The sequence below is a fragment of the Rhamphochromis longiceps genome, linkage group LG6 (assembly GCF_057381845.1).
Source record: "Rhamphochromis longiceps isolate RC_006_pf linkage group LG6, R_longiceps_female_GT1.1, whole genome shotgun sequence".
Classification (NCBI taxonomy): domain Eukaryota; kingdom Metazoa; phylum Chordata; class Actinopteri; order Cichliformes; family Cichlidae; genus Rhamphochromis; species Rhamphochromis longiceps.
This window is the reverse complement of record NC_140562.1, coordinates 15,932,400-16,004,488: the sequence shown is the minus strand read 5'-3', so window position 1 is coordinate 16,004,488 and position 72,089 is coordinate 15,932,400. Positions and strand designations below refer to the sequence as shown.

Genomic DNA, 72,089 nt, shown 5'->3' with positions numbered 1-72,089 from the left:
TCAACCATTTGAGCATTAATCTAAATTTTGGCAGCATTATGTAATGTTATGTCTCAAAAATTGGGTTAATTAGCCCTGCGTTAGGCTGACAACCTATGACCCTATGATAGCTGTGACTCTTATAAGGATAAGTGGAAGAGAACGGAAGGATGGATGGACAGAAAATTATGGTGACGAAATATGTAGGCTACAAATTATGTCACTAAGATATTAATCATAGCTTTATTGATCGAATACTTAATTACAGGATCAGTAAGAGTCTGGACTAAAGAAAAACTGAAGTTTCTAATAACTAAGATAATATTGGACTATAGAAGTTTATGTAAAACAAAGCAAAAACAACAACAAAAAATCATTGGCATTATTGTTCAGTATGGCACAACTTTAACAGGGTTAACTTTGGCCTTTCATGACAGAGGTACTGCCCTGTATGTATAGAAATATGTAGTCTGGTAACTGCAGGCACATGAGCCAACATACTATACAGAGCACGTGTCTCGCTATGCAAAACCCACACACACGGTTTTAGATGCAAAATTCAACTTTAAGCCTAATTTACTAAGCCCAAAATTAACCCAGGCAGTCTAGAGGCACTACAGCGGGCCAACGAACTCAGCTCGGAGTCTAACCGGCGAAAGAACTTAGCCCCACTGTCAGGCAGACTGTCAACTGTAACAGTTGACAATCTCAGCTCAGAATCGAGCCAGCAAAAGAACTTGGGCCCACTCCCATACAGGCTGTCACCTGTGGTGAATTTAACTACTCAATTTCAATCGAGATGCAACCTCTCGCACTTTCACATACACACGCACAGCCTAGAGGCGCTGCCCCCTTCGCACAGAATCTAGCCGGCGGAGAAAATTGGGCGGCCCCCTTTCATGTAAGCCTTTCAACTGTGGCAGGGATCCCACACCCTGTCTGGTTCTTTAGGATGTCCTCAGTTCCCAGGTTACCACCCCAGTCCTCCCTTCCCATGGGTCTCGCCCTCGCGTCCGCGAGCGAGTGGGGCAGCCAAGCCCAGAACAATTAGTCTTACTCTTACATTTTCAGTCGCTATTTTTGAGATAAAATTATTTGAAGTGCCTCAGTAATGCTATGCTTTTAATAAGTGTTATAAAGTACCTCATTTGAGGACAGTCCATTCAGTGAGGACAGACAGGTTCGTGCAGCTGTGACTCGCCTCAGTCGACCACCAAGGTGAATCTGCAATGTGGTGCAAAGTCGGTGTTATAAATCATTTTTTTGAAGAAATATAATAATAATAAGGAATAATAAGAAAATTCACAGCATGTGCTTTAACCTGGCGGATGTAGTGTGTGCCGTAGGTGTGTATAAGCTCACTGTACTGAGCTCTGGTGGAGCTGTTGTAGAAATGTGGTAGCTTGGTTAAATCCTTACTGAACTCAGAGCTGAGAGACGGACTGTTTGATACTCGGTAACTGGACACAAAGAGACAGATTAGTAAATGATCTCAACAGAAGCTTTTCAAACAAAGATTGCAACATAACCCAAATTTATATGACTATTCTGAGTTATTCACAGCCTACCTGTAATGGTTGCAGGTGACCCTGTGTGTGCTGAAGATGTGGCGGTCCTCTGCGGCCCTTTTTGATGCAAAGTTATACACAGCGGATTGCTTTCCTCCCACAAATATCCCTAAATCTAGGCCAGTCTGTTATGAAAGATAAGAAAAAGAATAAATAAATTAGTGTGTTCAACTGATTGATTTTTTTTTTTGCCAGCCAATAATGAGACATTATTTGATCTATCTGTCCCAAATTACAGATCTCGATTTATGTTCAAACATGGCCTCAGTTTCAAAGTGCAAAACACATGTTGGTGGTGGGACCATTATTCAAAAATCTGAAAAAGTATTTAAAATATGAGGTTAAAACTTCCTAATAAGACTTAAGACCATATACTTTAAAAAAAAAATAAATCTATCTATATTGACATGTTTATCATTATTGTAACATTGACATTATTTGATAATACCAAAATATGTTAATTTTATGTAAATAACTGTTGTGAAATGTGCCCTACCTTCCAGTCAGTACTGTCCTGGGAGGTGTAGGTGTCAACCAGAGAGCTGTGAATACAATTCACAGTAAAGAATCACTGATAAATTTCAGTTTGATTTCAAAAATGATTTCCATTATTTTAAACAGTTAGTATTTACAGATGAGGACCTGTTTTTGTAATTAGATTAGCTCTGAATAATATGATGAAGAGAATAAAGATAATTTATACATCAGAAAAGGTGTCTAGCAGTAAAAATCCTTGAATTTCATCACTGCCAGAGACTGAACTAATCAGATATAGATTTTTAGATAGCGACTCAACTGTCACACAACATTTAACCTTCTCTCAGTAAGACACTAACTGTGAAGCAATCATAATAATATAACATAATAATAAGGCTATACCTAACAGAGGTGTGGATGCTGCTGTAAATATCGGCACTGCATCGGCTGAATGCACGCCAGTCCACTGCAGAGACTGGCAGCTGAAAATGAAGACAGATCATGAACATGTACACATAAAGTGTGTGCTACTGTTCAAATGGCTCTTTGTTGTTGCATCTTTATTTACTTTCTGCAGCATGTTGCCTTGAAGCGGGTTGGAGCAGAGAGTACATGTTTCACTTGGTGTGAGGTAGGTATTCACATCAATCACGTAGGCTCCCTTTTGTCGCAGAGTGACCACATCAAATCCCTCCCCCACCAGGTTGTGACCTGGTATAAAAGGAGCAGCCTTACACTGGCTGTAGTTTCCAGTCTGACAGGAAAGAACAGCGGAGTTGCAGGACAGAAAGAGAAGGAGGCTCAGGTAGAGAGGAGGTGGGGTTAAATAAGACAGCATAGCTGCAGTGAAAATGACTGATATTTTGGAGAGAGAGAGAGAGAGAGAGAGAGAGAGAGAGAGAGAGAGAGAGAGAGAGAGAGAGAGAGAGAGATAAGTGATCGTCATTAAAGTTCTCAGTAAAGTAAAGAACACCAAATTTTTGCAAACATGCAGCCTCACCTGACTGCAGGGTTCCCCAACCTTATAAACAGTACAGGACACAACAGTGTGCGTATTAGTGATTTGCATAATATTATAAGCTTGAGTAAACCTGCAGTCAGCTGAGACTCGATGGGTGAGGAAATGTTTTTCCCACTTAAAATTCTGTGACTGGATGAACAGAATCAACTCTCTGTGATTCCTTACCTGTATTTAAAAACATTCATTAAGATAGTGTGCTTTAAAAAAAAAAAAAAAAATCTGGATACCTCTTTCGCAGTTTTTCCATGGCAGAGATTTCTGAAATTTGTTTTAATCATCACTGATCAAAAATGTAATTTTCCTTTTTATTAAAATGCTGTGCTCACACACAATTTTATGTGCAGTTTCTCTTTTGTAATATGGTTTCAATATCATATACTGTAGTATCTTGTGTGAGAAGCTGTAGTCAATAAAGTATTGTTAGTTGACTCAAGTCAACATTTTTCATATTGACTTGACTCACATGTAAAATGATCTTGACTTAAAAGAAGATAAGAAAAAAAATCACTAAATTGAAATGCAAGCACACATACATAAACAAATAAAAGGAGAGGCTTTCTTTAAACACTGTATCTCTGTCTGTCTTATTAAAATAAAGTTAACAATAACTTTGTGTACCATTAAAAAATGTTTCTACCTTTTCCAAATACTGTTGAAGTTGCTGTTCCTCTGTCAGTGATGCAATTCAGACAAAAGCAGGACAATGAGCCAACAAGACTTGTTCAAAAACAGACAGAGAAGCACAGCTTTTAAAGAATAAGATGGGTACACGTGCTACAAATCAACAAAGATAAGGATCGTTAAACAAACCAACAATGGCTTTTTGGACCCTGGATTAAGGAAGTGTCCTTGGAATAACTTCCTTGTCAATGCTGAGAAGCTGTTTGAGATTATGTGCCCTCTTAACAATAGATGTAACTGTATATGTGTAAGAGAAAGCGGGCTGTCAGCCCCCAAACCACAAAATTCCAACAACAGAGATGCCACACATGCACATTTGGTTCAAATATCAAAAATGATTTGGACCATGTATATTTTTATCTTCATTGCCAAATCTATTTATTAAAAAAAAAAATTAAATAACTAACACAATTAACAATATAATTAAATAATAAACAGACTGGCGACCTGTGCCCCAATTGTACCCATATGGCACCTTGGATACGCTCCATCCCTCAGCCCTGCGACCGTGATAAAGATAAGCAGAAGAGAATGGATGAATGGATGCCAAATTTAATAATAAATGTTTAGGTAACAGAGGCGTTATCAGTGTTGTACTGCTGGCTCTGCAGTCACTAGATATAAAGTCTGTCTTCATTCTGGGTAAATGTGTCACGTTTATTATTGCGGCTCTGATTGTTTTCCCTGTTTCACTCCTTTCTTCAGTTGTTTTTCTTACACCCACAGGTGCCCTTGGACTTTAATTGCTCCTAGTGTCACTCACGTGTTTGGCATTACCTGAAGCAGCTTTGTGTGTAAACATACCTGAAATCTTTTACTAGTTGTTTTCAGCAGTGAAATGAATACATTACCTGTAAATCAACTTCCTTTTGCACATTTGTATTTTTCATTTGTAAACTTGTTATGTTATTCACTATAAAACATGTTCCATTACTACGTAGGCTTACAATTTCAATTAATATCCAGACCTTTAAGTAGTCAGGCTATTCATTTTCAAACTGTAAAAACATTACACACAGACAAAGTCTCACAAAGAGACTCTCAAAAGAGACTTAGTGTTGTGTTTGAAGTAGTATACCTTGCCTGTAGAGGTAAACACAAAGATCATTAAGCATGCATGTTATTAAAGTATCTTCCCCCCTTTCAGCTGCTCAATAATGCAAATATATAATAAGCCAGTCTAATGGTAGCAACGGAGTGCATTTAGGGACATAGACATGATCATCCTGCTGAAGTTTAAGTAACTTTTAATATGGCATGTTGATGTCAGATGGTGTAATATAGAAATTGTTTCCCATAAAATCACCTCTAGGGGTTACAGAGAGTGAGTGAAAAAGAGAAAATATCCAGTTTTCTCAGTGAAAATGCCCGAGTGTGTAGTTTCATACCATGGATTCATACCATGGATAATCCTCTATTTTAAGGTACAGTATGGCCAAGATTTTTTTTAACAGTTTTTACAGAATTAAATTTCATCTCTGTAATATTCTGAATATTTATAATTGAGCTATTTGTATATAGTAGAGCTATTTCCCAATTTTGTGAACTTTGTAATATATTGTATTATTTAATTTAATTCAGTCTGTTACTGTTCTTATTGTCTTGGAGCAACTGTAACCACATAATTTCCTCAGAGATTAATAAAGCATTCTGAATCTGCTGAATCTGATGATGAGACAGCTTTGAGCTGATAGGAAGGTGACAATAACTCGCATAACCACTCATTAAAACCAGGATGCTGTCAGGGTTCCTGGGCCGTTGACCCGGTATTTTCAGTTCGTCTTCATTGTTCATTCTCTGCATGTTCTACTTCCTGTTTAATTGTGTTAGCCTTACTCTGTGCATTATGTTCTAGTTCTCTTCCCATTTATCATTAGTTCATTATGTTCAGCTGTTCACTCACCTGTCTCTAATCACTCATCATTCCGCCTGTGTATTTATGTTCCCCAGTTCCACCAGTCCAGTGCCGTGTCATTGATGTTGCCATTATTGTCGTTCCTGTCTGTATTCAGTTATTCAGCCAGCCATTCAGTCAGTTAGTTAGTCTTGCCGTTCCTGCTTTGTTCATTCACCCGCTCCAATAAATCCTCGTCATTCTGCACCGTGAGTCCAGCGTTTGGGTCATCTCTTCCTCGCCTCCCACAACCCCTGACAGGTACACAGAAGAGCATCTCTGAGCAAACAACATGCTGAACTTGCGGATGAGCACACCAGTCATGCACTACTGCCAGCTAACCCTCTATGCCAAATGAGTACTACTGAATACCTGAGTATCGTTGCCGCCCATGTCCAAGATGGCGCTGCGGATGGTCGCCCTGGTGCTTCAGTGCGTTACTTTTGTTTTGTTTTTGTGCATTTCTTCTGTGTCTGGGCACTCCTCTGGATATTCGTACACCAGAGAAGAGCTCCTTAACTACAGGACTACAACGCCTGTGGATTTATTTCCAATATTTGTCGCATCTGCGGAAGATTTACTGCTGACTCTGACCAGGAAAGCGAGACGTCGAAAGAGAGGGAAGCGAGCCGGCGCACTCGTGCGTTTGAGGAGACGCGGACTGCGAACCGCTCTTCCTGGGATCTTCCTTTCTAATGTACGCTCACTCGGGAATAAGATTGACGAACTGGCCCTGATGAGAAGCATGAACAGAGACTTTGCCTCCTCCTGTGTCTTATGTTTTACGGAGTCGTGGCTCAGTGAGAACATCCCAGACTGCGCGCTCAAACTGGAGGGCTTCCATCTGCTGCGCGCGGACCAGCAGGCCGCTCTCTCCGGTAAGTCCAAAGGTGGAGGTCTCTGCTTCTACATCAATAGTGGCTGGTGCACAGATGTGACAGTGATTGCTCAGCACTGCTCTTCCTCTCTGGAATATCTTTTTATCCACTGCAAACCGTTTTATTCTCCGCGGGAGTTTGCTTCATTCATCCTGGCCGCTGTTTACATCCCGCCAGACGCAGATGCGCAGGCAGCTCAGTGCACACTCGCGGAGCAGATTCTCCACACGGAGCGGACATTCCCGGACTCTCTCATCATTGCTCTTGGGGACTTTAACAAAGCCAATCTGAGCCATGAGCTTCCAAAATACAAGCAGTATATTAAATGCCCGACCAGAGAGGAGAGGACATTGGACCACTGTTACAGCACGATCAGCGGGGCCTATCGCGCGGTGCCCCGCGCTTCACTCGGACTTTCTGACCACGTCATGATCCACCTAATCCCCGCATACAGACAGAGGCTGAAGCTCTCCAAACCTGTCGTGAGGACTAAAAAACTGTGGAGCAACGAGGCTGTGGAGGAGCTTCGCACGTGTTTGGAGTCTACAGACTGGGACACAATGAAGGCTGCTTCTAACAGCTTGGACGAGTTTACGGACACTGTCACCTCCTATATCCACTTCTGCGAGGACAGCATTGTGCCATCACGCACCAGGGTGAGTTATAACAATGACAAACCCTGGTTCACCTCCTATATCCACTTCTGCGAGGACAGCATTGTGCCATCACGCACCAGGGTGAGTTATAACAATGACAAACCCTGGTTTACTCCTAAACTCAAAAAGCTGTGGCTGGAAAAGAGAAAGGCGTTCAGAAGCGGAGACAGGGACTGCTACAGAGAGGCCAAGTACAGGTTCACTAAAGAAGTGGACATTGCTAAACATCAGCACTCTGAGAAGATGCAGCAGCAGATCTCAGAGAATGACTCGGCCTCTGTGTGGAAAGGTTTTAGGAATATCACAAACTACAAGCCTAAAACCCCCCACTCCACTGATGACTTGCTCTTGGCCAACACCCTTAACGACTTCTACTGCCGTTTTGACGAGCCATCAGGCAGCCTTCACACCTCCAACGGCCCCAACAATAGAGACACTTTGGACACTAATTCCCCCACCTCTCCCCCCTCCATAGAGCCATCACCACCTTCAAACCGTTCACCTACAACACCCCCCTCCTCACCCCACACAAAAGAGGATTTCACACCACCTCCTCCCACCACAACTCTTCATATTCATGAAGCAGATGTGAGGAAGCAGTTTAAGAATCTGAATGCTCGGAAAGCTCCCGGCCCAGACGGCGTGTCTCCTGCCACCCTCAGACACTGTGCAAACGAGCTGGCCCCAGTGTTTTCTGGCATTTTCAACTCCTCACTGCAGGCATGTCATGTGCCTGCCTGCTTCAAGTCCTCCACCATAATCCCTGTCCCCAAGAAACCTAGGATCACTGGACTAAATGACTACAGACCCGTGGCTCTGACATCTGTGGTCATGAAGTCCTTTGAGCGCCTAGTTCTCTCCCATCTCAGGACCCTCACGGCCCCCCTCCTGGACCCCCTGCAGTTTGCATATAGAGCCAACAGGTCTGTAGACGACGCCATCAACATGGCCCTACACTTCATCCTGCAGCATCTGGACTCCCCAGGAACCTACGCCAGGATCCTGTTTGTGGACTTCAGCTCTGCCTTCAACACCATCCTTCCAGACCATCTCCGAGACAAGCTTTCCCAGATGAATGTGCCTGATCCCATCTGCCGGTGGATCACTGACTTCCTGACGGACAGGAAGCAGCATGTGAGGCTGGGAAAGAATGTCTCGGACTCCCGGACCATCAGCACCGGCTCCCCTCAGGGCTGTGTTCTTTCTCCTCTGCTCTTCTCCCTGTACACCAACTGCTGCACCTCCACCCACCAGTCTGTCAAGCTAATCAAGTTTGCAGATGACACCACCGTTATTGGACTCATCTCGGATGGGGATGAGTCTGCCTACAGGAGGGAGGTTGAACGTCTGGTGTCCTGGTGCAGCCACAACAACCTGGTGCTGAATGCCCAGAAGACAGTGGAGATTATTGTGGACTTCAGGAAGCACACAGCCCCACTCCCCCCCATCATCCTGACTGACACCCCCATCACCTCTGTGGACTCATTCCGCTTCCTGGGTACCACCATCACCCAGGACCTGAAGTGGGAGCCCACCATCACCTCCGTCATCAAGAAAGCCCAGCAGAGGATGTACTTCCTGAGGCAGCTGAAGAAATTCAACCTGCCAACACGGACGATGATGCAGTTCTACACTGCAATCATTGAGTCCATCCTCACCTCCTCCATCACCGTGTGGTACGCTGGAGCCACTATCAGGGACAAACAGAGACTGCAGCGTGTTGTGCGCTCTGCTGAGAAGGTGATTGGCTGCAGACTCCCATCTTTGCAGGACCTGTACACCTCCAGGACATTGCGGCGTGCAGCTCGGATCTCAGCTGACCCTTCTCACCCTGGTCACAGTCTGTTTGACCTGCTCCCCTCAGGCAGGAGGCTCCGGTCCATTCGCACCAGAACCTCTCGCCATAAGAACAGTTTCTTCCCCTCTGCTGTTGGACACATGAACAATAACCATATGACTATCCCCGCCACTAACACATGACCCTACGCTGTGTTCACTGTTTCATTCCATGTTTGGCACTGATCACCACCTGCACTCATGTATATATCTTTCAACGTAGCACTCTTAATTCTTACTCTCATGTATATATCTCATGTATATCTCATGCACATATCTTTCCACGTAGCACTTTTAATTCTTATCCCTACTTTTATTTTTTCCATGTCTATTTAAGTGTTATTTATGACACCATGTTTGCACTGAAGCACCGCAGCAATTTCCTAATGTTGTAACCCTGCTCAACATTTGGCAATAAACCCCATTCTGATTCTGATTCTGATTCATCTGTTTTTGATCCCAGTGTACCCATCTTATGAAGGCTGCCTCCACAATAATGTGTTGTCTCACAAAATTCAATTCATCTCAAGCTGGTTTCTTGCACATGATAATGATTTAGCTTTATTCAAATGGTCTCCACAGTCACCAGATCTCAATCCACTAGAGCCTGATGGGACGTGGTGGAACAGGAGATTCACATCATTGATGTGCAGCTGACAAATCTGCTGCAACTTTGTGATGCTGTCATGTCAGTATGAACCAAAAACCTCTGAGGAACATTTCCAGCACCCTGTTTAACCAATAAGAGCCAAGACCCATTTTTACTGTCAGGAAAACTGGGAGAGTCAATTTTGAAACTTCAACAGAACCTTTCCTCAATGTGTACAGGGGCATGGGTTCTTATGGGCAAATCTATGCCATGAATGATTAAGGTAGTTCTGGGATCCAGGCTATTATTAGCAAAGTGTACCTAATAAAGTGAGTATAAACAATGGAAATGAGTGTCTTCGTTAAATCGAATCCAGCTGTGTGTGCTAAAAGTACATTTTAGCATGATAATCTAATCTGATACCTGCTAAATATTAACTTATTACTAATGCCTTTACTATGCTAACTCACTTTACCTTTCTTTACTTTGCATGATTTATTCCAGACATGTCTCACAAATCTATTCTGGGCTTCAGACCAGATTTTATAACAATATCACCACTAATTGGTTGGGTTATTGGAGCAGCTCATGGTCTCCTTTTCTTCATTTTGGATTAATTTAGACTTGTTATGTTTTTACTTGAACTGTGATTGTCAGTAAGTGACTTTAATTGAGAGCAGCTACAAAGCTCGCTACCATAGAGAGTATAAAAGCTTGACTATTGTGATGTCACATCCACAAATGTGCCTTTGTGACATTAATTAGTGCCCTCACTGACACACAAAACAAAATGACTACACAACAGAACAACTACACAAGACAACACAACACACTAAGTATACACTCCACACTAAACGTCACAAATCTCCCACATCTAAAAACTCTCTCTCTCTCTCTCTCACTCGCTTGCTTTGTCTGTCTGCCATTACCGTCACTCCCAAAACTTTTCCCTCTTCCTAAACAATCAAATCCCACGTGTTGACTTTTTTTTTAAAAATTGGTCGACATGGTACATTTTTCCACCAACAGGAAAGCGGTGGCTTTTTCCCTTTCTTTACTGTTTTCACGCTGTCCTTAGAAAATGCTTAAAACACACACACACAAAAACGTGACGACAGTGTTTAGAAAGAAGTATGACTTATATCTATTATCATAACTCTGGATTTACTGGCCTGTAATTAAAATTTAAAAACATTGAAGTCTGAACTTTCAATGTGGGCTGAAATAGAGACTCAGTGTGGTTGCAGCTTGTTGCTATGTCAGCTTACATCAGTCATGTGATTTGGAGGTGGAGCGTGTCCGTGGACCACGGAGAGTTAACATCCAACCACCTGTGTAAAATCCGAAATTCCCATGGTGTTGTTCAAAATGTGCTTTGGCACAATCATAAGCATCGCTTGTTACTGAAAACAAGAAAAAAGCTGGTCCTGCTATGGGCTGAACCATTTGTTACTGGTGCAGGGGGGAACACTATGCAATATATTCAGTTTTAGCATTTATATTCACTGTTGACTGTAACTACGCTCAAACTGTTAATGCTACCTTATTTTAATAAACAACACTGTCATATGCAAAACTGGGGTGGCACTTGGGGTGGCAAGGGAGCATTTTAGGGTGGCACTTGCCACCCCATGCCACCCTTCTAGATCCGCCCCTGGATCTAAGGGGAAAGGAGTCCAGGTCGGCATCAGCTTTCAAGCTCTGCAAAGCAGCCTGTACAGGAGCACAAGGGGATGCACAAACTGTGCGTGAACAGGGAAATGATTTGTTCTCCGTGTTATACGGAAGAGGCGCTGAGGTGGACACCGCGTCAGCCTCCTTTCCTTTCTCTCTTTCATTAACATGCACTTCTCTAGGCAATTCTTTCAAAGCTGCTTTCGTTTCCCTCCTTTCTGCTTCTATCATCCACATTTTCAAACATTCTTTCTCCTTGCTTACCCTACACAAATCTACCGTCTTAACTTTCCCTTTCTTTAACAGCTTTTCTTCCTCTTCCCGCAACTGTTCCTCTACTTTCTTTAACTGGTTAAAACTCAGCGTGTCACGGTTCTGGGTCCGTTGGACCCAGTATTTTGAGTTCATTATGTTTTGGTACTTTTGCATCATGGATTTTCCTTTATGTTTCTCTGGTACTTGGTGTTTCAGTTATCTTGGTGTTTTTCTATATTATGATTTATGATCTGATACTGTTGTGATTATGATTATCATTTAGTAGCCTTTGGTCAGTGTCAAGTCTGTCTCTGTCTAGTCTGTGTCTTAGTAAAGTGTGTTTTGTTTCCTGTTTTACTTTGAGGGTTCTTGTTCCTGTCTGATGTTAGTGTGTGCAGCTTTGTTCCCCCTGTCTCGTTAGCCCTGATCTCTCCCAGCTGTGTCTCCCTCCTGTTGCCGATTCCCCCGTTACTACCCTGTGTATATAAGCCCTGTGTTTTCCCATGCTCGGTGTCGCGTCGTACCATCAGATTATGCCTGTGTGTCCTTGGTCTCAGTGTTCCATCATCACTTCATGTTTGTTTTCCTGCCAGCAATAAAGCTGAGGTTTTTGAGTTTCAATTCTGTGTTCGAGTCCTGCATTTGGATCCTCATCTCTGCCTGCCCGCACACAGAGCCCTGACACAGCGATTCTTTTTCAGGAAACCCGTTTTCTTTTTGCCACTTAACAACATATTTCATACACCCAAACCCACATTTCTAAACCATACTGTCAAGTATTAAGTTTTGTCCCTGGCCGCCCGGTGGAATGTCTGCCGCCTTACTGGATCTAGATCCCATATTTACATTCAGAGCGTCCCCTCCAATGGGCTTCTTCCCTTCCCAGCAGAAAAGTAATAAAAAACCATCACTTCACGCACTGTAGTATGCAGAAATGATTATCAACAGTGGACTCAAACCACTGTCCCCTGTGATGGACCAGAACCAAACACAGGCCTGGGGACTTGAACCCCAGGATTTTCCCTTCGGAGACTCGAACTCTGGAGTCAGCAGCTGCTTCCCCCTCGGCCAGGCACAAAACTCTCGTGACTTGTATATAGGGTAGATACAGCTCACTGTTCTGCAGGAGTTTCCCCTCGATTTGTCAAGATGATCTTGGTGGTCTCTGAAACACGGCCCTGCAACTCCGCCTTTTTCTTTGCTTTAACCAGCCGGCAGGACCGAAGCGTTTAGCTATCTCGGGGTGATCAGCCGTCCCAGAGCCGTCCTTCAGTGAGAACACTGGACCATCCTGTTCGTGATGTCACTGAACTGTTGTGGAAGTTCACTAACAAAGCCTCCAGACATGATGAGCCATTAAAAAAAACAACACCTTTATTTCCCATGCATGAGGAGAGACTTCAGTCAGGGGGCACTGAGAGTCGTCTCAGTCAATGAACAGTTCAAGTACTCTTTTAAAACCGTTGCAGTACAAAAGCTTTCACAGTTCTCTTTCACACCTTGAGTCTAACATTTATTTTGTTTCTCACAATAAATCAGTTTATAAAGTAAAACATACAGAGAAAAGAATGCAGTGTTTACTGTAATAACCACACGGGTTAATAGCTTTTTGGGGGGCACAGTCTGATTTGTTTTTTGCTTACAGCCCTGACACTTTGTGTGTGTTTGGTTGACTTTTAAGATTTCTGGCAGTTTTTGTCAGGAGGTTTGTTCCACACACTATCTAGCAAAGTTAGAAACTATAACAGTTCATTTCATCTTTGAATCATCCTCTGCTGAGCAGCCTCTGAACCATGAAAAAACTTTCCCTGAACTTTATCTTGTAGCACTGAAATTTTGTTTTACTCTGACTGTACAGATTGGTGTTTGTCAATTCAATGCTGGGCTGTGCTAAAATAGTTATCCTCGGTCAGAAGGAGAGGCTGACATCCAGGGAGAAGATTGTAAGAGGTGTGGTTTATTTACATTCAGATTGATGGTACAAGAAGGTATGGCATAGTGTAGAAGGATGTGATGGGGTGGTGTGGTTTCTGTGATCAAGAACAGGAAACACTTAGATCGTGAATAAAGATTTAAGGCTATATCGCTAGCATGGAATTCCTTCACTACAAACCTGCTAAGGAATTGCATCAATCTACAGTTTTTCTGAAATGATAAAACACTAAATCCCATTGTAAAAACGAAACTGTAAACTACCAAAACTCGTTCATCAAATCAATCCCACAGTTGTTAAAATTTTAAACACTATTCATCTGGTTAGGACACAATTTGCAAATCTGAATCTCCCATTTACCAAAACTCTAAACACATTCTCAAACACAAAACACATTTAGCAGTGTGGTGCACTTGTACCCAGAATGGTGCACACAGGCTACAGAAGTTTAACACAACTAACACACTGTTTTCATCATTTACACACTACCACTCAAAATTGAAAACACGTGTCCAATCAGTGAACTCAATTAGTAAACAGTATATAAGCCTAGTAAAATGCAAATTCAACTGTCATAGATCATGTTCTGGTGCATGGTATGACTATAAGGGAGGCAGGGCAACGTATGCAACCAAACCTAAGCAGGTTCTCCGTGGCTACTATAATCTGGACCTTCAGAGAAGAAAACAGGTAAAAAGTATACTTGTCTCAGTAAGGGGACAATGAAAAATAATTTCTCCATGGTACTGCTTGAAAACATTTACTGAAAACATAGGTGTGTGTGTGTGTACTTATAACTAAATAATGCAATTCGACTGCGTGAATTTCAAGCTTAACCGGCCTCTGTGCTGCTGTAGCTTAAAGAGCAACCAGCCATATGATGTTGATTAACCTTCTGTCCACAAGGTGTCACTGTTAGGCTTCCCAACATGGATGGTAATGGACAGATTCAAGGTTTTCGATGGTTACAGCCTCGTGCAATAAGAAGGATGCTCTGGATTGAATATGAATTCTGACTGTATGGAAATTTATCAGAAAATGACCACTTGAAATAGTGACAACAGTAAGTAAGGAAACTTACTGTTGTTGATGTGTTTATGGTCTCAAATACTAGTTTCAAGTGTCCATCAGTAGAATATAATGCTTTTTTTAAAATGTTGTCTCTAATGTTAGGTGTCATAGTATTTTCTACTCAAACTATGTGTGTGTGTGTGTGTGTGTGTGTGTGTGTGTGTGTGTGTGTGTGTGTGTGTGTGTGTGTGTGTGTGCGTGTGTGTTTTATGTACATGTACTGATGGTTCTGCAGTAAATATTGAATATAAATTCAAATTAAACAGGCTTGACCTCTTTCACAAGCTGTTTTCTCCCTTGAAAATAACAAATTATAACTGTTCCCTTTACATATTTAAGCATGCATTACAACATGTAATCTTCTTTACTACTTTTAACTAGCATAGGCCTAAAATTTAAAATGAGGTCCAAAGATAGTATTTTTTTCTAACTGATCAGGCCATTGAAAACCATTACATACAGAGGCTTAGAGGCTGAAATGGTTTGTTGTATCAGACTGTATATAAAAGATATAAAAGATAGAATTAAAGCACACATTTCAGATCTGAAACACGAAACCACTGAAAATGTCTTAAATCTGCATTTTGCTTCCTACAAGGGCGTCCTCTGGATGTAGGTGGAGGATTTACATTATTCCTACACATTTCCTTGCGGTTAGAACTCAGCAGCCCCAAGCACAAAGAAGCTATCGCATGCATTGCTGCTGTTTCATGTTCTCACAGGTAGCTCTCTGCACTCGGAGAGAAATCCTGCTTGCAGAATCAACTCACTTTTGACTGTCTGGAGCAGTCATTGGTCTGGAGGCGGAGCCCAATAAAGGACGGAGTCCTAATGTGATTGGTCAGTTTGATGGCAACTTCAGGTTAATGCGTACTGAGAGTTACACTGTGGCAGTGACAGCTGCTTTAAACCATATTTGTTCACAATTTGAAAAATAAAGTTTGTCGAATTAATTATAAACAGTTATTGTTTGCTGTACAGCAATGGAAGTACTAACAGTTTAGGTTGCTGCTATCATGCAGTGTAAATCTAAAAGAGTCTTATAACTATATTGCCCACCATGCTTGTAGCTGCAGTGTGCTGAGTGTGCTAAGTTTTTATGCTTTGTGGTTCCTCTGTGCAGCTAACTAGTGGATTAACTTTTGTTATGTCTGTTGTTGATCCATCACTCAGCTCTCCAGCCCCGAACCTGCAGACCACAGGGAAAAAACACACATCTACTGTATCTGCTGTCTGTTGTCAATGTTTTCTTGAAATTCTTTTACTTTTTTGTTTGATAAGTTTATTATTCATTTATTTACAAATCTTAATAGTGCTCATAAAGTAGGGTGACCATATTTTGATTTCCAAAAAAGAGGACACTTGGTCCAGTCATGAAGAACTTTAATAATACTGTTTACTTAAAGAAAACTTTACCATATTTAAACAATGCCTTCTCTGTGCGCTTCATGAATTCATTCATTCATTCATGAATGGTGAAATAAAAAATGTCATATAGGCTTTTACAAGTCAACAAGTGCAAAAAAAGAGGACGGTTGGTCACCCTATCATAAACAGACTAGTTGATTTATATTGTATATTAATCTACAGAGGATTAGAGTTCATAAGAGTTCATAATAAAATGTTTTCATTTGGAAATAATGAAATATTTCCATTTGTATAGTTATTTTTTATGAAGAAATTTTAAAAAGTCAGTATGAAAGAGTTGATCTATGCTACACATCAATCTTGAGGATGTGTTGACTTTTTGAAAATGCAGTTTACCAGTTTACCTACAGCTTTTATTTCTTCTCTGCACTGGTGGGTGTGCTGATTTATGACTGGCTTGACTTTAAATTAAAATAACTACAGAGCATTTTCAGTTGACCATTTCAAACTCAAAAACTTTTAGAACAGAAATTGTAAAAATTTTTACACAATTACAACAACTGCAAAACTCCATAAGCGGTGAATTGGAGGCCTAAATACAGGTTCAAAGCTGGAAACAAAACATAGTGGTGTCAATAGGTGTATTGACCACCCTAAAAAAATTCTGTTTAAAATAGTGCATAAAAATGGCTGTAATTCATCAACACTTATTAAAATATACAGCCTGTCAAATTACAGCTGCACCTCAGCTACTCTACGAGCTAAAATTATGAAAACTGAGTCATTGTCCAAACTTTTCTCAGCTGTATGAGTAGTAAAGTAGTAGTAACATACCCTGCACAGTATGTACCACCGGCAGATAGAGGAAGTGGCTGACATCCAGAAATCCTACCAGTGGCTGGACAAAGCTGGACTGAAAGACAGCACAGACGCACTAATCATGGCAGCACAGGAACAAGCTCTGAGCACAAGATCACATTCATAACCTCGCACCTCCTTACCTTTCTGACCTGTTAAGCACTACCTTTTCTGCCCACCCACTTTGATCTTCTTCTTCTATCCAGCTTTCTGGGAATTTATTATTATCATTATTATTATTATCCATAGAAGCTGGGGTCCTTCCCACTAGGCAAGACCCGAGGTGCAGGCTGTGTAAAGATGCCCCTGAGACAATCTAGCTCATAACAGTCGGGTGCAAGATGCTAGCAGGCAGGGCATACATGGAACGCCATAACCAAGTGGCCGACATAGTATTCAGAAACATCTGTGCCGAGTATGGCCTGGAAGTCCCGAGGTACAAACAGGAGACGCCCCCAAGGGTTGTCGAGAATGACCGAGCTAAGATCCTGTGCGACTTCCAGATACAGATGGACAAAATGGTGGTGGCTAACCAACCGGACATAGCAGTGGTAGACAAGAAGAGGACGATAACCGTAGTGATAGACGTAGCGATGCCGAATGACAGCAACATCAGGAAGAAGGAACACAAGAAGCTGGAGAAGTACCAAAGGCTCAGAGAAGATCCTGAGAAGATGTGGAGGGTGAAGGTAACAGTGGTCCCAGTGGTAATGCGAGCACTCGGTGCAGTGACTCCCAAGATAGCCAAGTGGCTCCAGCAGATCCCAGGAACAATATCCGAGATTTCTGTCCAGAAGAGCAAGACCGCACTCCTAGGAACAGCTAAGATACTGCGCAGGACCCTCAAGCGCCCAGGCCTTTGCTGGAGGACCCAAGCTTGAAGGATAGACCGCCTGCAGTTCCTGGTCAAAATTGACCGGTCTGTTTTAATAGCTCTTAAATTAGCATAACAAACATTTTTCACAACCAAATTCAGTTCAGTGGGTCGTTCAGTGGTCTTTCAGTGGGCCATTCAGTGTGTCGTTCAGTAGGTGGTAAAGTGGGTCTTTCATTTGGTCATTCAAATTACCAAATGAAAGATGTCATTTTGGCGACATTTGGGCAATCATGGCTCAAGAGTTGGGTGCTCGTCTTGTAATCGGAAGGTTGCCGGTTCGAGCCTCGGCTCGGACAGTCTCAGTTGTTGTGTCCTTGGGCAAGACACTTCACCTACCGCCTACTGATGTTGGCCAGAGGGGCCGATGGCGCGATATGGCAGCCTCGCCTCTGTCAGTCTGCCCCAGGGCAGCTGTGGCTACAACTGTAGCTGCCTCCACCAGTGTATGAATGTGAGAGTGAATGAATAGTGGTATTGTAAAGTGCTTTGAGGGGTCCCGAAAAGCGCTATATAAATGCAATCCATTATTATTATTATTATTATTATTCAGGGGGTCAGAGGCCAAAGGGTGGTATGGGGGGGTGGATTCCCATTCATTTCCTATGGTGGTCACTTTTGACCGAGAACACCACAGGGTACACACAACACAAGGTTGACTAAAACACTCAAAATTGAATGAAAACAAGTGCTCATCACTTTTGTATGTTCAAGTGCATAGTGTGGAGGATGTCCTAAGGCCTTGGGGCAATCGGATGTAAAACACAATATTTATGAGTGTTTTAAGTTGTAAATCGGACAGATTTGCCCTGGGCAGGGATCACACCAGCAACCCTCAGATTAGTAGATTTCCTGTTCTACCTCCTGAACTACAGCCATCCCATCTGCAATTGTCTTGTACAAATGCAATAACTTCTGGAAGGAATAACTCAGTGCATTATTAATCTGAAAATTCAGGGATTCAAACAAGAACTTGTTATGTATGTATGTAGTGTACTGTAAACTGTACTGTGCGTAAAACATTTTCACTTTCTTTTTTTCATGCAGACACACCTGTCTCAATGGTTAGATAAGGTTTAACTTGCCAGTCAAGAATCTTAGTAACTCCTTTGTTATTTAATTCAAAAGAGAATTAACAATAGAATACAAGGGCGTAGATTTGGTTTTGACATTGGTGGGGACGGATGATTCAACCAACGAACCCTGCCCTGCTTCTTATTTTTTTTTCCCTTTTGTCTTTGCTGCTTGATTAAAAAAAGGAGAAATATACTTGCCTACATATGCTATTAAATTACTATTAAACAAATGACTGACTAAGTATTTTAGACCAGCGGTCCCCAACCCCCGGGCCTCGGACCAGTACCGGTCCCTGAGTTGTTTGATACCGGGCTGCGAGACTTGAGGCTCAGGTGTGTTATGAATAAATCTTCTTTTTTTTCGGTACCGGTACTAGTTTTATTTTGTTGTATTTATCCGCGACACATTAAAGGCCGGTCTGTGAAAATATTGTCGGGCATAAACCGGTCCGTGGCGCAAAAAAGGTTGGAGACCGCTGTTTTAGACTTTAGTTTACTTCAGCCATATTCCATATAAAAAGTGAGACATGTCAATTCAGATTCTTTGTCAAATTACATCAGAAGCCCAACAGTTGTCATGATAATAAATACTAGTTAATCAATAGTACCAAATCATGAGTCAGTCACCTGTGACCTTGCCTCTTCACCTCTGTCCGAGCTACAACATGGCAGAGCTTACTTGGCTTTAAGTGACTTGCAGGTTTCTTTGAAAAATACTTTCTTATATCCCAGTTCTTCCTTTGTGCTGCCATCCTCCAGCGCAGGCTTGCCGCTGCTAAAACTAAACAGAACTCCCTGAAAGGCTCAGCCAATCACATTGGCCATATTTGTCACATGAGGTAGGACTCCAGTAGAGAACTTATTTATCTCTTTCTGCACCGCTGGGTGAATGAGACGTTGAAAGATAGTTTTTTTTCTCTCTATCGGGTTTGTTTTTCTTTACTCGAAGAGACCAAATTATTGGTGGGGACAATTCAATAATCGCTGGATATTGGTGGGGACATGTCCCTTCTGTCCATGCTAAATCTACGCCTTTGATAGAATACATAGAAATCATTTCTTTAACCAGGCTACTACAACCCTAAAACTAATTTAGCTTTGCTAAAGTAACATTAAGACAACTAATGTCTGTAAGCATGGAACAGAAGCTCATTAACCACAGGTCCTAACAGACTGACTGGATGGGTCACTTTATAACAGGTACATTCATTTGTAGAATTCCTCATTCAACAGTCATTTTGAGGAGACCAGCTCCTACAAATATTACACACATTATAACAACATGAGTGTGCTCAGTCATACGTTACATCTTTGCTTAAATGGGACCTAGGCTCTTTTCACTGTTAACCTGACAATCCGTTAAATTCTGTTAATTCTATGTACTGTCTTACTCAACTCGTAAACACAACTTTTTGTCAAAGGAGGCTTGCAGCCTGCAGTGCACATATAGGATATTCCTCTTAGCCTACAGTAATATCACCAACCTGAGATAAACACTCTAACGCAAAAGTTAGCACAGGCTTTTACAGTGTTTCTCTAAAAAATATGATTGGAACAGCAAAATATTTGCCATTCTTGCAATGGACAACATTTCACGCATCATATACAAAAACTAAGAGCACACTGAAGAAGTATTTGTCAAATAGATATAGTTGATTTTGAAATGTCATGTAAACAAAAAACAATTCTATTTTTTCACTGAAAGTATCACAGGGCGGTCATCATGTGAGCCCTTTTCATGGAATGACATTTATGTCATAACAAACATCCTCTGTGATACAAATGTACCCTAGGATTCCACAGCTTTTAAGATGGTTTTCAGTATCTCCATTTTGGATTTTCACAGGATGTCAAAGCATTTTAGTTGCCAGCCACTGAGCAGTCCCACATTATATTTATTATATATTTCTGAAAAGTGAAAGTCATGAGGCCACCCAAACTAGCTGAAAGCTAATAAATGTCAAACAAAGATCTAACTAAGATTTTATATTATATAAAAGGTTTCAAAAAATGGCTATAGATACATGTGTGTTTATGTTTTAGGTCAGATGTAGAAGCCTTTTGAAGATGCCCTTCTTTGCTCTCAAAGTGGGAGAGTGGGTCCTGTCTTTACTGACTCTGGAGTCCACATCATCTTGACAGGAAGACTTCACATGTTGTAATTTTCTATTTCATCATCAAGCGCACACAAAGAAAGTCCTTTATTCCATTTACATTATTGGTGTCCACCACCCTAATAAACAAAGCTTCAAGCCTGCATTGCATTATTATTTTATAAATTGACACTTAAATTGAAAAAGTATTCCATATTATTCTTTAAGACCATAAGCTCTTATTAACCGTTGAAGCAATCGTGCCAATGAAACAGTTTCATATGACTGAGGTTTAATTTAAAAAAAAAATCTTGTTGGTATGTGCATCTCTTCAAAAGGACTACTATCTTTAAGTTTTCCTATAAGATTTTCTGTTTATATTATTTGTGTGCCAAAGCATAATGTTATTGTATTGGAGAACAGATTAAATGATTCTTCTTAAGATAGCAGCGCTCAACAGATAGAGAAAGCTCAGTGGTGCCAAATTTTTTAAAACATGTTTTATTTCATAATTGTAACAACTTAATTGTTTTTTTTCCATAATTTAGTAAGTTTTAAAAGATGAGTCAGAGTTATCACACCTTCACAGTCTTACAGCTTGAAGGTTAATCATTAGAAGCTCTTAAGCAATTACAAGCAGTAACTGTCTTATCTATTTAAACCCCTGACTTCTGCAATCACTTCTATGGTTAAAAACATAGCTTCACAAATTAAGTCAAGAACCCTGTCAAGGAAATGGGACTATCATTGTTAAGGTCTACAATCAAAATAATCATTCATAAATTTGACTGGAAAGTGCAAACCACTGGTTCCACTGAAGAACAAGAAGGCCAAATTAGAATTTGCCAGAAACATCTGAAAGAGTCTGCGCTGTTCTGGAAATCTTTTTTGGACAGATTAAACTAAAATTAGAATGATGGGAAGAGGCAATTATGGAAAAAGTGACAAACAGCTCATGATCTGAAGCATACCACATCAACTGTTAGATGTGGTGGAGGCAATGATATAGCATGAGCATGTATGGCTGCCAGTAAACCTGTGTCTGGTTGCTTGTTGATGGTGTGGCGGCAGGGTGTACAGGGCTATACTCTCTGCTCAGATTCAGCCAAATGCTGCAAAACTGATTGGACTGGGCTTCACAGTGCAAATGGATAATGCCATAAAGCAAACTGCAAAAGCAACCCAAGAGTATCTCAAGGGAAAGATGTGGCCAACAGAAGAGAGGAGCGTCATAACAGTTAAACAAACCTGAAGAATATATCATAGCTAGCATGAAGATTACAAACAGAATACTGAACTGTACAACTGCAAGCCCACGGTGTAGTGACTTGTATGTTGAGTAGCACTGGTTCACTGATTCTACGACAACATGAAGCATCTTGTTGAACAGGTTAAAGATTTAATGACATTCTAATTGACCTGCAGGCTTATGCACAAAAGAGAGAAAAAGAAAGTTAAACTGTGTGACTCAATTTGTCTTATATAATTACTCTTTGAGACAAAACAATGTACGCTTTGTCAGGATGACAGTTTCCAGTGTATCTTTTTAGTTTTAGCAGGAACAGTTTTGTTAGTTGAACAGTTTCAATTGGGAAGAAGACTAATCTAGGTGTGCTGGATAACCTCACTTCTCACACTGTGTTAAAACTCACCCTGCAGTGTGCTTAATTTAACTATCACTGCTTTACTAATTTTAATCATAGTAGCTGATGTGTCATCTACTGCCCCTTTTAAGCTGGAACAAAGCTTTCATCCAAGTAAAATTACCTGCAAATATCCACTTCTTGCTTTTTCAACTACAGTTTAAACACATATCCAAGCAATATATTTGGTGGTATTACTGTTGTTAATAGCTACAATGTCAAATAAAGATCTGCACACCAAGCTTTATGCTTTTAATTCTTTTGCCAATAAATTGTGAAAGTCGGATGTGAGACATTTACAAAATGAAAGAAATATATATATTACTGTGAAAAACTCACATTTGGGACCATTGCTGTTTTGACATATGTCAGGTTTAAGTGTTTTAGCATAATTGTCAATGCATTTAAAATTAATTTAAACTTTAATAAGTCAGACATGCTGACAAGCACTGCCTGATTTGTGCAAAAATAAAACCACACTGTCATAGTCCCAGATTTGTTGTGATTATTTTGAGTTTTGATTGTTTTTTCTTGTCTTCCCTGTGTCTCCCTGCCGTTGCCTTTCTTTGTCATCAGTGTGTTTGTTGAGTCCTCTTCCTGGTTTTTATTTGTAGTTGCTTTCCCTGGCCATTTCTGCCTGTTTCTCAACTTCTCATTTTATTTTCCCTACTTTGTTATCGCCTTTGTGCCACTGTCACTTGTATGTGTGTCAGTTATTGTCAATTTAACAAATGCAATAATAATAATAAACTGACATAACATTGGCATGTATGGCTGCCAGTGAACCTGGGACTGGTGGAATTTCAAAAGCAACCCAAAAGTTTCTCAAGGGAAAGTCGTGGCCAACAGAGCAGCATCATAACAGTTAAACAAACATGAAGAAAATATCATAGCCAGCATGAAGATTACTAACAGAATACTCAACAGTGCAACTGCAAGCCCACAGTGTATTAACCTGTATATTGAGTGGGACAGTTTCACTGATTCTACAACAACGTGAAGCATCTTGTTGGACAGGTTGAAGATTTAATGAGTTGAACAGACCTACAGGCACACAAGAGTGAAAAAGAAAGTGAAACTGTGTGACCCAAATTCCTTATATAATTACTCTGTGTGACAAAACAGCTTACACCTTTTCAGCATGACAGTTTCAGTGTATCTTCATAGAAGCAGTTTTAGTAGGAACATTTTTGTTAGTTCAGTTTTATTAGTTCAATAATAAAAAATAAAAACAAAATTAGGGGAAAAATACATTCAATAGAAATTTAACAAAGTTTCAGGTACCTACTTACATTAGCGTTCTTATAAAGTTCTTTTGAAGTGATACAGGTCACATCTGCATGTAAAGGATAAAGGTCTCTCTTTCGAGGATGCCAATGTTCACATTTTGGACAGAGAAGACATATGTTTTGAAAGAGGAGTAAAAGAAGCCATTTATGTCCACACTGAACAACCATCCTTGAAACGAGGGGGTAGCGTACGACACCAACTGTCCACCACCTATAATCCAGTTTTGAGATCCCTTCCCAGATGCCTCAACGCCCACTCAGACCATGTGTCAGCTCATCTCAATAAGTCACATGACAGAGTGAGGCAAGGTCTTGTAGGTTTCAGCTGAAGCTGTTGCGGTACTGGGTCTGTGACCCAGTGTTTTGCTTGTTGATTAATTTATATTCTTTGATTTAATGTTATTCATGGTTTTGGCTCTCCTTTTTGTTATCCATGTGTTATATTCTTAGTGCCTAGTCTTTAGGTTTCTGTTACTATGTTTAATCATGCTTGTCTCCATATTCCCTCTTTCTCTTGGTCTCTTGGTTCCTGTTTTACTTTGAAAGTCTCGTGTCCCATGCACAGTGTTTTCAGTTTTGCTTCCTCCCTGTGTCGTTTTGTCTTATTAGTCCCAGCTGTGGTTCCCTCCTTTTTCCCCATCCACTCGTTGCTCCCTTTTGTATTTAAGCCCTGTGTTTTCCTCTGTCTGTTGTCGCTTTGTATTACCCCATGTTGCTGTGTGTTCAGGTGTTAGTGTTACTGTTATCTCTGAGCTTCTCGTTTCCCTCTCACTATTCCTACCTCCTAGTGTCTTGTTTTGGTCCCAGTCTCTAGTTTTCAGTATGTAGTGTTTAGTGGTTGGTTCTTGCATGTACAGCAATAAAGCTGCCTCCTTGAGTTTACTTTTCCATTTACGAGTCATGCAATTTAGGTCCTTCATTCTGCCTGCTGTATCACTGACCTTGACAGAAACCTCTGCTGATAATAACCCACACCCATTTTCACACCTTGGCTCGTGTGATTAGGCACCCAATCAACAGTGGGTCAACGACCCTCTTAAGGGACCACTCCCAATAGGGCTTAAAATCTGTGACTCTTCTCCCACTTGGTCATAAGATACAAAAAGCTTCTCGGATGCACTGCAAAAAAAGGATTTTCAAGAAAAAAAACAACAACAAAAACAAAACAAAACAACCACACAAACAAACAAAACCCTTGTTTCTTGTCTGAAAAGAAAACACAGGCAGAGGCATGGCAAATCAATTTCATAAAAAAAAGTTTATTAAAATAACTACAAATAATATAGAGCTGAAGAAAAGAAAATTAGGGGGCAGGACTTGCAGTACATAACCTTTAATTAAAACACTTTAGTAACAAACATTGCTTAAAAGAATGAGATTCACTGCCACTATGTTGCTCTAGTTAAAAAGAAAAAAGGGAAAAAAAGCACTTCAATAAAATAGTTAAGCAATATGGCTACGGAAGGAATGAGTGCCAAATGCCAGGAGTCACTGAGTAGGCCACAGCTGCTCCTTAGAACCAGCTTCTGATTAGACAGCTAAGGGAAGAGTAAATGTTCATGCTGCGTTCACAGACACCATGCATGAACAGAACATCTCCTACAAAATCTAATCCACTATACAAGTTGTGACATCATGACCAGAGCCTGAAACGATGCAGGGGCGTTAGTGAGTCCAAATGGCATGACCAGGTACTCAAAATATCTGAGGTGAGTGTTAAAGTCCATTTTCCATTCCCCTTCCTTATCCTGACTAGATGTTATGAGTTCTGTAAATCAAGTTTGAGTTACTACAAGGACCCACGGTGTTCACCAAAGGCTGAAGACAACAGCAGCAGGGGCTACTTGTTTTTAACAGTGATCTTGTTTAGCCCTTGAAAGTCAATACAGAGATTGAGAGGCTTGTCTTTCTTCTCTATATGGAAGCCAACACTGAGTGGGAAGTGGACGGACAAATTATCCCAGCAGCCAGGGAGTCTGTAATGCAACATTTCATAATCTCCCTCTCTGGCTCTTTTTCATCTGCTGGCTCGCTTCCTCCTGGACTCCGTTCCCTTGAAGTGGCTCGAACGCTCGATGAGAATCCCCCACTAGGCTGCTGTTAGCCGTAGTTTGGTTTGCCATATTCATGCATGTGGTCATCCATTCTAATGCACATGGACATTAGAGAACTAGGTAAATTCTTGACAGTTAACTCACGACTTAAGACGTGAGTTAGGCTATGAAGTAAAAGCCCCCCAAAGGGCTTTCTCCTCCTTCCCTGTCTCCCAATCTAATCCAAAAACCAATGGAGAAGTCAGATATGCGCCTCTTACCTTGCTTGAGAGTAAACATCTTGTGTGCTGCTGCGTGGGGTTACAAGCTTTATCAAGAACAGTGGAATTTTGTTAGAAAATCATCATATGACTAGTCAGGGTGAGCTTTTAATACCGCTTGTGCTCATTTTATTGGCATCCAGTCAGTAGCTCCACTATGAAGGAAATCTTTTCACTGTTGGATGAATAGTGCTTCCTGTGCTGGTGAAAAACAAGTGGAAATTGGGTAAGAAATCCTCCACTTGTATCTAACTCAGCGGTCCCCAACCTTTTTTGCGCCACGGACCGGTTTATGCCCGACATTATTTTTACGGTGTCGCGGATAAATACAACAAAATAAAACTAGTACCGGTACCAAAAAAAAAGAAGATTTATTCACATGAAAAGACCCAGGAAAACCGAGTTAACAATAAAAACGATAACAAAATAACGCCGAAAACCGATAAAAACCCTGAAAACCATACATTTCACACCTGAGCCTCAACTCTCGCGGCCCGGTACCAAACGACTCACGGACCGGTACCGGTCCGAGGCCCGGGGGTTGGGGACCGCTGATCTAACTCACCTGCAAACTTCTCTGGGGTAGGTGGCAATGGAGGAAGACGGCTGGCGGCAACGACGGCACTAAGAGACAGAGGAGCTGGATAGTGTAGTGGTAAGACTATACACCTTTGGAACCGGATTCGCAGGTTTGATTCCCACTCGGTGTCCAGTAAGGGTCCTGCCCATATGGAAAAGAAATGGTAAAAACTTATATGTGATTACTCATGAAAGTGGCCACTTTCATGAGTAAATCATATAAGGCTTATATGATTTACTCATGAAAGTGGCCACTTTCTCATTACTTTCATACATTCTTTTAGTAAGTATCCAAAACATACAAGTTTCATCATATAATTTTTCATGGGATCTTATGTCTGTTTTCACTCTTATATGCTTATCATACAAGTTTCACACAAGACAGATACAAACTTTATAAGATTGATAATTATCTTTTCCATATGGGTGGCTAGATGCTCAAAAAAACAAAAAACAACAACACAACAAGCCCAATGCGGTTACATCTACTGCCTGTCCGCAGCTCAGACACAGGCACTCACACTTTCACTACATGTTGTACTCTGTGTATGTGACAAATAAAGGTTGTTGTTGTTAAGGGTGTGCGGGCCTGTAACATACCTTTCATTTCCATGAAGCAGCAAGCTCTGTTCCTTGGAAATGTGCTGGAGCATTCCTTTGTGGCGCTCTAGTTGGTCCCCCTGCAGCGACAGAAGGCACTGAACAGGGCTAGGGCTGGGTCTGTATCTGGCTGGATTGTTTGGTCAGGTTTACAGGAAAACAGGACCTGAACACAGGACGTCCTGAGGTCCAAAGAGGTTTCTTCTGTGGCGATTTCCCAACTTGTGTAAACTGTTGTGTGTGTTGTAACTGTGTTTTCAATAAAAGGCAACGAGCGGAGGCCTAAGTCGGGGTCATTTTGTGATAGGATTCGAAGTGGGGCCTCCCTTGTGCAAGTACAAACAATCGATCACTGATTGTCTTGCTTTCTTCATGAGGAATAAGTTTCTAAACTAGCGGGGCCTGTGGAAGCACAGACCCAACACTTGGTAAGCTGCTAGCATATGAGTTCAGTCATGTGGCCTCATCCAAAAGCACACAATGTTCTGGTTATCTGCATTATTTTGTTCATTGTCTTGTAATTCAAACAATAAAGGGATAACTAGACAACTAGAAAGATTCTTGACTGACATGTAAACTCGTTTTCTTTCTGAATGGTCTAGTAGCAGTACAGTGCGTATTGTTGTGTAAGGATGTCATTCATCACCTTTTACAGTAACTTCCTGTTTTCTTCAAACTCCCAACATCTTGAATGCCTGAGATTTCAGATAAATGAAGCACTGTTCTTGCCTGTCCAAATTCCATTTGCATTTATCATGTGACTTTCAGTCCTAATGATACTGTTTTGGTATATTCAGAGAGAGGGTTTTAACCACAGCACAAAGTTTATTAATTTAAGAGGATTGCTTCGTAGCTATCTGTTCTCTGGAGTTATTATCAGTTTTCTACAGAACTTATGTTGTGATTTGCATAAATATATAGTTGCATTGTAGCTTTCAACAAAAAGTAATGGATTAATGTATACTTTATTGATCCCCGTGGGGGAATTTCCCCTCTCCATTCACTCAGTGAAGCAGTGGGCAGCCGATTGAGATACTATAAATTCTTTTTCCACTCTCAGTTTCCCAAAGAACAAATGTTGAGCCCCTAGCTAGTGTATTGAAGGCTAAAGCTTAATCTAATCTAGATCTAAAGCATAGTAAGTTCAAAGGCTTGCCTCTCTATCACTGCTTATGACAAAATCTTAGTATAAACTTTGCCATTGCTTTATTTTATCATAATTTTCAGAGGGCAATGTATTTGGACTCCACACCAAAAAATGTATTTTGTAATTGTCTTTTCATGCCTTCATCTACAGTTAGGGTCATAATTTGTTGGACAAAAAAACAGTTTCTCTTGTTTTGCCTGCAGTGCAGACTTTCAGCTTTAATTCAAAGGATTTTTAAAAAAGTATTACATTAAAAGTTCAGTAATTACGGCCATTTGTATACGTACTCCTCAATTTTCAGACTCAACATTATGTGGATAAGTGGACAGTAAAACAGGTTCATGGACAGGTGGGGCTTGTTCCCTTGTTACTCAATGATAAATGACAGTTTTATACCTTTTTACTGTAATTTTAAATATGAGGCCCAAAGAGACATCAGTGTGTGACCATGTTTGACATTGGCTCTACCATGGACATATATGGCTGCCAGTGTAATGAGATTTTACTGCTGATATAAGTACCAGGATGGCTCTGAAGCATGCAGAGCCATACTGTCAGCTGAGATTCAGCCAAATACAGCAAAACTGAAGCAAGGTTCATCTTTAAGGCTAAACTTCCAGTGGTTCATCAGACAACCAATAATATGCCTGACAATAAGATGACTGTAAAATGGCAGAAAAGATTGACAACTTCTCTTCTGTCACACATCACTGTGAACCTGCTCTTGATGATGGACACCTTGAAATGTAAATAATAGGTTGATGTGCGCTCGAGAAAAAAATGCGTCAATGCAAGTTTGTTCCCTGCCTAAAACAACTTTCGTTTTCTGTTTTGCTGTTGGTTTCTGCTTTTGAATGTATTGTAAATCTTTTCATGCTAAATAAGAAGAAAACATGGAGTATACACCTGCCCACACACACATACTGTTTTTATTATTATTCAGCAGATGCATTTATTAAAACAAAGAGACTGATATATATTCAGTATTACATTATTCTTATTATTATTTGTGTATGTATTATTTTAATGGTTTAAGCTGAAATAATTTAAAGTATTAAAGTAGTATTTAGGCTAAAGTTGATCATCCATCCATCCATTTTCTTCTGCTTATCTGGAGCAGGGACAGCAGCCTAAGCAGAGAAGCCCAGACCTCTCAGTCCCTGGTCACCTCCTCCAGCTTGTCCAGGGGAACACCCAGGCATTCCGAGACCAACCGAGAGATATGATCTCTCCAGTCCTGGGTCTTCCCCGGGGCCTCCTCCCGGTGGGACATGCCCAGAAGACCTCACCCAGGAGGCGCCCAGGAGGCATCTTTGTCAGATGCCCGAACCACCTCAACTGGCTTCTTTAGATGTGGAGGAGCAGCGGCTCTACTCTGAGCCCGTCCTGGATGGCCAAACTCCTCACCCTATCTCTAAGGGAAAGTCAATCTCCCACTCACCTCACTCGTGAGCAAGACCCTGAGATACCAAGGTATCTGAGGTTTGACTAACAGACAGACTCTCCTTTCCAGCATGCTGGCATAGACTTTCCCGGGGAGGCTGAAGAGTGTAATTCCCCCATAGTTATAACATCCCCCTCCTCAAATATGGGAACCATCACCCTGGTCTGCCAATCCAAAGGTACCGTTTCTGATCTCCTCACAACATTGCAGAGGCGTGTCAACCAATACAGCATTACAACATCCAGAGCACTCAGTCTTCCCAAAAGAATGTAACTCCCCTGGCAGTTCAGAGTTTTATATGAGAATGTGCAATATCTAACCGATTAAAACTGGTGGGGAGAAGCTGCTTGTTTTGTAGGCACTGAGCTAAGAGGTGGCTGTGACTGACATCAGGTGCAAGTTTTCGTGTCTACAGCTGCCCATGCACATTTCTTTATACTGGTATAGCTGCAGGTTTCTAAGTAATTATTCAATCAGTAAGAAACTAAAGTTTCTATTAATTCCAAATTAAAATCAAACCCAACACTCTCCAAACTCCGACCATATCAGAGTTTTTGCTTTAGCCTTTGCCCAAGCTGCGTTCCACTTGACCTGTTGGTAATTATTGGCTGCCTCCGAAGTCCCACAGGCTAACCAAGCCCGATAGGACTCTTTCTTCAGCTTGAAGGTTCCCTTAAAATCTGGTGTCCAACATCTGGTTCGGGTATTACCACCATGGCAGGCACCAACCACCTTGCAGCCGCAGCTCAATCCAGCAGCTTTAGCAATGGAGGTGCTGAACATGGTCTATTCAGACTTAATATCCCCCAGTCTCCCTTGGAATGCTGCCAAAGCTTTACCGGAGGTGGGAGTATGCTGCAATAGGCATAGGCTACTGCGGGACTCCCATGATGCATTGAGTTTTTCCTTTCCAGTCACCTATCTCACTCACTATGTGCTAATACACCTCTCTGCATTGAATCGTACCTGATATTAATCTCTGTCTCTCTTCCACAGCATGTCTTTATCCTGTTTTCCTTCTCTCACCCTAACCAGTCACCACCTCTCCTTGAGCCTGGTTCTGCCGGAGGTCTCTTCCCGTTAAAGGCGAGTTTTTCCTTCCCACTGTCGCCACGATCTTGATCGTGGCTCAAGAGTTGGCAGTTCGTCTTGCAATTGGAAGGTTGCTGGTTCAAGCCCCGGCTCCAACAGTCGTTGTGTCCTTGGGCAAGACACTTCACCCGTTGCCTACTGGTCGCGCCAGTGTCCGGCAGCCTCGTCTCTGTCAGTGCGCTCCAGGGCAGCTGTGGCTACAATGTAGCTTGCCATCACCAGTGTGTGGATGACTGAATGTAGTGTAAAGTGCTTTGGGGTCCTTAGGGACTAAGTAAAGCGCTATACAAATACAGGCCATTTACCATTTACCATGCCAAAGTGCTTGCTCATAGGGGGTCATATGATTGTTGGGTTTTTCCTCTGTATCTATTATTGTAGGATCTACTGTACAATATAAAGCACCTTGAGGCGACTATTGTTGTGATTTGGTGCTATATAAATAAAATTGAATTGAATTGAATTGAATTGAATTAGAGATCTAGCCCATACCTCTCAACCTCACACACCAAGTCAGGCTCCTTCCCCACCAGATAGGTGACATTCCAGTTCGCTAGTCTTGGTAGCCGGGGATTGGTATGCCAGGGTCTCCACCCCTGGCCACCGCCCAAAACACATTGCACCCGGCCCCTACAGTTTCCCCTGTGTATGGTGGGCCTAGAGGAGTATGGGCCCATGCCCCCTTTTCAGGCTGTGCCCGGCCAGACCCAATGGACTAAGGCCTGGCCACCAGATGCTTGCCCTCAGGCACCCTTTGTGGGCTCCAGGGTGGGGCCCCAGTAACCCTGGATTACCCTGGCAGGGGTAGCTGTTCCCTAGTTCTTGCACACACAGGGGTTTTTGAATCTCTCTGTCTGGTCCTACATCCAGGGCCAATTTACCATGGGAGACCATATTAGGGGATAAAAAGCCCCAAAATACATAGCCCCTGGGATCCCTGGGACACTCAAACCCCTTCACCATGATAAGGTGAATGCAATAAAATTAATTACCTCTCAATTTTGTAGCTATGATAATGTGGAAAAAAAAGAGAGAGCGAGAGAGATGCCAGAAGGTCAACAAGCGTAATGGTGGTCTAAGGAGCTTGGAAAGAAAAGCGTCTATACTTCTTTAAGTTGCTTGAAGACGTTTCACCTCTCATCCAAGAAGTTTCTTCAGTTCTAGGGTCAAATGGAGGAGAGTCCCAGATTTAAGCCCTGTGGGAGTATTCCCCCAACGAGGGACAATGGACCCCCTAATGATCCTCTACCTAATCACATGTTAACTTTGACAACACTAACATCTAATTTAAAAACAGTAACAAAGTATTTGTATGTCTACTTCAGGTTTAGTGAAATTCCGGTCTGAAAAGTTCTTCACCCATTTTTCCTGTCTGTCCTCAGGTGTGTGTTCTTCTCTGAGGAGTGAATGTTTTTGATAGCAAAGTGGCTGTGCCATGGGCTCCCCGGTGTCACCTATTGTAGCCAACCTTTACATGGAGGAAGTGGAAAGAAAGGCTCTTGGCTCTTTTAAAGGGAAAGTACCTAACGACTGGTACAGATATGTAGACAACGCCTGGGTCAAAATCAAAACAGAAGAAGTCAAATCCTTCACTGCTCACATTAACACTGTGGATAAAAACATCAAGTTCACCAGGGAAGACACAAAGGACAACTGGTTGCCTTTCCTGGACTGTTTTGTGTGCATTGAAGAGAGTGGAAACCTCAACAATGAAGTTTACCGGCAGCTCACACACATGGACCAGTACCTCCTCTTTGACTCCCACCACCTTCTGGAACACAAAATTGGAGTAATCAGGACCCTACAAAACCGGGCAGAAAATGTTTCCTCTAAGCTGAAGGGAAAAGAAGGAACACACACATGTAAAGGAAGCACTTAAAACATCCTAATTGGGCTTTCAGCAAGTCAGCAAAGAGGCACAGAAATAAAGATCAGACACCAGCTAGGGAGGATAAGAAAAACAAATGCAACAACATTGTCATCCCCTATGTAGCTGGTGTATCAGAAAAACTCAGGAGGGTTTTCTCCAAGCACGACATCCCAGTTTACTTCAGACCCAGCAACACGCTCAGACAGAAACTGGTTCATCCCAAAGACAAAACTCCTAAACACAAACTTAATAATGTAGTGTATACTGTACAGTGTAGCGAGGAATGCCCAGACATCTACATTGGAGAGACCAAACAGCCACTTCATAAACGCATGGCACAACATAGAAGAGCCACCTCCACAGGACAAGACTCGGCTGTCCATCTGCATCTAAAGTACAAAGGTCACTCTTTCGAGAATGCCAATGTACACATTTTGGACAAAGAAGACAGATGGTTTGAAAGAGGGGTAAAAGAAGCCATTTATGTCGACTGTGAGCGACCATCTTTGAACAGAGGCGGTGGCTTACGACACCAACTGTCTGCCATCTATAATCCAGTTTTGAGATCCCCTCCCAGACGCCTTAACGCCCACTCACATCCTGGGCCATCTGACCTCAGGAAATCACATGATAGGGTGGTACCAGGTTTCACAATGAGCTCACCCGAAACCTTGGCTGATTGTGACCAACACCTGTTTTCACACCTTGGCTCATGTGATTAGGTAGAGGATCATTAGGGGGTCCATTGTCCCTCATGGGGGGGGGGACACTCACACAGGGCTTAAATCTGGGACCATTTGACCCTAGAACGGAAGAAGCTTCTCAGATGAGAGGTGAAACATATTCAAGAAACTTAAAGAAGTCCAGACACTTTTCTTTCCAAGCTCCTTAGACTACGATGACCTGGATGACTGAGAACCTTCACAGACAAGAGTAATAGTGTTTAACCTGTTGGATTGTTTCATTTCCTGTAAGTCATTTGAATGCCAAGAATTTAGCTGATGTATTGCCTCGGGTGAATGTGAAATGTCATTTTCTTTTTCTTATATGAGAGAGTCTTTCCAGCTCCGTGACAATACAGTTCTTTCTTTTTTACTGTCACCATGTCTTGTGCACCTTCTGATTTTCACATAAAGATCACAAAAATATTTTTTAACAAAAATATAGTATTGGGAATCAAAACTCATATCATGTTATCATGTATTTATAATGTGTGATCAAAATGCTAATTTTTTTGTTTTTAAGTAATAAAGCATTATTTTTCAGAGCTCCAAAATCACAAATATGTTTGTGTTCATAGCATGCTGTTTCTCAGCATCCATGCTTATGTGTTAAAAAACAAAACAAAAACTGTCGCGTGTAGGTCACATGACCTGGGACAAAGAATAAAAGTGCTGTTGCCTGAACAGTCACAGGACATCCTCAGATGATACCCTCACCATCTCCATCTCTTGACACATTCACTGCTGAGGTTTAAACAGGTAATCTGATGTTTTTTATTTAAAAAATATTTAACATATTTTAAATCAAATCAAAGAATGAATCTTATATTATTTACAGTAAACTTATGAATGATCCTGCTGATTTTTTGCCACCTCAGGCTGAACAAATTAATTTAATAAATTTATCTAAATTACTGATTGTGTGTGAAGTAACATAACTAGCAGAAACACATTAAATGTTGGTACTACGCAACCAATGCCAAACATCATTTTGATTTGTTAGCACAGGTAAATAAATATAAATATAAATATAAATAAATATCACAAATGTAGCTTTTTGAGCTGTTGATCTAATGAAACAAGCCTTTCAATGGAATTATGCCGGCTTGTACACATACACGAGAGACACGAGAGTTCTTCTTCACTGATGTTTACTGTGCTTCTCTTGACGTACAGGTACACCGTAGAACTGGTGAATACAAATGTACAAGAAAATTATATTTCAGCATTAAAACATATTACAATATAAAATTCACAAAATATAAACAAACATACCACTTTGGCCTGCAAGTAGACAAACCGGTGTAACTGGAACTTAGGGCTTATTTCTTCTTTCTTAGCTTGACTTTTACACGGCTAGACCGTCACCATGCGCAGCTTCTCTGACTTTTTTCCAAAACAGGAAGTGACCTCTGCCCTTACCTTATATTTACAAAATTAACCGGCTATTTTCCATGTATCAAATTAACTGTACACCAATCCGGTAGGCAAAAAAGGAAAATGTTAACATGCTCAACACAAAAATAAAACATACAAAATAAAATGAGTTAGTTACATTATCATTACAAGAGCTCCGCCTAGTGGTCAAATACTAACATTTCACCAACTGTTACACTCCCACCATCACACTATCGCAACAGCATGTGTGATCCTAAAGGAATTTGACCCAACAATGAACTTAGCGAAGGTTAACCAATAAACATTATGTTGAGTCTTTACTCTGCTTCAAGTAAAAGTATAGTCTTATGTATGGGTCTCTCTAAAATCGTCTTAGTTGTGTGCTTCCCCTTATTGTCTCTAGTAGAGTCACCGATGAGAAGCTTAACTTTTCTGACTCTGCCGTCAGCCCCTGGAGTGACTTCCACAACTTTGGCGAGTTTCCATTGATTTCTTGGAAGACAGTCTTCTTGTAATAACACAATGTCATTTAGTTTTGCATTTCTTCTGTTTTTATTCCATTTGCTTCTCTGTTGCAGGTTTAACAGATATTCCTTTCTCCACCTTGTCCAAAATACATTTGCCAAATATTGTACTCGTTTCCATCTTTTCTGGAGGTAGAGATCTTCTTTAGCGAATTCTCCAGGTGGTGGTGAGATCACTGCTGACTTCATCGTCAAAATATGGTTGGGTGTCAACGGCTCCAGTCCTACAGGGTCGTTGATAGACTCTACAGTTAGTGGTCGACTGTTTACTATTGTCATAGCTTCATACATGAACGTTCTCAATGATGAAGTGTCTAATCTTGAAGCTGACTGGTCAAGAATGGATTTCAGAACATTTCTTATTGTCCGAATCTGCCTCTCCCAGACTCCTCCCATGTGGCTAGAAGCAGGTGGGTTGAAAACGAAAGTTATTCCCAGCTCTTTGACTTTCTCTTGAGTTGCTTGCGTTAGAAGCTCGTTTCTTGCACCGATAAAATTGGTGCCTTGATCACAATGCAGCTGACCTACGTTGCCACGTATTGCTATGAAACAACGGAGTGCATTGAGAAAACAGTCTGCACTGAGATCATCTAGAACTTCTATATGTATAGCTCTCGAGCACATACATGTAAACAAGAGTCCATATCTCTTCAAGTCTTTCCTCCCTTCTTTTACACAGAATGGTCCGAAGCAGTCCATACCGCTGTATGTAAATGGAGGGGTAGCTTCCAGTCTTTCTGGTGGCAGGTCTCCCATCCTTTGTTCTTGATTGCCTTTCCTGTACTTTCTACATTTGACACATTTGTATATAAATGACGATACTTCAGTACTGCAGCCAATTACCCATATGCCATTGGACCGTATCTCATTTACTGTCATCCCTCGGCCTTGATGATGCGTCTTCTCATGAAAATGTTTGATGAGCAGGTGCGACACATGATGTTTCTTTGGCAGAATGGCTGGGTGTTTGATGTTGGGATGGATTGATGCTTTTGTAAGTCTTCCTCCTACCCTCAAGATATTGTGTTGATCAAGGAATGGACTTAACTGAAGTAGTTTTGAGTGAGATGGTCTGACTTCCTCCTTATCCTTTATGATCTTAATTTCCTTTCCAAATGCTTCTTGTTGAACTGTCTGTATGATGAACTCCTCGGCTTCTTTCCTTTCTTCCAACGTAGTACTTTCATTGGACATTTCCTTTGAGTTCTTTGCATACTTTACACGTCGTCTTAATCTTGCTATTGCTTTCACAACTCTCGTCCAATCTGAGAATTTTTCCAGTCGTTCTAAAATGGATTTCTCTTCTTTTGCCTTAACTGCGAATACTGTTGTGACTTTGAGTTCTGGATCTTCAATACTGATCTCTTTCACTTTAGCATTTTCTTGTGGTAGTTCCTTTTGCCATAAAAAACTTGGTCCTGTGAACCAGTTGGACTGTACTAGTTCTTTTGTCATGACTCCACGTGACGCGTGATCTGCAGGATTTTGTTCAGAGGCAACATATCGCCATTGACTTGGTTCTGTACTTGATCTGATTCTCTGTATTCTGTTAGCAACGAATACATGAAAGCGCCTTGCGTCGTTGTTAATATAACCAAGGACAACTTTGGAATCAGTCCAGTAGTACACCTGAATATTTTGGATCTCCAATTCTCTCTTTAGAAAGTCAGCTGCTCTCGTAGCTACTACAGCTGCAGAAAGCCCCAATCTTGGGATGGTTGTCACTTTAGTAGGAGCGACTCTTGCTTTACCCATCACAAGAGTGCACTGTACTTCTCCAAACTTGGTCACTGTTCTCAAGTATGAGCACACACCATAACCGGTTACACTGGCATCAGAAAAGCTGTGTAACTCATACTGCTTCACTTGGTCAGATGTTGATGGGACATAACAACGTGATATCTTTATGGAGGACAGATTCTGGAGGTCTCTGAGCCAAGCTTCCCATTGAGGCTTGAGATCTTCTGGAAGCGGCTCGTCCCAGTCCAGCTTTTCCTGACACATTCTTTGGAGGAGTTTCTTACCAACTAAAATGAACGGAGCGACGAATCCAAGTGGGTCGAATATTGAGGCCACTGTCGAGAGCACTCCTCTTCTAGTGAAGGGGTTATTCTTTACAATCACCCTGAATTGAAAGGTGTCTGAGCTTACACACCATTGGACCCCTAAAGCTCTTTCTATCTTTGGCTCTCCTAGTGCCAGATCCAGATCAGTTGCTCCTGCTACACATTCTTCCTTTGGGATAGCAGCAATCACTTCCTTGCTGTTGCTAATGAACTTGTGCAGGTGCAGCTTACCCGTGGCACACAGTTCTCTAGCTTCCTTTACAAGTTGAATAGCTTCTTGCACTGAATCCACACTCACCAAACCGTCGTCCACGTAGAAGTTGCGTTGCATGAACTTCACCGTGGCTTCACTGAACTTATTTTCACCTTGCGCAGCGACATGCTTGAATCCAAAGTTTGCGCATCCTGGTGAAGATGCTGCACCAAACAAGTGGACTCTCATGCGAAACACTGATGTGGACTTTTCCATGTTACCATCCTCCCACCATAGGAATCGGAGGTAATCTTGATCTTTTGGGGCAACATGAAACTGGTGAAACATGCGCTCCACGTCACACATGACAGCTACACGTCCTTTCCTGAAACGACACAGAACTCCAACAAGAGTATTTGTGAGGTCAGGTCCTGACAGGAGATGCTCGTTGAGCGATGTATTCTGGAACCTTGCAGAGCAATCAAAGACGACGCGGATCTTATTTGGCTTCTGCGGATGGTAGACGCCATGGTGAGGAATGTACCATGCTGGTTGATTATTTAGCTCAGCCTCTGGCACTTTCTCTGCGTCACCTCTCTTTATGATGTCTTGCATGAAAGTCACGTAGTCCTTGTAGTAGCGCTCGTCTTTTCTGAGACGCCTTTCTAAACACTTCAGTCTGTGTTCTGCACAAAGTTTGTTGTTTGGCAAGTCAGGTCTTTCTTGTCTGAAGGGTAGTGGCATTTCAAAGTGGCCATCTTGCCTTTGTTTTATGCCTTCTTTTACTTTGGCTAGAAACAGTAGATCTTCTTGTGACATTGACTCTTCTTCAACACTTTTTTCAACAAAGTCCATCTCTAGCACATTAAGTATCTCGGCTGGAGTAAGTATTTCTTTGACTTTGTTTCTGCTTACAAAGTGAACTTCCGTTTTGAGCTTGTGAGCTGGTCCTACAGCTGGCAAGACTTGTCTAACAATAACACGATGGCTTACTCCTATTTCATCTTCACAATCACCTTCAGAGTCACTGTAGCCAATGATGCTCCAGCCAAGCAGAGATTTCTGTGCAAATGGCTGGTCTCGATCACCACTGACCACCGCTAGAGGGAGCAATGCTTGAGGACAGTTATATCCGATCAGTAGTCCAACTTCACAATCAAGCTTGGGAGCCATCTCCTTTGATAAATGTTTCAAATGTGACCAGTTCTCTGCTGTTTTGTTTGTGGGAATATGTGATCTGTTAGCAGGAATGTAGTCTCTGGTATAGCTTGTTGGTAGTTTGATTCTCGTTTCAGAGTAAATGCCTCTTACTTGTAAGTCCTTTAACTTGCTGCTTGAAACAACTTTTGTTTTGGACGTTATAGTGGAAATCTTGAGTTTAACTGGCTCTAACATGGCGTTGAGCGACTGAGCTGTGTCTTTCAAGATGAAAGTGGTGTCACTTTGAGTATCGAGCAAAGCATACACCAACTTTTCATTCTCTGGTTCATCCACAGTGGATACATAAACTGGGACAACTGAGGAAGTACAACCTTTTGACTTTTGTTGCACAACTCTGTTGGATGTAACTTGGTTAGATACTTGCTCTTGTACTTCAGAAACCTCTGTTTCCTGGTTAGCCTTAAATTGTTGTTGGCTATTCTTTCTTTGTTCCTTGTCTCTTTTCTCTCTGTCTTGATGTAGACAAGTTGGGTGAGGCTTTTGGCATTTGTCACACACACTTCTGGAAGTGCAGTTCTTAGAGTTATGACCAGTCTTGAGGCAACCAAAGCACAGTTTTTCAGACTGCACAAACTTTACTCTCTCTTCAACTGACTTGTCCATTATCTTGCGACATTTCTGAAGCGTGTGACCAGGTTTCTTACAAAAGAGACATGTGACATTTGTCCTTTCACTAGAGCTTGTACTAAGTGACTTAGCATTCAGCATGTAGTTTCTTTTGGGCTTGTCTTTGAATGCATGCTTGTCTTGTTCAGTTGGCTTTATTGCAGGCAGAGAAGTGATAGGATTACATGCAATTCTTGCTTCTTTATTCAGGAATTTGACAAAATGACTAAAATCTGGGAACATTCTGTGTTCATCTTGAAACTCTGTCACCGTTCTGTTCCACCGTGCACTTAGCCAATCAGGCAGCTTTGCAGCTATCCTCTGATTTTCCACGCAGTCATGCAAAACTTGTAAACCTTGAACATAAGGTATGGCTGACTCAACACTGCTTAGAAAATCTGCAAACTCACGTAGATCTTTAGTGTCTTTGTTGTTAATTTTTGGCCATGACTGAATCTTGTCACGATATGATTTGCCTATCACAAAGGGATCTCCAAACCTGTCGTTGAGTATCTCCCAGGCAGCATGATAAGCGGTGTCTGTTCCAACCAGAAAATGTCCTTCAATAGCCTTCTTCGCTGAACCTCCAACATACTTTCTCAGGAAGAATAGCTTTTCTTGAATTGGCAGATTCTTGCGGTCAACTAATGTTTGAAAAGACAACTTCCAGTCATTATACTGCAGTGGATCACCTGTGAAGACTGGAGGCTCTGGGATTGGGATTCTGTTTGCAGTGATAGCTTCAGCGAGCATCCTTACAAGATCAGTGGAGGGCGTTTCATTTGCACTACGAATTGCTGTTTGAGGGACAGAGGCTTGGAGAGGTGCAGTTTGTTGCGGAGCTCTAACTTGAGAGGGGATGAATGGTTTTGAGTTCACATTTGGAAAGCTTGGTTGCGGGAAGGAACTATCTTGTCTTACTTGGGAATGAACAGGAGATTTGTCTTCATCCTCACTATTCACACTTTCAGCATACACTTTCAGTCTTGCTTGTGCTGCATTACGCTTTTGCAATTCTCTCAAAAGTTCCACTTCCTTTCTCTTTTCATCTAACCTTGTCTTTATTGAGGTGCTCTCAGTTAGAAATTGAGCTCTTTTCCTTGCATCCTCAACTTCAAGTTCTCTGATTTCTTCCTCACACTGATGCTGTGTTTTCATTATTTTAATGACTTCTTCTGTAGCTGCTACATCAGCTGCAGCTTCTTGTCTTTGTTGTAGTGTGACCAGAGATGATTGCTTTGACATCCCAGAGATAGACCTTGACTTATATGTGATCCTTGAAGAAGCGCTGGATGAACTGCTGTCATACACGGACTCTGAATCAGGCCAGGGTATACTATTTGGATCACCATCTTCTTCTAAAAGGCACCGAGCCTTTGCTCTGGCAGTTTCACTGATAGCCATGCACACATCACATCTTCTGCGCATTTCAATATCAGGACTTTGTATTTTTCTGATCTCATCATGAATGTTACAGATGTCAGTCATACTAGTGTCTATAACACTTACAGCTTCAGGTATTAACTCAATGTCTTTACTCTTCACCATTCTTTTAAATAAGTTTATGTGGTATTTCCACTTCTTGTAAACTCGCTCAAAATTGTTTGTCAAGTCATTTAACTTGGCTTCTTGTAAGAATTGTCCCTTTTCAGTGAGAGTGCGTGTGCGCTGGCTTCTGCGTAAGCTTTCTGACTGTGTGCCTTCAGTAAATACTGAGCACTGTGGAGTTTCTTCTCCATTTGTCTGCTCTTTACTTTCATCATTTTGAAAATTATCATCAGCACTTTCTTCTTCAGTGGGCTGTATTGCATCTTCATTTTCATCTGCCATGTTGTCTTAATAGTATTTTCACTTGACTTTAACATTTACTTGATAAATCTTGATTTTAGCTGCTCCTTAATATGAAAGGTCACTTTGAATTTCAAATGGAACTGAGGCTTGATAACAATTTACAAGTGCTTTGTTACTTCCAAGACACGGACTTTTGTGCTTGCTTGACTATCTTTCACTTGTTAGCTTGCTTCTTTACGTATTCAATGCATTTGCTGGAGCATGTGATACTTCTCTTGCTAGTAGCTTCTCTTGCTAGTAGCGTCTCTTGCTAGTAGCTTCGGTCCAACCATCTCGTTGCCTTCTCCGGAGCAGTGGAGTGTTCTACTATGCCGGCTTGTACACATACACGAGAGACACGAGAGTTCTTCTTCACTGATGTTTACTGTGCTTCTCTTGACGTACAGGTACACCGTAGAACTGGTGAATACAAATGTACAAGAAAATTATATTTCAGCATTAAAACATATTACAATATAAAATTCACAAAATATAAACAAACATACCACTTTGGCCTGCAAGTAGACAAACCGGTGTAACTGGAACTTAGGGCTTATTTCTTCTTTCTTAGCTTGACTTTTACACGGCTAGACCGTCACCATGCGCAGCTTCTCTGACTTTTTTCCAAAACAGGAAGTGACCTCTGCCCTTACCTTATATTTACAAAATTAACCGGCTATTTTCCATGTATCAAATTAACTGTACACCAATCCGGTAGGCAAAAAAGGAAAATGTTAACATGCTCAACACAAAAATAAAACATACAAAATAAAATGAGTTAGTTACATTATCATTACAAGAGCTCCGCCTAGTGGTCAAATACTAACATTTCACCAACTGTTACAGGAATGATGGACCCTTTCAACATGGAATGCAGTATTCTGAGTATATATAAGATAAGATAAGATAAGATAAGATAAGATAAGATAAAACTTTATTAATCCCTCGGGTGGGTTCCTCTGGGAAATTCGGTTTCCAATTGCACAGCACCGACAGAAGTTACAGAACGTAAGCAGAATATTATATACATACACATATATCAATACAGAGACATATATAAATAAAATATATAAAAGGGATAAATAGAATAAATAGAAATAAGAATACAAGGGAATTGCACATTTCAAGTATTGAAGTCTATTGCACCGTTGACTATTAACAAAACGTATTGCACAGTGAAGTGAAGAGGCACTTGTTCCCCCCTCCTTTGTCCTCCTGTTTCCCCTCCCTCTCCCCTCCAGAGAGGAGTTAAACAGTCTGATGGCGTGTGGGACAAAGGAGATTTTAAGTCTGTTGGTTCTTGTCTTTGGGAAAAGCAACCTGTCACTGAACAGACTCCTCTGGTTGTTTATGGCCGTGTGCAGAGGATGCCCAGCAGTTTTTTTAGTGTCCTTTTCTCTGCCACTGTCACCAGAGTGTTCAGCTTCATGCCGACCACAGAGCTAGCCTTCCTGATCAGTTTCTCCAGCCTGGATGAGTCCTTCTTTGCTGTGCTGCTCCCCCAGCACACCACAGCATAGAAAAGTACTCCAGCAACCACTGACTGGTAAAACATCCTCAGGAGCTTCCTGCAGATGTTAAAAGACCTCAGCCTCCTGAGGAAGTACAGGCAGCTTTGGGCTTTTTTATACAGGTGCTCTGTGTTGCATGACCAGTGCAGTTTGTTGTCCACCCACAGCCCGAGGTACTTGTACTTGTTGACCACCTCCACCTCCTCCCCCTCTATCTGAACCGGCAGTGGACCTTCTCTGGACCTCCCGAAGTCCACAACCAGTTCCTTGGTCTTTGAGGTGTTGAGTTGCAGGTGGTTTGTGTGACTCCATGTGACGAAGTTCCTCAACAGACTTCTGTACTCCTCTTCCTGATTATCCCAGATACACCCTATGATGGCTGTGTCGTCTGCAAACTTCTGAATATGGCATAATTCAGAGATGTAGCAGAAGTCAGAGGTGTACAGGGTGAAGAGAAGAGGGGACAGCACAGTTCCCGGTGGTGCTCCTGTGCTGCTGACCACAGTGTCAGACATGATGTCCTTCAGCCTGACGTACTGTGGTCTGTCAGTTGTTAGTGATTGTTAAAAAACAAACAAACAAAAAACCAGCGGCATATTAATTAATATTTAAAATAATCACTAGAAGCCATCCTATATATTATGACAATGTGAATAGCCTCTTCACCTCACTGTGCAATACCTTTGTGCAATACTTTTGTAAATAGTCAATGGTGCAAATAGACCTCAATACTTGAAATGTGCAATTCACTTGTATTTTTATTTTTATTCCTATTTATTCTATTTATCCCCTTCGTATATTTTATTTATATTTGTCTCTGTATTTATATATGTGTGTGTGTGTGTGTGTGTGTATATATATATAATATTCTGTAACTCTGTAACTTCTGTCGGTGCTGTGCTTTTGGAAACCGAATTTCCCAGAGGAACCCACCCGAGGGATTAATAAAGTTCTATCTTATCTTATCTTATCTTATCTTAGCCGGGTCATATCTACTTAAGAGAGATGAATGATTAAAAAAAACCCAAATAAAACAAAAATAGTATTTCTTGCATTTTCTTTTTGATACATTACATTACAGCTTAAAATAAAGCAACTGTTCTCCCTTCTCCCAGCCATGCTCTCCTTTTCAACTCCCACCACTCTCTACCTGAGCCTCCTCCTCCTCTTTCTGTTGTGCCTCTCCCCTGCTCTTTCTTGTCAGACTGGGACTCAGAGCCAGTGTATGTCTGCTCCCTTTGTGCCTGGTTATGACCTGGCAGGGGAGGGCTTTGATGTTGTTACACTTAAGCGAAAAGGAGCTTATGTGATTGATGTGAAGACCTACCTCACTCCAAGAAAAACCTGTACACTCTGCACCAACCCTCATAAAGGCGGCCAACTGCAGAAAGTAACTAAATATTATAGTAATTAATAAAAAACATGTCAAAAATTACTTTGGCATACCATTAACATGCTAAACCTGTTATTAATTATATTTCCAGCTACCAGTCTCTACTTTGGACTGGCGTACATTCAACCGCTGCAGTTTTCGTCTCGAGGACAGTGAACACACCTCCATCAGGTATTCTAGGACTTAGAAACATAATCACTCATTGTGCCCTGACAGGTTTCATACATTACTTTACATATTCATAGATGTCATCCCACCCACATGGCATACATTAATTAATTTTATCAAACAATCATTTAATAATTGCAAATCATTTTTTCCTACTGGAATATTTTGGGGAATTAAGCAAAATAATTTCTCTACAGTTCACTGGTCAGCACATACACCGACCAGAGCAGCATCGACTGGAAGGTAGGAAACATTCATGTTGAGTGAAACATGGATATAATGTTACTATTACTGCAAACTGTTGATCTAGTCCTGTAATCATTCCTAGCTCCATGTTTTAAAAAGTCCTATGACTGAGCATTGTAAGGACATTATTTAAAGAAAAAAAGAGAAGAGAAATACAGTAACAAGGCATATAAACATCATACAGTGTGGAACCCCTCTGTTTATTGAGGAAAATCATCCCACTTTTGCTTTAATATGTAGCTCTAGGTAAGAAAGAATTGCCTGCAATAACATACACACACACCACGCACAGTAATACACAGTAACAGAAGGTTGTGAGAACAGTGTCTATGTATAACCTATAAAAGTAACGAGAAGGTGTTCTAACTTGTAGAAGGATCTTAAAAAAGAAACATTTCGTTCTCCCAAAAATCCCGTTTCCTTGTCAGGTGTTTCTCAAGAGTCCTTAGAGTGAGACTAGTACTTCTCCTAGTTTTTTTTTTTTTATAACAATCAATAATTTAAATGCTATGACTATAATTCCCTCGAAGCAAGGCAGACGCAAGTGGTTTTCCGTCACTGGTTTATTTGAAGACTTCTCTCCAACGTCACCGTGAAAACTACACACCATTAACAAAATAAAAACTCAATGTAAGACACAGCACCTAAAATAACACTGTACAACAAAACGAGATATATCAATAAATACCTCGTTGGCTGCATGCTGCAAAAAGGGAATTAGTCACCATTCTTCTGAAGTTTCCTTATAAGTGTGTATTTAAAGCCCATTCCACTTAGTGTGACTTTCACTAAAGAACGGCCTCATTCTTGCTCCGCACTTAGTTTTCTCCTTTTTTCTCCCAAAAAGGAAACAGCGCGACTTGTAAGCAAGCTTGACTTTCAAAATAAAAGCACAATAAGTTTAACTACATAAAATAGCATAGCATAAATAATGTAAAGCTTAAACAATTTACAACGATGACATGGACCTTGAGAAGATAAAGAAATAATTCAAATGATATAAACAATGTCATCATGCCAACAACAACATGACCATGCATTGTTTGGACATGGACAATAAGCTGGTCTAAGCTGGCACTACTTCCAAGAACTTTGCAACTTGTTCTCCAATGTGAGCCTTTCTCTTCTTTTTGTAAATATTCCTCTTGACTATATATTTCTCCTGTTTGTTATTTATTCCTGCTGTCTTATTACAGTGTTTCTCAAATGCTAAAACACATGTCACACAGCAAATTCAAAAGTGTTAAATGTTTTGGTGTTAATAGTCTTCTTGCAAAAGTAGAGTTAATTTTACTCTAAGCAGAGTCACATTCTTTTAATGTAACTCTGAGGTGTAAAATGATAGTAGTTAAAATCGAGTGTTAAAAATGAGTGTTTCTATTTCAAATCTGGAGGTGTTACAATGGAAACATTAACTCTTGACCTCTTAACTCTGAACTCCTAGAGGGGCTATGACACCAATAGAGTAAATTCACAGACTCCGCCCCCAGCATGGCTCCAATCGAAGCTGAAGTGAAGCCGTTTCAGAACATTTTGCACTACATATTTGAGTTGTTTGCCATGCTTGGTAAGTCATTTTTTCAAAGATTGTTTCAATTATTATTATGAGCTTTTACTTCTGTGGCTCTTTGGAGTTGAGACAAAGCTGTGTGAAAGGCATTAGCCATGTTGCTCGGTGATAGCATAACATTCTGCTTTAGCTAGCTGAAAGGTATTGTTTGCAGGCAAATACCACAGCCTTGAAAAAAAGCTTGCATGTGAATTTTCAGTCAAACTTTTGGTCAAATACACCTAAAACAATGTGTAGAATGTGAAATGTTGGTATAATGGTGCTACTTGAAGCCTGAAAACGATCGCCCATAAAAAACAAAAACAAAAAAACAAACAAAACAAAACAAAACACGAGCAAACAGCAGTAGCTGACGTCCTGACTGGGTTCTACGTTAGCATTTAGATCCCTCCAGAGTTTTGTGCACACGGTTTAAGTAAAAATTCAAAAGGTTGAGGTTTTACATTTAGTTCAGTATTACCTGTTGCCTGCGTCCTTGTCTTTTGGGAAAATACTTTACACAAGTAATGGCTCAAAAAGGATTCCTTTTTTTTCTCTTTTTTTTTTTACTGTGCTGCAATTGTTTACTGGATTATTTGTGCCATTAATTAGTATCAACTAATTTTTATTCAATCTCCGCACAGGATATGCTTGTGAAGATGGAATATGGGGGAGAGCAGAAGTGCGTTGAAGTTCCACAAAGGGATGAATGAAGGACATGCATATTGTATTGAAGAAATAAGTGATGAGAATGCTGTTATTTGCATTTACCATGTCAGACCTTTTGATAAACAAAATTCTAATGAAAGTGAGAACATGTATACTGTTACATCTTTCAGAAAATGTTTTGAAATTGTGCTGCACAGTTCAGAATAAATGTTTTTCAAAAACCATTGCATCTTTTTAGTAAATGTTTATTTCCAAAAGAAATTTCTAGAAGTTCAGAACAGTAAAATTCCCTCTTTTTAGAATGAATTAGAAGATAACTCTTACGTAGTTAAACTAAAATACTCTTTGAGAGTTAATATATAAACTCTTAACACCAAGTGTTAAATTATCAACTCCAGACAGATTTGGTGTTTAACACTAAATCAGAGTTAACGTACCAACTCTCCAAAAAGAGTTAAATTAACACTCTCTGGTGTGGACCCATATAGACACTTTAATAGCGTTGAAATCAAATCCGACAGTGTTAATTTGGACATGCTGGATTTGCTGTGCACAAACGTTACCACCAGGGGCCTGTTCTTCGTACCTCGCTAAGTAAGTTAGCTCGATTAGATTGTTGACGATTTCGCGTGATCCTGGATCGTTCGGTTCCCCGAAGCTCATCCGGGACTTGCTGTCATAGCAACAGAGCCGTAAGCGTAAACCTGCTCGGGAGCAGGTTTACTTTATGTAAACAGGATTAGATCGCGGCCACGCAGGTATGTCCGCTTCATTTATACGAAAGCAACAGCGATATTCCACCACTGTTTCACCATAAATAAATAACATCAATGTAACTAAAGATAATGCAGCACTTGATCCTTTTATTGATGTCACACAGATACATACAGGTCATTTCCTAAAAAAGGGAAATGTACTATTAACATTCTATTACATGTATGTGATTATTACAGATGTAATTCATATTTCAGAGTAGTAATTGTAAATTACTTCGTGTAATCAAGATGAGAGACCACGGCTATAAAAGCGAAGGTGGATTTGGGAAGCCTGTCGCAGCCATGTCCTGTCCGTATACGCGACCAACCCATTGCGGAAGGTGCAAGATTGATAAGGAGAGTCCTCAGAATTCAGCGTATATTGCGGGATAGACAGGATCCTTTAGCTCAGCGCGACAGTGTGCTCATTGAGAGATATCGATATTCCCGTGAGGGTATTATTTACTTAACCAACTTGTTGACGAGGGGGTGCAGGACCACCACCTGTCTTTTTTTCCTCTGCCCTTTTCTTGGTTGCTGTTATGAACAAACTAACAGAGTATTACAGGCCAGTATTACCTTGCCAAGAGACGAAAAGCAATCTAAGAGATAAATATTACCATTCTGTAGAATACTCCTGTATTCCACTTTTACTTGTTCCCATGTTCTTGTGGGTCCTGTTGTGGCTCTAATGTGAAAGGGGATATAATATAACATATTATAATATAATATAATACCATATGATATTGGACAATATAGTGTCATATGATAGATCTACCCTACCGCCTACTGGTGTTGGCCAGAGGGGCCGATGGCGCGATATGGCAGCCTGGCTACAACCGTAGCTGCCTCCACCAGTGTGTGAATGTGGGAGTGAATGAATAGTGGTATCGTAAAGCGCTTTGGGTGCCTTGGAAAGCGCTATATGAACCCAATCCATTATTATTAGTATTATTATTAAATTACCTACGAGTTTGATTTGTCAGCAACTTTCTGCCAGCCCTCTCTCCTTGCTTCTGCAGCCTTTGCAGTTTTCTCTTGCGTTTTAATTAAACTCTGAAACTCCTGAAATCCCTCACTCATGAGTTCTTGCTCTGCTGCCGGAAAATACCGAGCACGCCCCTTCGACATTTTCGCCGACCAATCAGCGGGTTGCCGATCAATGTTTCTACTATCGATGCGTAGCCCCTTTTACGACACCCAGTGATGTCACATTACTGCGTCCAGCTGTACTAATCGTCAACAGCAGGTGTGTTCGGGGAACCGGATTAGCGAGCTCACGGTTAGCGCGATGGTTTGGTCTTGGATGTGTCATTTGATCTTGGATGTAGTAAGCGACGTACGAAGAACAGGCCCCAGGTCCCCCAATGTCCAAACACAACACCCTTCTCTAAAGCTACATAAACACAACCACACCTTCCCACTGCAAAACTCAAACTCCCACACCAAGAAAGCAGCTCGAAGCTGTCAAAACTGTAAACACTATACACAGCATTACACACTACAGAAAAACAATTGAAAACACAATGCTCAATTTGTGAGAAGGTTCTTTGGTTCATAACTGCCAATGCATATTTTTATAAACTGTACAGTAACGGATCATCATAGAACCCTGCAGAGGATTAGGCATTTAGATTTGTGAGTTTCACATGAAGACTATAAATCTATAAAAACATATTGCATGTACGTACACTACTGTAACACAACTCAATGCAAAAACAGAATCTATCGCACACAACAGTACTCTCGGAAACATGATCAGGGTGTGAAGTCTTTTTTATTGTCTACACGGTCTTTTTACAGTATTACACACAGTCACTGTGCGGCATCATGTCGCCGAGCTGCATTGGGCCACATCACCTCATCCACATCACAGGCTATATTGTCCCTTGCTAGGCACCGCGGGAAAAACGCCCTGGAATGGCGAATCCATCCCTGGAAGGCCTCCACTGGGATGTCAGCACAGGCCAGCTCCATTGCCCGTACGAGGTTCTCTCTTGTGTATGGCTGTCTGTCATACACCTTCCATCTCCATGATGAGAAGAACTCCTCTATAGGGTTCAGGAAAGGGGAGTAGGGTGGCAGACAGACGTTTAAAAAGTGGTCACTGTTGGTGGTGAACCACTCTCTGATTTGGTGTGTTTTGTGGAAGCGGACGTTGTCCCAAATGATCACATACATGTGATGTGCTAGCCTAGGATGGTGTTGTTGACGGTCCAGGAGGATGTCTTTTAGCTCCTCTAGGAAGGTGAGGAGACGTTGTTTGTTGTAAGACCCAAGGACAGCATGCCGGTGGACAAGCCCCTCCGTACCCATAGCTGCACAAAGAGTAATATTACCCTCCCGTTGGCCAGGAACCTCAGTGATGGCTCTTTGGCCAATGATGTTACGGCCTCTTCGCCTTCGTTTCTGGAGGTTGAAGCCAGCCTCATCCAGGAAGAGGTACTCATGGGGTCTGGCCATCGCGTCCAACTGCATTATCCTCTGTGAACATGGAAAAGCGTACAGGTGTTCAGAACGGTCAATCAGGTAGCACAGTATTGTCCAGAAGTAATGTAGGCCACTAAGCAACACAGTATGTCCACTAACTGTACTGTGGACATGGATGTATACGTACTTGCACATACTCGCAACGTTGTTCTATGTGTCGCGCAGAGTTGTGCTCAAAGGGAACCCTGTAGACCTGTTTCATCCTCATCTGTTGGCGCCGGAGAACTCGGTCTATTGTGGACACGCTGACAGCATCAATGTTCTCAAAGTTTACATTATCTGCAATGACTTTGTCTCTGATCTCTCGGAGTCTAATGCAGTTGTTCTCACGGACCATATCTGCAATGAGGGTTTCTTGTGCCGCTGTGAATATGGCAACCCTCCCACCTCTATGTGGCATTCTTTCAGCTCTAAAGAAAGAAACATGTGTTGTCAATTGACTGATTTATATGTAAAACTACATGTAAAGTAACAGACCACTTTCACAGGCCTGTAAAACTGTAGTGTGACAAAGAAAGCAATAGCGTACTATACCTGTTGTGTTGTCTAAATGCCTTGATAATGGTGGCCACGGTGAACCTACTCAGGTTTGGATGTACTCTTCGTCCCGCTTCAGCCATTGTCATGCCATGGACAATGACATGATCAATTACTGTTGCTCGCATATCATCTGTTATGATGGTGCGAGGTTGTCTTCTTCTCCCACCTGGACCTTCTCCTCTCTCTTGTTGGCCTCCTTCTCTTCCTCCTCTACTCCGAACTCCTCTTCTTCTTAGGCCTTCACCTCTTCCTCCTCTGATCTCAACCCCTCTTCCTCTTTGGCCTGCAGCTCTTCTCCTTCCGCACGCTCGAATGCCTTCATCCATTGTGATTGTTTGGCATCTTCACCAAACTATGCTTTTATAGGTGGGGTCACATCATTAGCAACAGGTGTCTTCAATTTTGAGTCGTTGTGTGTAGTGACTGATGCCAGGTGTGTTCCCTGTGTTCAAAGATTGGTGACTGTGGCAAGCATTTTGCATCACATGGGCTTTCATTTGTGAATATGAGCAGAGTTGTTTTGCAACATGTGTTTTAGCAAGGACAAATGTGTTTAGATTTATGAGTACAGAGGGTTGTGTTTTGTGAATTGTGTCTTCATGTGACATGTGTTTATGGTACTGGAATATGGTGGCTACATTTAGTAAATGTGTTTAGACTACTGGTCATTTGGGTTACAGGATTGGCTTTTGTGTTTTAACATTTGAGAAAAACTGTATTTATATTTTATTTGTGCACAGTTGGTGTGGAGCACACACAATTTCATTGTACATTCTACAATGACAATAAAGGACTACACACCCATTGCTCAACAACTTGTTAATTACAAGTCAGTCACTGAGTGTCTGGTTTACAATCAGCACACTTCAAAATGAGACTTCATAAACCAACATATGACATCACAATAGCTACATGCATCTTTTATACTTTCTATGGTAACAAGCTTTTTAGCTGCTTTCAATTAAAGGTACTTTTAAGGCCTATTGCAAATAAAAGTTGAACAACAGGTGAGTTGTCATCTTAATTCAATGTGGTCCTATAATTCACTCACTAACAATCACACTTCAATCAAAATATAAATCACGTAGCTCATGCCTTCATTTCTCTTAGGTTGGACTGGATATTGAGAAGCTTGGCAACCTGGAGTTTGGAGGAACAAGATCTACAGCATACAACTTTGCTGTAACCAAGAAGAGAGAGGATCGCTACACCTTCAGCACACATATAATCACCTGTAAACATTATAGGTAGAGTTTAAAGACTACTACAACATCTAATTTTTTAAATTTAAGTTTGATGTCTATTAATCTGTATTTTTTTTGTGTGTTTAGTTACCGTGTGTCCAACAGCCCTCCTCTCAGTGCTGAGTTCAGTAAAGATGTGGCCAGACTCCCAGCTACCTACAGCAATGCAACCAAAGCCCAGTACAGACACTTCATAGACACATACGGCACACATTATATTCGCCAGGTGATAAAATTAATATACACATCCCTTTAATTTTTTTTATACCATTCAGAAGTCATTAAACCCATCCATCCATCCATCCATCTTCATCCGCTTTATCCGGGGCCGGGTCGCGGGGGCAGCAGCCTAAGCAAAGAGGCCCAGACCTCCCTCTCCCCAGCCACCTCCTCCAGCTTATCCGGGGGAATACCAAGGCGTTCCCAGGCCAGCCGAGAGATATAATCTCTCCAGCGTATCCTGGGTCTGCCCCGGGGCCTCCTCCCGGTGGGACATGCCTGGAACACCTCACCCAGGAGGCGCCCAGGGGGCATCCTTGTCAGATGCCCGAACCACCTCAGCTGGCTCCTTTCGATGTGGAGCAGCAGCTGCTCTACTCTGAGCCCCTCCCGGATTGCCGAACTTCTCACCCTATCTCTAAGGGAGAGGCCAGCCACCCTTCGGAGGAAGCTCATTTCTGCTGCTTGTATCCGCGATCTCGTTCTTTCGGTCACTACCCACAGCTCGTGGCCATAGGTGAGGGTAGGGACGTAGATCGACCGGTAAATTGAGAGCTTCGCTTTTACACTCAGCTCCCTCTTCACCACGATGGACCGGTGCAGCGTCTGCATTACTGCAGCTGCAGCCCCAATCCGTCTGTCGATCTCCGGCTCCCTTCTCCCATCACTCGCAAACAAGACCCCGAGATACTTGAACTCCTCCACTTGGGGCAGGAACTCATCCCCGACCCGGAGTGGGCACTCCACCCTTTTCCGGCTGAGAACCATGGCCTCAGATTTGGAGGTGCTGATCCTCATTCCCGCTGCTTCACACTCGGCTGCGAACCCTTCCAGTGCGAGCTGGAGGAAGCCTCACCCGATGAAGCCAACAGAACCACATCATCTGCAAAAATCAGAGATGAGATTCTGAGGCCACCAAAGCGAAAGCCCTCCGCCACTTGGCTGTGCCTAGAAATCCTGTCCATAAAAATTATGAACAGAACCGGAGACAAAGGGCAGCCCTGGCGGAGCCCATCACCCACCGGGAACGAGTCTGACTTATTGCCGGCAATGCGAACCAAGCTCTTGCAACGGTTGTATAGGGATCAAATGGCCCGTAGCAATGGGCCAGACACCCCATACTCCCGCAACACCTCCCACAGGACACCCCGAGGGACACGGTCGAATGCCTTCTCCAAGTCCACAAAACACATGTAGACTGGTTGGGCAAACTCCCATGCACCCTCAAGTATCCTGGAGAGGATAAAGAGCTGGTCCAGTGTTCCGCGACCAGGACGAAAACCGCATTGTTCCTCCTGTATCCGAGGTTCGACTAGCGGACGAACTCTCCTTTCCAGCACCCTGGCATAGACTTTCCCAGGGAGGCTGAGGAGTGTGATCACCCTGTAGTTGGAACACACCCTCCGGTCCCCTTTCTTAAAGATGGGGATCACCACCCCAGTCTGCCAGTCCACAGGTACTGCCCCTGATCTCCACGCAACATTGCAGAGGCGTGTCAACCAGGACAGCCCTACAACGTCCAGAGCCTTCAGGAACTCGGGGCGGACCTCATCAACACCAGGGGCTCTGCCACCAAGGAGTTGTTTAACTGCCTCAGTGACCTCGCCCCCGGAAATTGGCGGGTCATTCCCCTCATCCCCAGACTCTGCTTCCTCCTCGGAAGACGTGTCAGTGGGATTAAGGAGGTCCTCGAAGTATCCCTTCCACCGCCTGACAATTTTCTCAGTCGACGTCAGCAGCGCTCCGCCAGCACTATACACAGTGCAGGTAGAGCACCGCTTTCCCCTCCTGAGACGCCTGACGGTTTGCCAGAATCTCTTCGAGGCAGTCCGAAAGTCTTTTTCCATGGCCTCTCCGAACTCCTCCCACACCCGAGTTTTTGCTTCAGCCACTGCCCGAGCCGCATTCCGCTTGGCCTGTCGATACCTGTCGGCTGCCTCCGGAGTCCCACAGGCTAACCAAGCCCGATAGGACTCCTTCTTCAGCCTGGTGGCTCCCTTCACCTCTGGTGTCCACCATTTGGTTCGGGGATTACCACCACGGCAGGCACCAACCACCTTGTGGCCGCAGCTCAATGCAGCAGCTTCGGCAATGGAGACGCTGAACATGGTCCATTCGGACTCAATGTCCCCAGTCTCCCTCGGAATGCTGTTGAAGCTCTGCCGGAGGTGTGCGTTGAAGATCTCGCGGACTGGGGCCTCTGCTAGACGTTCCCAGCACACCCTCACTACGCGTTTAGGTGCACCAGGTCTGTCCAGCGTCCTCCCCCGCCACCTGATCCAACTCACCACCAGGTGGTGATCAGTTGACAGCTCAGCCCCTCTCTTTACCCGAGTGTCCAGAACATATGGTCGGAGGTCTGCTGATACGATTACAAAATCGATCATCGACCTACGGCCTAGAGCGTCCTGGTGCCACGTGCACTTATGGACACTCTTATGTTCGAACAGGGTGTTAGTTATGGCCAAACTGTGATTAGCACAGAAGTCCAATAACAAAGCACCGCTCGGGTTCAGATCAGGGAGGCCGTTCCTCCCAATCACGCCCCTCGAGGTCTCGCTGTCGTTACCCACGTGAGCATTGAAGTCTCCCAGCAGGACAACAGAGTCTCCAGGCGGAGCACCCTCCAGCACCCCCCCCAGGGACTCTAAGAAGGCTGGGTACTCTGAACTGCCACTCGGCGCATAAGCGCAGATGACAGTCAGGACCCGTTCCCTGACCCTAAGGCGCAGGGAACAAACCCTCTCGTCCACCGGGAAAAACCCCAACATATCGGCAGCAAGCCGAGGGGATATTAGAATACCCACCCCAGCCCGCCGCCTCTCACCAGGGGCAACTCCAGACTGAGACAGAGTCCAGCCCCTCTCCAGGAGACTGGTTCCAGAGCCCAAGCCATGCGTAGAGGTGAGCCCGACTATATCTAGCCGGTACCTCTCAACCTCACGCACTAACTCAGGCTCCTTCCCCACCAGAGAGGTGACATTCCATGTCCCTATTGCCAGTCTTGGCAGCCGGGGGTCAGTCCGCCAGGGCCTCCGCTCCTGGCCGCCACCCGGCACACAATGCACCCGACCCCTATGGCGCCTCCTGCGGGTGGTGGGCCTGCGGGAGGATGGGCCCATGTCTCCTCTTCGGGCTGTGCCCGGCCGGGCCCCATGGACTAAACCCTTTTTTAAAAATGTTTAATAAATGTTTTTTCAGGTTGATCTTGGAGGGCAGTTCAGGCGAGTCACGTCTACACGTACCTGCTTGTCCAGTCTGAATCATCTTACTTCATCCCAGGTATGTGTAGCACATATATCTGGTTAAAGCAGTGAACATATGTACATACACTTTGTACCAACAAAAGCAATATCCAGTGTTACCTCCTTTCACACAGGTACACGACTGCTTGTCATTGGGTGTCAAGGTAGGCCTGGGGAATGTTAATCTGGGTCCTTCTTTTAACTTATGCGCCTCAGTCCTAAACAACCAAGGTGTCTCTGTTATGTACGCCTCTGGTCTTCACGGTCATTATTCAGAAGTGGTAGGAGGCAGAGGCTGGACTGGGGAGTTTTCACTCACCAGAAATGACTCACTGGGCTACCAGAATTGGCTAAAAACCCTCATAGATCAACCTGATGTGGTTTGCTACTCTCTAAGACCACTGTATGAACTGGTGCAAACGTCAGCACGGAATAAAGGACTAAAGGCTGCAATAGAGCAGTACTTAAAAGACAACAGCATCAGTCGATCAAACACACAGTCGTACTGTAGCAGCAGTGGTCCCAACCTGGATTCCAACTGTTGTCCTAAAGAGATTCAGAAAGGAACACTAAGGATAACAATGATCCAAGCCTCTGGTCTGAAAGGAGATTTTTGGGACAAGACTGACGGGTGAGTAGTGAACAAGATAAGCTTCAAAGGAAAGCCACTGTAAACATAACAGATGAATCATAGACATTAACACAAGGAGGGATATTATACCCCTTATGTCAAACAGAGTGATTTGTGGCCCCAATAAATGATTTGTGACCCTAGGAAGTAATAAAGGAAGTAATAAAACATATGGTACCCATAAAATTATTATATTCATGAAAATTATGATATTCATAAATTTGTGATATTCATCAAAATATGCTAGTTCATAGTTCATTAATTTTTCCCCAAAAATAAATGATTTCATTATTAAAAAAAAGTTTTTTATATCAAATAGCATCCTTTATTTTTAAGCATAAAAAGTTTTTACTTTTTATGCTTAAAAAACGCCATCTGGTGGTGGGTCAGTGTGTGTGTGGACTTTCTCAAAAACAGGAGAAAACTGATCAAACAAAAAGGCGGTCCACCCCTACACGCTCTTACATTAACCAACATAGTGACACAGTGAACGGTCTGCCGGTTGGGTTGGGCCGAGGATGAATGACCTGGCAGTCCCTGGCGGTGTCTTCTTATCGCTGCCTCCCGGTCCTTAGCCAATCGGTGCAATCCAGCCACCCTGGATGCACCAATCACGGAGGAGCACCTGCACACTCAAATTTACATATGATAATTACGACAACAGTCGTAACATGTGCTTTTTGTTAAATAAAAAACATGAGAGATAATTCACTTAAAAACATAATAATAATGTTTTATTTTTGGTTTTTGATTACATCAGAAATTTAACCATGTGGGTGATAAGGCAATTGTCTTGCTTTTCTTCTTTTTTTGGCTTAACAATAACATCTTCCTCGGATGATCTGTGGTATTCTCCTGTTTCTCTTGAATCTTTTAGCGCTGCTATTTCCCTTCTGGCTGACAAGTTTCCAATAGTGGACAGGGGTAGCTTTAGGTCCGCCAGAGTTCGTGCAAGTGAACGCCAGCCTGTTGGCTTCACACTTGTCCAAGAGCTTGCTAAAAACTTCATCAAGTCGAGCACGTGACTTCCTGGTATAGGCTTTTCTCTATGCATCAATTCTCCGTCCTCAGTCCATCCGCTGTGACCTTTTGATGCTAATATTCTACGCATTAGATATTCAGTGTTTCTCTTTGAGCGAGGGTTTATGTGGGTTAAAACGGCATGTAAAACCTTATTCACACTTGCCACCTGCTCCCCCTCCTCGCTTTCTTCCTGCTGGTAGTCGCGCTCATCATGCGATCTCTCACTCTGTCCCTCTTCACGCGCAGCGGGGAGCCTTAGTGTTATTTGCTTGCTTTCATCTACTTTTTGTCTCTCTAGTATGAGATACTTTTGTAAAAGCATGTTATACTTTTTTTATTTTCTCATCGGGGTTTAGACCCTGAGTCTCCAATACACATCTCATTTGACTGTCCAGTTCATCCTCGGCTTTGTCTCTGATGCTTGGTCGAGAAGCATTTGCATGCGTTTCATGTAAGCATTTGATCTGCTCAGGCGAGATCAGATACATTTTCTGCATTTTTATTTGCGAATGGCGCTTATAGCTAAATCAGCTATGATGGGTAAGACTGTTGTGAGTAGTGGTAAGAGGAAGCTGCCTTTTTGAGTCATTACCTTCTTTTTCTTCCTGACACCGTCACGTCTGTTGGCCATTTGTCTGATTTTCTCTTATGTCATTTCAACTTCTTATGTTGGCATTGTGTGATTGGAATATTTCCACACAGCTGTTCTGACGGTAGTATCCCGGATCTCAGTCTGAGTTGCTCTGGAGAGGTGGGGGTTAAACCTATCAATAAATATCCGTGTGGTTCTCTCGTGGCTTCTTCAAAACTCTCCAAGATGAAATGCAGACGTCCTGGACATATTTGTCTAGCTAGTGTATTAACTTGTAATTTATCGTGAGGTTTTTAAATAACACTGTTCAGACTGATCGTCCTGCTGTGTTTACCTTGTAGAAACACATTTTGGCTCAACATCATCACACTCATATTTTTATGGTGTCTGTACTTTGTGAAAATCCGGACCACTTTTGGATGATTTGCTTCTTGAAAAATAACATCATCCAGTACAATGAGATGACTCTGGTGTGAGGGAAACAAGCTCTCATCGTCAAAAGAATCAGGGAGACCTTCAATGAATTTAATGCTTTTATTTTTCTCTTGAAGCTCAGAATACAGAGGCTGAAAGGATGTATAAACCCACACAACATTGTCAACAAACTTGTTCGAAACGTACACAGTTTTCCAATACAGATTTCACGAAAAAGGTCTTTCCCCTCTTGGTTGTTCATTTCAGCACAAGTGCGACAGAGAGTAAAGAGAAGCTTGCCTGACTTTGTTTTATAGAGTCCTCTGGGTGGGTATACAACCGCTTTGATAAACCCAAAGTAGTTTTTAGGGTGCTGAAAATTTCGAAAAATTACTTGAGGATGGCCTAAGGGGTAACGACAGGTGCTATTTACAAACGGATACAACGAGGTGACATCCACATAACTAATTTTCTCACCAGGCGCTACACTGCAACGCAACTGTGCTGGGCTTGTACGGCCTCCGAAGAGGGCATGGCGAGGATTCAAAGGCTCTGGTGGATCATAACGTCTGAGGAAGTTGATTACACTCTCATCAGTACGTTTTAACTTGGTCCACTCATGCTGCCAGATTATAACAGGACACACATTATGTTCAGCTCTCAATCTAGCGAGCCTGTCTTGAGCGGCCATGTTACTGTCTGAAAAAGAGGCCCCTAACAGAGGGTTAACATCGGCCTGATTTGAAAAACACGTAACACACCCATGGAAGTAGCAACCCAAAAATTCCCACAGGTATGTTTTACCGTTAATCTGACCATACCCATCCACATAATAACTAGTGAGCTGTTTTTCCCCTTGATTGAGTGCATGTCTGATAAAAACACCTTGTGTGTAAGAGAGATATTGGAGCCATTGAATTGAGGATGAGGAAAATGATTTGACCTGATTATGGTAATTTAGAGGGCACGGTATTGCTAAAGAATTCATTGGCATGAAGTTTGTTAAATAGGTTTTAGGCACGCGCTAGCAAGGGTGTTGCGGCTGAAAGGATCTACTCCTGTCTCTTCAATAAATCCGTTTCTGAACAATGTGCAACCCCGAGCTAGAATTTCAACATCGTTTTCACAGTATAAAAGGGCCTCTTTCATGAAATTGAAGGTGCCGGAGCTGACTGAATCATACCATTTGTAAAATTCTTTCCTGCCCTGTGTTGTCATACGCTCGAGACTATAGGCGGAGGGGGAGGATAAGTGATGTTTGTTTCGAACTGAAACAATGGGGGGAAAGCCTTTAATGCTGTCTGAAAACCCCATTCCTTTTGGGATACCTGACAACGGCATCGGAAGGAAACAGCACGAGTCCATATAACGCTGGTTTAAGTCTGTGTCTGTAAAGCTGATCAATTTCGAGCCTTGACTGATTAACTTTGGTTTTAAGCTTTGCTTAACCATAGCCCTGAGAATAATGTAAGCATCAAAACTCTTGGCATTATGAGCGATAAAGATAGATAGATAAAGATTTCTGCCAAGGCTGCTAAAGCCTGATTAAGCGCTATAAACGGATCGGATGAGGAAATGTTTTGTGTCAGACTCAGTTGAGAATGAGCCGCGTCTGACTCTGTTTGGATCTCACCATGCTCAACACTCAAACATTGAGAGCTATTTTGCGAGACACTTTCACTAGGCGCTAATCGGGCTAGAGCTAAATTAAGCATTTCTAAAGGGTCATTATTATTATTATTGATCACATCAGGTTGCTCACCGCTTTGTGGAGGTGTATTCTGTGAATGAACAGTATTTTGATTTAACCTAGCTAACGCTAGAAGCAAGAAATGGGTCTGTAATATCATGTTCCTGGTTATCCATTTTTATTGAGTGACAAGAATATCTAAAAGCACAGTTGTTGAAAAAGTAAAGAAAAAAAAACAGCTTTTTATATGATGAGCGAAATAATTCAGCAATGAGACATACTGCTCGAAGAGCGATAGAAGCGAGCTGGTGTCGTCTGCGCTTTGTCCTTGTGCTCCTTATCCTTCTGGTCCTGCTGCTTGTTCTGTTGCTCCTGAGATGTTTAAGTAGACCTAATAATTTGAGGATAACCCCCCCCCCCCCCCCCCCCCCAAAAAAAAAACAAACCAGTGAGTTATGTTAAATACAAAAGGATAGTTTTTATAAAATTAGAAAAAAAGTGAGAACATAGAGAGACTGACCGTGTTTAGCTCGCAAAAGCAGGCGCCGTGAATTTCGTCTGCCTGATGGGGGAGAAGAAGCGTTGGTGGGGATGGTGCTCCGGGAGCCAGGAGCGTGAGGACCGACCGTGGAGAGCAAATCTTGGCGGACAGACGAATATTTTTCCCCGAGGGTCGCGGGAGAGAAGAAGCGCCGGTGGGGATGGAGCTGTGGCCGGCAGAAGCGGGACGACCTAGCGCTAAGAACAGATCTCTCCCGATTGGACAGACGGATATTTTTCCCTCAGCGAGAGATCATAAAAATCGGACCTGTATGCGATTGGCTAACAGGGGTGCAAGGGGAGCCGCTCTTTTGTTATGTCATTGGCAGCGGGGCGAAGTTAGGCACGTCTCGGAGGCGGAGTTGGTCTCCAGCGCAAATTTCGAACGGAGAGCCCGAAATCATTAATAAGGAGCAGATATAGCGAGAGTAACAAGGGAAAAAATTGTGCGCTGGCTGCGGCTCAGTGCGAGGTAGAACTTAGGCTGTGCGCTGAATTTGAGATGGAGCTAGTAAGAGGGCTGGTTTGAAGAAAAAAGACTAAGGATTTTTTCAGGAGTTTTTACCCTGTTATCGAATATAAGTTTTGGGAATAGAGGGTTCCCCCTAACAAGTTATTCCTGGGGGGGTTTTTTGCGCGTGTTTTGGATAAAAATACGGAGGGTTTTTTCTGGAGGTTTCCTGCTTGTTTGCCTAAGGGTTGGGTGGGAGCCGCGGTGAGCTTATGCTTGGGGGGATAGCGAGAGTTTTATTGAGTTATTCTAGGGGGGGGGGGGGGGGGGGGGGGGGGGGTTTGCTGTTGTTGTGCGTTTTTGGAGAAAGACGGAGGGTTTTTCAGGAGGTTTTTGCTGGGAGCCGCGGTGCGCTTATGCTTGGGGTGGTTTTTGGGGGGGGATCTCCAGCATTTGTGAATCGGACTTGGATTCTCATTTTCCTTGTTCAGATTAAACAAATGCAAATAAATTGAAATAAAGTTTTCCAATGAGGGATGCAGCCTGTATCTCCCGCCATACTGAACGTTACAAAAACACAAGTTTAACTAAGCACTTTTACTCTGGTTTAACACACACACACAGACGAGCACGGGCCCAGACACAGGCACGCGCACAAGCGCGCACAGACACACACGCACGGGGGGGGGGGGGGCGCGCGTGCGCACACACGCACTGACCCACCACCAGATGGCAGTTTTTAAGCATAAAGAGTAAAAAAAAAATTTAATGGCTTAAAAATGAAGAATGCTATTTGATATAAAAAAAAAATCAAATCATTTATTTTTGGGGGAAAAATTAATGAGCTATGAACTAGCATATTTTGATGAATATCACAAATTTATGAATATCATAAATTTTATGAATATAATAATTTTATGGCTACCATATGTTTTATTACTTCCTTTATTACTTCCTAGGGTCACAAATCATTTATTGGGGCCACAAATCACTCTGTTTGACATAAGGGGTATAATATCCCTCCTAATACAGTAATGTTCTTTTTCCACATTTTGCCATTTCACAGATATGTTAAGATCCAGTTTCAATCGCAAAAATTCCAGACCAGTGTGATCGAATCTAACTCCCCCTCCTGGACCACCAATTACATTCTGGAAAATGTCAGTACAAAGCACTTCTATCTCACTTTTATCCACTACAACAAGTAAAACCAAGGACATTTTAAAAAGCTCTTTTTTTTCAAGATTTTGCATAATTATCTTCTCAGATAAAGAAAAGAATCACACTGTTATATCTTTATATTAAAGACAAATAATAATGAAGCACTGGTGAAATGCTATTTTTTCCTTCTGGAGTTTTTTTTTCTTTTAAATTATTATTGTAATAAAATGAAACATTACTTTAAATGGGCACAACATACATAATTTTATTTCACTTTGGTTTAACTTTGTCTGACTTTTTTTTAAAAAGGTGGCAACAAGCTTGCCTCTGATGATTGAAGTCTGGGACGAGGATGTGTTCTTTGATGACCACCTGGGATCGTGTATGAAGTACCTGACTCAAGGTACAAACACAATCAGATGCTCACTTCAAAAAGGCGGCACTGTTGAGGTCCAGTATACTCTGACATGTGACAGACACCTGACTGGATCCACCTGTAACCAATACCAACCATCTTCACAATGAAAACGCATTCTGGCTGGCACACACTATGGAAATGCTGGTAGCTTATCTTTAATCAAGTATCATGTCAGGTTGGGTGATAACATTCTTTATGTGCAATATATAAAGAATAATAATTGGGCACAAAATTAACACATACCATGCACTTAGAGTTACAGCTAATTTGATGTGTCATATAGTCTGAGGCAGACAGTCATCTTGTTTAATCCTCATTTGATTTTGGTGGTGGGTCCACATTCAAATCACTTTGTGTATTCATTAAAGACACTTGTGATTATTTTCTGAATTATGTGTAAAAATGGTCAGGCCTCTTCATAAGTATGATTACAAATGCATTCTTGTGTGTCATTCTTGCAAAAGCCTTCATAACATGCAAATATTTTATGTATATTTTTCAGTTCTTTGATTTGTAACAAGTATATAAAACATTAAGTTTAGCAATGCTTGCATGGGTCATATTTAGGGACTTAATGTATCATTTATAATAATGCTGATTATAAAGAAATAAATGTGAGTTCTGATTAATTGATATTTGGCTCATTAAACCTTTGGTGGTGTTTGAATGGCCATAAATAACTTTTTTCTTTCTTTTTTTTGTAGACACCAAGACTAGAATAAATAAAAAGGCACCCCCAGGTGCCTTTGGCGGTGCAAAACATTTCGTCGACATTGTGTTTGTTACAAACATACAGTACAGCACTTCAGAGTCATACTGCTAGCGATCAAAGATTTATGGAAATTTGACAAGCTGGAAGCATTGTGTACTGTACAGGAGACACGGCACGAGATTGATTGACATTGGTCTACAGCCAATCAGGACGCAGTGCACTGTGTCCTGAAATAAAATCCACAAAACAGCGAGGCCGCGAAAGGTGAACCGCGTTATAGCAAGGGACAACTGTAGTTTCAAATCGTATAAATAGCCAAAGCTCTGTTGAAAAGGGTTACTTTTTAGGGTTTAAACCATGATTGTAAAAATGAATATGCTGTACTGAAAAACACTGAATCTGGGAAGTGAGAGAAAAAAACTTATCCAAAAGGTTTACTGAGGTCATCAAGTGAGCAGAAGAATCCCTTCCTCACTGACTTTACAGTTTTTCTGAATTGCTAAAACACTAAATCCCATTGTGAAAACTAAACTGTCAACTATGAAAACTCATTCATCAAATCAATCTCACAGTTGCCAAAATCTTAAACATTATTCATCTGGTTAGGACACCATTTGTAACTCTGAATCTCCCATTTACCAAAACTCTAAACACATTCTCAAACACAAAACACATTTAGCAGTGTGGTGCACTTGTACCCAGAACGGTGCACACAGGCTACAGAAGTTAAACACAACTAACACACTGCTTTCATCATTTACACACTACCACTCAAAATTGAAAACCCATGTTGCAACCTCTTCTTCTGCTATTTGCTAGATTGAATACAGCTTCATCCACGAAGCTGTATTCATGAGGCCTAACCATTGAATCAAGCTCAAAGATTCTCTTTATACAACAAACTAATTTTAGTTCTGTAAATGAAATAGTATGATGTATATATGTGCTATCTATACAAGTATACTTACAGTTTTTTCTGAATGCTTAAACCCTAACTGTGATTCCTGTAGCACAATCTCTAAAACTATTCAGACTTATAGCAAAACCACTCACTGAGTTTGCAAAACTAAAAGCACAAAAACTGCTTTGCACTCAGTTTGCAATTTTGTAACACACACTTTGCAAAACTGTAGGCACAATCCACTGCACAACACTCAATTACCAAATTTCCAGCACACTCCTAGCAAAAGTATACACATGTATGGCTATCATTAACACTAATTTGCCAACTGTCTGGCACACTTTCACATGTGAAAACTTTTTTAGATAATTAGTTCACTTTGCAATCAGCCTAAGCACTATAATACAGGTAAGCTGTGTGTGCGGAGTACAATGGAGGGAGCAGAAAGAGTGAGAAGTAGAGGAGGCCGAGGAAGAGGACGTGGAGGTGAAGAAGTAGGATGAAGAGGACGACAAGGACAAGGAGGAGCAAGAGGAAGATGAGGAGGGGGGAGAGGAAGGGTAGGAAGAGTAAAAAATAGAATTGCTGATGACATCAGAGCTACAATAGTGGACCATGTAATCAACCGTGGAATGACCCTGAGGGTAGCTGGCCAACGGGTCCAGCCTAACTCGAGCCGCTACACTGTAGCAAGTACCATAAGGACATCTTGAAATGAGAATCGGTTAGTACAGTCACTTCGCACAAAGATTTGTAGCACTGCCATATGCCAATGAGAAACACACCAATACCATTGATGTAAAAATACTGAAATTGTTACTTTACAGAATTGCTAGATGACCAGATGCTGGGGGCAGAGGAAGCATGTTCACTGCAGACCAAGTAACCCATATAGTCATTATGGCGATTGCAAATAATCCTATACTTGGAAATAGACACTTGTGTTCGTTTTGATGTGTTTGAATAAACACCAGTACTTGAAGTTTGGATCCCTCTATGCTTATGGATCTATGACAGAAGTATGAGCTCAAACTGACATAGCCTACCTTGTGCACAGAGAAAGCAAAAGCCAGATGTGTTTTGTATTCATACCATCAGTGTGCAGTTGGCGCATTGTGTGCTTAGTAGATGATGGCTTGTGTGTACTGTTTGATACGGAAACACTATTTTTACGAAGGTGTGAAGAGTTAATCTAGCTGTGTTTGCTTTTGCAAGAGAACTACAATGTTTTGATTATTGGGTGACAGGTTTTCTTATTTGTGTGAAGAGTTTTGCAAAATTAGCCAATAGTTACAAAAAATGTGCTTAAGCAATCAGAAAAAACTGTAAGTCCTCTGTCTCCCTTTGTTCATTGTCAAGTCATTTCCCATCTCACTGTGTCTCAAAGGTTAGTGTTATCAGGATTTTTGGGTTTCATGTTATATTTTCTTCCAGTCTAGGTTTTGTTAGTTCTCGTTCTGTTTTTGTTGTTGTTTATTTTCATGTGTATTGTTGGCCAAAATGAAGACTTGCCTTGTGTTAGATTCAATTCTGCCTCCAGTGCATCTGCTTTTGGGTCCACGCCACAACTCATCGGCTACCCAGCCGTAACATTCCCTTTACATATTTAAGTATGCATGATGAATGAAGCATATGAATGTATGCATGAAGTGAGGTCCAAATTATTTTTTCTAACTAATCAGGCCATTGAAAACCATTACACAGAGACCCTCCAAAAAGGTCTGTTTTTAGAGGGTGAATTGGTCTGTTTGCATAGATTTCAGGTCTGAAACATTAGTCTACTTAAAATGTCTTAAATCTGCATTTTTTTCTTATGACAGTGGCCTCTGGATGTAGGTGGAGGGTTTAGTTCCTACACATTTCCTGTAGCTTTTCTCTCACAAGCAGAAGATGAATTGTGTTAAATACACTTAAGAAATGAAAGAGGGCGATCCTCAGTGTGTAGGCATTGCATTGTTCTTACACTGAAAAAGTCACGACCATCTCAGTTCAGCAGCTATCTACTGTTACATCACATGTGATGATAGCTGAGAGATTTCCAGTTACTTTTTTATTCATATCACTGAAATATAAACTTAGTACTTTCAGATAGGATAGAAAGAGTTTGACAAGTGACTGTTGACTGATTATCAGCTGATCACACAATGGTTCACGCATGACAATAAGTTGGTACAATACAGTATTCCCTAAATGGAAATGTTAAAACCCAACTTATTAAAGTTTTGTATTTACTAATTAGATTTTTTATTTATTTCATTCTGACTTTCTGCTTTTAATTCGGTTTAGTTTCAGGTAGTTTCCAAAGTGGATTTTCTTGTTTCAGTTTAGTTTTTTTTTGTTTGATATGTGTTTTATTATTGGATGACTTGGAAGAGTTTGTGTGACAGGTAAGATTTTGAAAAATCAGTACAGACATTACATCTTGAAAGCAGTTGACTTGCAGTCTTGTATCCAAAGTCTCAATGAACGGATTTATGACAGCCTCATTAGGCAAGTTGTGATAAAATCTTTATCAAACTAACATATACTAAAACTAAGAATATTTCCTGCGTTTATTTTATTTTTTTCAGCTTTCTGAGTTCACAAAATTGTTTCAGTTAGTTACATTTTTCAAAAGTCTAGTTCTTATTTTAGTTCATTAATATGTTTTTTTTTCACATTTCAAGTTTATTTCTTATTATTTTTATTATAATCATTATTATAATAAATGGTGGCGATTTTGAAAAGACAAAATCATGACGATCGTTTTCATCAGATCATGTGTCCTATTCTTAAATGAAAGACCAATTAACAAGTGCAAATGAAAGAGCAAGTGTGGCACAGACACATACACAGTTTTTTTTTAAAGTTTTTTTTTTTAAACAAGATGTTCAGTGTTCATCGGCCTGTTATTAAATTTTTTAAAACATTTTAATATCTAAGAAGAAATAAGAGCAACTTTGAGACAGCAAAAATTATTACAAAATTTAAAATAAAATTCAATGAATGTGGATATCCTGAGTGATGTGTAACCAACTTTAAGGTATAAGGGTAAATTACAGCACAATAATTACTTGGGCTCGTAATAAGACCCTGGCCAGAATCAGAAGACACCAAATTCATATGGAACCAAAGTATTGAGCAGCAATAATGACCTGGACACAATGTTAACTTTTGAGTAGCCACTCTTGTATTGTTACGAGGTATAACAGATATTTGTCCAATTTGTACAGATAGTATAAAATAAATAGTGTGCACACTCAAACAAAATAAAAGTACTCGTTGAGGCCCTTTAAGAATTTAGAGTTAAGCTGGCGATAGCCAACTTCAAAGGTCCTTGTGAGTGTAACTGGAATGTATGAGTGTGTGGGTGTGTATCTTCTTTGGGGTAGATCGTCCTCAAAGTGGTTGGCTCACCATCTATCACAACCGGAATATCGTCCTGGTCCTTGGACTTTTCTGTCCTCTCCAAAAAAACCTGACCTATAATCCAGGTCATAAAATGTACATTCTAATCAGCCTGTTTCAGATGCACTGTTTAAGGTTAAAATGTAATATCAAAATATTGCATCAACCTCATATTCATTGCATCAACATCTTAAATCTTATCAAATCTCACAGTTCTCTTGTACAACATTCAATTTTCAAGTATATCAAATATGAGAACTAAACATCTAAGTTGCTCAAATATTTCTCTATTCATGTAAACATCAATTAAACAGTACTTATGGTAAGTAACCATTGACATTCAAAATACAATACACCATAACAATTTCAGAACTATGTGCAAATAAGCAACAAAATATACATGTGAGTTCAGTTCAGAGGCATTAAAGCAGTGGGCTTAATTTCTCCACACTATAGGCCTATTCGTCAGAGAGAAATGCACTAAAGATTACCCTCTAGGTTACTTTAAACTCACAGTGAACTGACAAAAATTAGCTTTAGAGCAGCTAAGAAACATGTTACTCACTTTTGCTCTGTTTCACAAAAGCCCAACACACACTGGTGTTGGAATTGCAGCAGCTCTCCGGATGAAAGGTGAGTGGTTAGCCTGTGAGACACCGAGCTAGCATTAGCGTGATCACAACAGTAAGTCTCTACAAGTTTTTTTCCTTTGGAATGACACTTGCTTCTCTCCTTCATCCACAGTGTTGGGTGTAACACATTACTAAGTAACTAAGGCTTTTTAGCCTCGGCAATCTTGTGCTTACACCCAGAAGGAACAGACTGTTAAGTGAACGCTTTGAGAGACTTACATTAATGAGATACAACAACTTTTTCAAAAACAACACAGCTAAGTAGTACAAAAAATGTTTTGGAAAACATGAGTGCATGCAGGAAATATGGTGCTCATTGGTTTGAGGAAGTTTCAGAGGAATTCTATTTGTTAACCAAAGTTCAGAGTTAACTTCACTTTGTTGAATCACATGACATGATTACATACATTATGTATGAATATGTTACTCATTGCTTTGAAAATGTAAAAATTTTAATGTTTACTGTGTGAAATATGTCATGTATAACATTTCTTAAGTTAAGCTTTTTTGTTATTCAGATATGTTGCAGAAAAATATATTTGTTATTGTGGAATTGTGTTTCTTAGCTAAAGAAAGTTACATTCCTTACTAAAAAATGTAATTATTAAAGAATGTTTTTTATAGAATGTAATAAAGATGATTCAGGAAGCAAAAAGGCTAAACTATTTCATGTTGACTCGTATTTTTTTTTTTAAATTATTTATTATTTAAAGAGTTTAATTTCTATTGTTTGTCCACTCAAGGTTTATGGGGATTTTAATAAGTATTTAGTTAAATTACTTATTGAGTAATTGAGTTACTTTTCAGACACAGTAATTAGATAAGTATTTTAAATACAATATTGATTAAGTAATTAGTAATAGTAATTAATTACTTTTTTAAAGTAACTTACCCAACACTGTTCATCCAGCCACTCGACTCCAGACTTCCAGCAGGTAAGTATGCTGGCTTCCCTTCCTCTCAATTCTGGGTTTTTCCTCTCTTTAGTCCGGGTTTGAGTAGCAGATGCCTCCACTCCTCTTGCTGAGATGAGAAAAAACCCGGGAGCTCCATGCACCTCACCTCACTTCCTGGCTGACAGGGTCAATGCGGCCTGGGTAGGCTCTGATTGGTTGCTGAGCTAGGTGCCCTCACGTGGGGTGAACTGAGAGGTGCATTCAATGGTCATAGGAAATATGATGCTTTGTTGATGTGGACAGTTAAAATAAAGAGAATAAATACACTCTCTTCTCTATCATTGGTGTAAATATGATTTTTTTCATCTGGACTACAGATGCAAGAGTTAATTCGAAGGCAGCTGTTGGACTTTAACACCTGTGACAGACTTTAAATTTTGTCGCTGCTGCAGTTCACAAACAGAATTTCACTTTGCATTTGGATGCATTTTTTATAACGGCTTACCAGTTCATGAGAATGTAAGTACTAATTATATTTATAAGTTATTTATTTATTAGCACACATAATCTCATTCTGAGTGGTTCTGGGGCAAGTGGAAGGATATTAACAAAATAAAGGTATTTTGCCTTCCAGTAGAACTGCTAACGAGTTGAACCTGGAATTTGAGTGCGTTTCAGGTTTGTTGGTGGGTTGTTGGACTCAAAGCACCAGTGGATCACACCACAGGCAAATCCTTCGCTCCACACTCAGCCGAGTCTTCTACATTTGATCTGCCGGCCAGCACTGCAAACTTACCTCTCAGCCAATCATATGCCAACTTGGCCTGACCTGGCTCCATGTCTTTGGGCCAAGTGTTTTTGTTCTGGCACGCAATGTTAGGCTCACAACAGATAAAATGTTGTTATCTGTAGCTTTAGCTGAGAACAGTCTGAACTGATTACAACAGCATGACTCTTAGTGAAAGACTCAGGGTTTCAAATGGACCTGCCAGGAGTCCAGACTTATCACCCAAAGCAATGCAAAAAATGACTGAGGAGATGCCAAACTATCTGGCAGCAGAAACCCTTTCAGAAAATATGACAAAACCAACTAAACAAAGAGTGTTATTGAAAGATGAGGTGATGCAACACAGTGGTGAATGTGCTGCTGTCCCTCCACTTCTCTAGAGTTCAGTAGTGGTGTGCTTTACACCACAGCTTCTGAGGCTTTGCATAGTGCTTGGTGATGTAAGACTTAGATGCAGTTGCTCAGCCATAGAAACCCATTCCATAAAGCTCTCTATGCACTGTTCTTGAGGTTATTTGAAGGCTACATGAAGTTTGGAGATCTGTAGACTCTGCAGAAAGTCGGCGACCTCTGTGCACTATAGGGAGTGCAGAATTATTAGGCAAGTTGTATTTTTGAGGAATAATTTTATTATTGAACAACAACCATGTTCTCAATGAACCCAAAAAACTCATTAATATCAAAGCTGAATGTTTTTGGAAGTCGTTTTTAGTTTGTTTTTAGTTTTAGCTATTTTAGGGGGATATCTGTGTGTGCAGGTGACTATTACTGTGCATAATTATTAGGCAACTTAACAAAAAATAAATATATACCCATTTCAATTATTTATGTTTACCAGTGAAACCAATATAACATCTCCACATTCACAAATATACATTTCTGACATTAAAAAACAAAAACAAAAACAAATCAGCACCAATATAGCCACCTTTCTTTGCAAGGACACTCGAAAGCCTGCCATCCATGGATTCTGTCAGTGTTTTGATCTGTTCACCATCAACATTGCGTGCAGCAGCAACCACAGCCTCCCACACACTGTTCAGAGAGGTGTACTGTTTTCCCTCCTTGTAAATCTCACATTTGATGATGGACCACAGGTTCTCAATGGGGTTCAGATCAGGTGAACAAGGTGGCCATGTCATTAGTTTTTCTTCTTTTATACCCTTTCTTGCCAGCCACGCTGTGGAGTACTTGGACGCGTGTGATGGAGCATTGTCCTGCATGAAAATCATGTTTTTCTTGAAGGATGCAGACTTCTTCCTGTACCACTGCTTGAAGAAGGTGTCTTCCAGAAACTGGCAGTAGGACTGGGAGTTGAGCTTGACTCCATCCTCTACCCGAAAAGGCCCCACAAGCTCATCTTTGATGATACCAGCCCAAACCAGTACTCCACCTCCACCTTGCTGGCGTCTGAGTCGGACTGGGGCTCTCTGCCCTTTACCAATCCAGCCACGGGCCCATCCATCTGGCCCATCAAGACTCACTCTCATTTCATCAGTCCATAAAACCTTAGAAAAACCAGTCTTGAGATATTTCTTGGCCCAGTCTTGACGTTTCAGCTTGTGTGTCTTGTTCAGTGGTGGTCGTCTTTCAGCCTTTCTTACCTTGGCCATGTCTCTGAGTATTGCACACCTTGTGTGGTCAGAGGGCCCGGTGGCGCCAGTGTCCGGCAGCCTGTCAGTGCGCCCCAGGGTGGCTGTGGCTACAATGTAGCTTACCATCACCAGTGTGTGAATGTGTGTGTGAATGGGTGGATGACTGGATATGTAAAGCGCTTTGGGGTCCTTAGGGACTAGTAAAGCACTATATAAATACAGGCCATTTACAGGCCATTTGTGCTTTTGGGCACTCCAGTGATGTTGCAGCTCTGAAATATGGCCAAACTGGTGGCAAGTGGCATCTTGGCAGCTGCACGCTTGACTTTTCTCAGTTCATGGGCAGTTATTTGGCGCCTTGGTTTTTCCACACGCTTCTTGAGACCCTGTTGACTATTTTGAATGAAACGCTTGATTGTTCGATGATCACGCTTCAGAAGCTTTGCAATTTTGAGACTGCTGCATCCCTCTGCAAGATATCTCACTATTTTTGACTTTTCTGAGCCTGTCAAGTCCTTCTTTTGACCCATTTTGCCAAAGGAAAGGACGTTGCCTAATAATTATGCACACCTGATATAGGGTGTTGATGTCATTAGACCACACCCCTTCTCATTACAGAGATGCACATCACCTAATATGCTTAATTGGTAGTAGGCTTTCGAGCCTATACAGCTTGGAGTAAGACAACATGCATGAAGAGGATGATGTGGACAAAATACTCATTTGCCTAATAATTCTGCACTCCCTGTATGTGTTTCAACATCCACTGACCCTGCTCTTTGATGTCATGCTGTTCTACTCCTACCACTTAGTGGCTGAGTTGCTGTCGTCCACCACAATCGATACCACTTTGTTACACTACTACTAACAGTTGGCTTTGGAATATTTAGTAGTGAGGAAATTTCCTGACT

The 72,089-nt window shown here is 41.6% G+C and overlaps 2 protein-coding genes and 1 long non-coding RNA gene across 3 annotated transcripts in view; 1 reads left to right on the top strand and 2 right to left on the bottom strand.

The window, feature by feature from the left end:
* The window catches only part of LOC146667729 (perforin-1-like), a 6,797-nt gene extending 3,935 nt beyond the window's left edge, over positions 1-2,862 (bottom strand). Inside the window, exons 1-6 of the mRNA XM_085408513.1 lie at positions 2,593-2,862; positions 2,427-2,506; positions 2,044-2,089; positions 1,548-1,672; positions 1,301-1,439; positions 1,123-1,203 (exon numbers count right to left, since the gene is read on the bottom strand). Coding sequence (XP_085264639.1) covers positions 1,123-1,203; positions 1,301-1,439; positions 1,548-1,672; positions 2,044-2,089; positions 2,427-2,506; positions 2,593-2,862 — 741 coding nt within the window. The remainder of the gene's footprint in view (positions 1-1,122; positions 1,204-1,300; positions 1,440-1,547; positions 1,673-2,043; positions 2,090-2,426; positions 2,507-2,592) is intronic.
* Positions 2,863-43,947: 41,085 nt separating this feature from the next.
* LOC146667728 (perforin-1-like) lies at positions 43,948-64,128 on the top strand. Its single transcript, XM_085409401.1, has 9 exons — positions 43,948-44,220; positions 44,315-44,394; positions 44,589-44,634; positions 51,751-51,887; positions 51,972-52,110; positions 55,305-55,385; positions 55,483-55,979; positions 61,756-61,849; positions 62,160-64,128. The coding sequence occupies exons 1-9, from the start codon at positions 43,948-43,950 to the stop codon at positions 62,373-62,375; spliced, it is 1,563 nt and encodes a 520-aa protein (XP_085265527.1). The 3' UTR covers positions 62,376-64,128.
* On the bottom strand, positions 64,128-69,051 carry LOC146667727 (uncharacterized). Its single transcript, XR_014912092.1, has 3 exons — positions 68,793-69,051; positions 67,834-67,914; positions 64,128-67,343 (listed from the first exon to the last, which is right to left on the bottom strand). It is a non-coding gene; the product is annotated as an uncharacterized LOC146667727 (long non-coding RNA).
* Positions 69,052-72,089: the final 3,038 nt, after the last annotated feature.

What these genes read in the sequence shown, in the direction of transcription:
- LOC146667728 (XM_085409401.1), top strand. Translation starts at nt 43,948, where the DNA reads ATGCTCTCCTTTTCAACTCCCACCACTCTCTACCTGAGCCTCCTCCTC. An exon ending in AGAGCAGCATCGACTGGAAG is followed by an intron (nt 44,635 to 51,750) that starts GTAGGAAACATT and finishes CATTTCTCTTAG; the next exon opens with GTTGGACTGGATATTGAGAA. An exon ending in CCAATTACATTCTGGAAAAT is followed by an intron (nt 61,850 to 62,159) that starts GTCAGTACAAAG and finishes TTTTTTAAAAAG; the next exon opens with GTGGCAACAAGCTTGCCTCT.